At 47.7% G+C, this 71128-nt stretch overlaps 1 protein-coding gene and 1 pseudogene across 3 annotated transcripts; both read left to right on the forward strand.

Annotated features, from left to right (window-relative positions):
- The first annotated feature begins 9301 nt into the window (after positions 1-9301).
- On the forward strand, positions 9302-55293 carry ZNF362 (zinc finger protein 362). 3 transcript variants are annotated; one of them, XM_064281668.1, is made up of 9 exons: positions 9302-9404; positions 24467-24592; positions 30028-30091; positions 30252-30498; positions 34579-34900; positions 35855-36079; positions 49887-49965; positions 50096-50254; positions 54557-55293. In XM_064281668.1, the coding sequence occupies exons 2-9, from the start codon at positions 24555-24557 to the stop codon at positions 54671-54673; spliced, it is 1251 nt and encodes a 416-aa protein (XP_064137738.1). In that variant the 5' UTR covers positions 9302-9404; positions 24467-24554; the 3' UTR covers positions 54674-55293. The 3 variants fall into 3 exon arrangements, with proteins under 3 accessions (XP_064137738.1, XP_003415525.1, XP_023410266.1); XM_003415477.4 differs by lacking the exon at positions 9302-9404 and having other exon boundaries at positions 10463-24592; XM_023554498.2 differs by lacking the exons at positions 9302-9404; positions 24467-24592; positions 30028-30091; positions 30252-30498 and adding an exon at positions 32043-33032.
- Positions 55281-56376, forward strand: LOC111752029 (uncharacterized; annotated as a pseudogene).
- Positions 56377-71128: the final 14752 nt, after the last annotated feature.

The raw sequence follows: 71128 nt of genomic DNA on the forward strand, positions 1-71128 counted from the left end.
TAATTAAATTGAGTAATTACTTACTAAAGTCTGTCTCGTAGAACAGACTGTAGGAGAGCTCACCAAGGTCCAGTTTTCTCCTCCTTCTAGAGGAACACTGTACTTCCCAGCCTCCCTTCCAGTCGAGCAGGGCCATGTGACTGATTCTGGTCAAGGAATGATGAGGAGAAGTGGTGTGTGTCATTTCCAGGCTGAAGCAGTGAAAAACCCAGGCACGGTTCTCTAGTCTCTCTTGCCCTGCTACATTAACTGAGAAGGCCATGTGTTCTATTGGGTGAGGCTTCAAGATCATAGGACTCCTCACTTTAGGTCTCTCAGTGTCTAGAGCAGAGGACTCGTGATAGGTATGTGTTATGCATTAGATTGTGTCCTCCCAAATTATGTGTCGAAATCCTAACTCCTATACCTGTGGAGGAGCCCTGGTGGTGCAGCGGTTAAGAGCTCGGCTACTAACCAAAGGCCAGTGGTTCGAATCCAACAGCTGCTCCTTGGAAACCCTATGGAACAGTTCTAACCTGTCCTATAGGGTTGCTATGAGTTGGAATCCACTCGAAGGCAATGAGTTTTTTTTTTTTTTTAATACCTGTGGAGCCCTGGTGGTACAGTGGTTAAGAGCTCAGTTGCTAACCAAAAGGTTGGCAGTTCAAATTCACCAGCTGCTCCTTGAAAACCCTATGGGGCAGTTCTATTCTGTCCTATAGGGTTGGTATGAGTCAGAATTAACTCAATGGCAACAGGTTTGGTATACCTGTTCGTGTAATTCCTTTTGGGAATAGGGTTTTCCATGTTATGTTAGTGAGGCCATATCAGTGTAGGTTTTGCCTTAAACCTACTCACTTTGGAGATATAAAAAGAGCAGACTAGGCACAGAGAAGCAAGCACAAATGGAGGGGAAGATAGATGCCATGTGGAGATCTCCAAGGAATATTAAGAACACTATAGAAGCTGAGATGAAGATTTTCCCCCAAAGTGAACAGAAGGAGACTTCCCCTAGAATGAGCACTCTGAATTCAAACTTCTAGCCTCCTAAATTGTGAGAAAATATATTTCTGATTGTTAAAGCCCCTCACTTGTGGTATTTCTGCTACAGCAGCACTAAGAAACTAAGACAGCACATGGCACAAGTAAGCAACAAACTACGGTTGTGTTATACCCCTGAGATTTTGAAGTTCTTTCTTACTGCAGCATGGCCTAGCCTATTCTAACTAATACAGTGCCTCTTAGGAGCAGGGCCTCGGTCTTGTTCACTACTCTATCTCCAGTGCCTGGAATCCTGAGAAATAGAAAGTGCTCTGTGAATACTTGTTGAACTAGTAGAAAAACAGAAAATACATGACATGGTTTCTTCCTCAATGGAAACCCTTGTGGCGTAGTGGTTAAGAGCTATGGCAACTAACCAAAATGTTGGCAGTTCGAATCCACCAGGCGCTTCTTGGAAACTCTATGGGTTCTACTCTGACCTATAGGGTCACAAGGAGTCAGAATCCACTTGACAGAGATTGGTTTGTTTGTTTGTTTTTTCTTCCTCAAAGAACTGACTCTAATCCAAGGGGCAGATACGTATACACACAACAGTTAGAATACATGTAGGAGCTAAACTGTAAAAGTTAGAGAAGAGGGAGGGAGATCAGTGGGTTGGGCTTCTTCGAGGATGATGAAGAGGATGTGAAGAAGTAGAGAACATGAGAGAAGGCTTGCTGTCCATCCCATCATTTGTCCATGCATTCAGCAAACACTTATTCTAGTGCATTATGATAAATGCTTTGCCGGCAGTGTGACCAGGGGATTACAGTACTCTTGGGAACCAAAACGAGAACACCTCTTTCCATACAGAGAATTTAGAATGGCTTTTCCCAGAGGAGGTGATGTTTGAACTGAGCCTTGATAAGTCAGTGTTCACCAGAGAGATGAAAGATGGGGACAGCAAAAGCAAAGGGAACAGCGCAGGAAGACACTTGGAGGCACAAAGGTGCCTGGTGTGTTCAGGGAAGACAGCATCTAGCGCAGCTGGTATGGGGGGAAGAGAAGGGCGTGGCACGGAGAAGAGGTCGGTCTCCCCATCTCTGACTTTCTGTACCTCACTCACCCCACACTGACTCCATTCAGACCATATTAACACTACCTTGGAATGTCCTGAAAGACTTCTTACAAAATGTCTGAACTAAGACCTGAAGGATGAGTTGAAGGCAGCCAAGAAAGGTAGGGTGAAAGGGCAAGGGAGGAGGGTGTTCCAGGCAGAGGGAACAGTATGTGCAAAAGACTAAAAGGGAGATGGCAAGGCCTGGGGTGGCAACTCATTTTGTCTGTCTGGCATAGCTTTCCACGGGAGGAATTGTCAAAAAGGAGGCTGGTGAGGCAGACATTGGCCAGGTCATACTACACATTTCTTTCCCTATAAATCACTTTCAAAGGCCCCAGCCCTGCAGCCAAGCCCTTCAGGACCTGCCTCCCACCCTCTCTCCACCCTTCCATGTGCTATTCTAAAAGCCTAAAATGATTACGATGATAACATAATAACGCTGCTTGGGTCCTTAAAATACACTAAGTGCTGTATCAAGCATGATCTTATTGAACCTCTCAATGATGCCATGGGTTGGCATTTTTTAGTAAGGTTTTTTTCTTTTTAATACACTTTACTTGTAAAAATGGCACAAAGGTGGAGTCTGGCCTCCTCTAACTTCACAAGTGGAAAGGAGAATCAAGATAAACAGCCCAAGGCTGACTCCCATGAGGTGGAGGTCAGACATGCCTCCTCTCCCCGCCATCTTTACCAATTCTGACACCAACCGTCCCTCCCACAGCACTCTCTACTCCTCTGCTGGGTTTGATAATTCGTTGCAATGGCCTCACAGAACTCAGAGACAATACCCACGATTATGAGGTTTATTAGGGAAGTAACAAGTTACAGTTCAGGCTCAGAAACACTCAAGGATACAGTTCTTCCATCAGCACAGCCTGTTCCCAGCGGTGCACGCCTCTCCCTGGCCCTTTCCTCTGCCTAAAGGCCGTCAGCTTTCTTGCCCCACCTGCCAGGAAGCTCACTGTGCTGTCTCCTGTTACCGGGTCTCTGCTGCTGGGTCTCTGCTGCCGCTTCTCGCTGCTTTTAGTGTTATAGTTCTTTGTCTGTCTCCTGGTTCCAGGAGCTTCTCAGTGCAGGGATCCCAAGTCCAAAAGATGCGCTGGCCCTCCTTCCTTGGTAGTGGTGGTATCTTCTCTCTTCTGCTTCTGGGGTGGCTCATTTCAAGCCTAGCCAGATGGCAAAACTGACCACTAATCCCTTTGGTGGGCTACAATTACCCAATCACACAGTCCTACCCAATCACACAGTCCTGCCCAATCACTTGGGTGGCAGTTACAAGACCATGGCTAGAAAGGCCACACAAAATTGAACTATGGCACTGCATTATTTTTAGAACAGTTTTGGCACAGTGGTTAAGTGCTGGGCTGCTAACCAAATGGTTGGCAGTTTGAACCCACCAGGTGCTTCGCAAGAGGAAGATGTGGCAGTCTGCTTCTGTAAAGATTACAGCCTAGGAAACCCTATGGGGCAGTTCTACTCTGTCCTATAGCGTCGCTATGAGTTGGAATCAACTTGACGTAGTGGAGTTTTGTTTTTTTTTTTTTCAGATTTACAAAAAAGTTGAGAAGATATTAGATATTACGGGGAATTCCCATATGCCTCACACTCAGTTTTCCGTCATAAACATTTTATACTAGTATGTTACATCCGTTGTGATTATTGGCTAATACTTTTATTGCTACATTATTATTAACTAAAGACCGTCATTTATTTAGATATCCTTAGTTTTTACCTAATATCTTTTTTCTGTTCCAGGATCCATCCAGGATATCACATTACATTTAGTTGTCATATCTCTTTAGGCTTCTCTTGGCTGTGGCAGTGTCTCAGACGTTCCTTAATTTTGAAGTGTACTGGTCAGGTATTTTTTGTTGTTGTTGAGAATATACACAGTGGAACATACACTAATTAACTATTTCTACTTGTACAATTCTTGTACTGTATGCTGAGCAAATAATCCAAGAAGCTGGACTATATGAAGGAGAATGGGGCATCAGGACAGGAGGAGGACTCATTAACAACCCATGTTATGCAGATGACACAACCTTGCTTTCTGAAAGTGAAGAGGACTTGAAGCACTTGCTGATGGAGATCAAAGACCACAGTCTTCAGTATGGATTACACCTCAACATAAAGAAAATAAAAATCCTCACAACTGGACCAATAAGCAACATCCCGATAAATAGAGAAAAGATTGATGTTAAGGATTTCATTTTACTTGGATCCACAATCAACACCCGTGGAAGCAGCAGTCAAGAAATCGAAGAAGAATTGGTAGTTGGAATATATGGCTTTGGTGATAGAAACGATGCTGGAGATCTCGTGATTGAATTTTGCAAGACCAATGACTTCTTCATTGCAAACACCTTTTTACACCAACATAAATGGCGACTATGCAATACACATGGACCTCGCTAGATGGAACACACAGAAATCAAACCAACTACATCTGTGAAAAGACATGATGGAAAAGCTCAATATCATCAGTCAGAACAAGGCTAAGGGCCAACTGTGGATCAGACCATCAATTACTCATATGAAATATGTGATATTAATGATATTGTTTGATAATTTCTGCATTTGGTTGGATCACCTTTCTTGGAATAGGCATAAATATGGATCTCTTCCAGTCAGTTGGCCAGGAAGCTGTCTTCCAAATTTCTTCGCATAGATGAATGAGCATGTCTAGCGCTGCATCTGTTTGTTGAAACATCTCAATTGTATTCCATCAATTCCTGGAGCCTTGTTTTTCGCCAATGCCTTCAGTGCAGCTTGGACTTCTTCTTTTAGAACCATCGGTTCCTGATCATATGCTACCTCTTGAAATGGTTGAACGTCAACCAATTCTTTTTGGTATAATGACTCTGTGTATTCCTTCCATCTTCTTTTGATGCTTCCTGAGAATCCTTCACTATTGCAACACAAGGCTTGAATTCTTTCCGCCTGGGAAATGCTGAGCATTTTCTTCCCTTTTGGTTTTCTATCTCCAGCTCTTTGCACATGTCATTGTAATACTTTGTTGTTCTCGAGTCGCCCTTTGAAACCTTGTTTAGCTCTTTTACTTCATCATTTCTTCCTTTTGCTTTAGCGGCTCGACATTCAAGAGCAAGTTTCAGAGGCTCTTCTGACATCCATTTTGTTTTTTCTTCCTTTCCTGTCTTTCTAAATGATCTCTTGCTTTCTTCATGTATGATGTCCTTGATGTCATTCCACAACTCATCTGGTCTTTGGTCATTAGTGTTCAAAGCATCATATCTATTCTTGAGGTGGTCTCTGAATTCAGGTGGGATATACTCAAGTCCATACTTTGGCTCTCATGGACTTGTTCTAATTTTCCTCAGTTTCAACCTGAACTTACATATGAGCTTACATGCAAGTTCAAGTTGCAGCAGTATATCGACAGGCAACGGCCAGAAATTCAAGTTGGATTTAGAAGAGGGTGTGGAACTAGGGATGTCATTGCTGATGTCAGATGGATCCTAGCTGAAAGCAGAGAATACCAGAAAGATGTTTACCTGTGTTTTATTGACTATACTAAGGCATTCGACTGTGTGGATCATAACAAATTATGGATAACACTGTGAAGAATGGGAATCCCAGAACACTTAATTGTGCTCACGAGGAATCTGTACAAGGATCAAGAGGCAGTCATTCGAACAGAACAAGGGGATACTGCATGGTTTAAAATCAGGAAAGGTGTGTGTCAGGGTTGTATCTTTTCACCATACCTATTCAATCTGTACACTGAGCAAATAATCCGAGAAGCTGGACTATATGAAGAAGAATGGGGCATCAGGACTGGAGGAAGACCCACTAACAACCTGTGTTATGCAGATAACACAACCTTGCTTGCTGAAAGTGAAGAGGACTTGAAGCACTTACTGATGAAGATCAAAGACCACAGCCTTCAGAATGGATTGCACCTCAACATAAAGAAAACAAAAATCCTCACAACTGTACCAATAAGTAACATCATGATAAACGGAGAAAAGATTGAGGTTGTCAAGGATTTCATTTTACTTGGATGTGCAATTAACATCCATTAAAACAGCAGTCGAAAGACGCATTGCATTGGGCAGATTGGCTGCAAAAGACCTCTTCAAAATGTTGAAAAGCAAGAATGTCACCTTGAGGACTAAGGTGTGCCTGACCCAAGCCTTGGTGTTTTCAATCGCCTCATATGCATGTGAAAGCTGGACAACGAATAAGGAAGACCTAAGAAGAATTGACGCCTTTGGAATTGTGGTGTTGGCGAAGAATATTAAATACACCATGGACTGCCAAAAGAAGGAACATATCTGTCTCGGAGAAAATATAACCAGAATGCTCCTTAGAAGCAAGGATGGCGAGACTATGTCTCACATACTTTGGACATGTTATCAGGAGGGATCAGTCCCTACAGAAGGACATCATGCTTGGTAAAGTGGAGGGTCAGCGAAAAAGAGAAAGACCCTCAAGGAGATGAATTGACACAGTGGCTGCAACAATGGTGTCAAGCATAGCCACAATTATGAGGCTAGTGCAGGACTGGGCAATGTTTTGTTCTGTTGTGCATAGGGTCACTATGAGTAGGTACTGACTCAATGGCACCTAACAACAAAGTTCCTGACTGGTCAGGTATTTTGTAGGATATGCCACTATTGGAGTTTGTCTGATGTTTTCCTCATGATAAACTGGGGTTACAGGTTATTGGGAGGAAGTCCACAGAGTTAAAGTATGCTGTTTTCATTACATTACATCATACTACATATCTGCATGATTTATGACTGTTGATATTGGCCTTGATCATCTGGCTGAGGCAGTGTTTGTCAGATTCCTCCATTGAATAGTTACTCTCTTTTCCCCCCTTTCCACTGGAAGGAAGTCAGTACGCACAGCCCATACCTAGGGAGTGGGAAGTGATGTTCGTCCTCCTCTGTGAGGGTAGAATATCTACGACAGGTAGTCCCCAATTTACAACATACTCGAGTTACGATGAACTGCACTTACGACTGTCATTTTTTTTGCAAATCTTTTCATTAGTAATATGTACTACATACAATGCTACAACATGCAATTTGCTGTTCATTCTCATGCCAACCCTCAAAGACAAATAAAGACTGAATTTATAAAGATACTGATAATAAAAGGCAATAATGAAAAAGAAATGAGGTATTCCACCTATGTCAGAAACTACTCACCATGGAGTCATCAGAACAGAACCCCATCGTAAGTCAGAGACTATCTGTATGTTATTTGGAATTCTACTTGAGAAATTTATCTCTTCTCTTCCATTGATTAATTTATGATCTCACTGAACCTGTCAACAATGCCATCGATTGGTATTTCTTTCACTCTCGTTTTTCTGGAAACTGGAAGGCCCTCCATTCTTCCCTGTCTGGGTCACCCCAGAGTCACTTTCCCCACCTGGCTGGGAAAGAGTGGCCTCCTCTGTGCTTTCCCACCCTGCCTTGTAATTCCAGTCATATCAGATCACACATGCTTATTGTGCCCTTGTCGGTGTCAGGCACTGGGCTTGGGGCTTGAAAGCAAACAGCCTACACATGGGCCCTCCCCTCAAGTTGCTCATGGCATTTACCATCCTGGAGTTGATTCCCAGCCAAGGTGCCTTTACCATCATGCGTAGCCAGTCCCCAACTATAAGTGGAGGCTTGCATGTCACTGTGATACTGAGTATGTTTCAATGGAGCTTCCAGATGGACTAGGAAGAAAGGTCTGGAAATCTACTTCCAAAAAGCAGTCAATGAAAATCCTATGGATTACAAGTCTGATCTGCAACTGATCGTGGGGATGATGCAGGACCAGGCAGTGTTTCCTTCATTGTGCATGGGGTCACCACGAGTTGGGAGTCTCCTGGAAGGTATCTAACAACAACGGTACCGAGCTAGACTGGACGCTCCATGAGGGCAGGAATTTTGCAGATCTTGTTCACAGCTCTGTCCCCAGGCAACCAGCACAGTGCCTGATATGTAGAGGTAATAAGTTATCAACTAAACCGGGAAATGCTTCCTGGAGGGCAACAAGCACTGGCAGGCGACTGTGCGTGTGTTCTTCCCTGGCGAATGGGTGCTCCTTGAGGGCAGGGCCAGCCCTGATTCATCCTGGCCCAGAGGCTGGGTGGCCACGAGTGCCGCGGAAGTCTGAGCTAGTGAGAGGATCCAGGGACTGGCCGCCTCCTCAGGTAGAAGTGAAGTTTGGAAGCTGACATAGCCCGGGAGGCCGAATCAGGAGGACTTAGTGACTGATTGGCTGGGGAGGTGAGGCGGGAGGAGGAGTCATACACAGGATGGCTCTGAGGTCTGGAGCTGGGGGACAACCGATGCCACCTCTGATAGACTCTGCGAGAAAAGCCGCTGACAGCCTCAGGCGGCCCCACCCGTTGGGACTCGGGCCGGGGTCTACAGAAGGAGGGGTGTCCTGGGCTGTGCAAACTTCTGCCCCCCACTCCCAAGCCCTAATCTTAAAAAAAAAAAAAAAAAAATTAAAACTAAAAACATCTTGGCCTGGATTTGGGGAATGATTGTTGGCTATCAAGTGTGGGGGTCGATTCTGCGAAGGAGACCCCCAGAGGCAGCCTGGCACCGCCTGGACTCCGCCTGGCCAGGGCCGTGGCCCGCCAGGCCCAGGTCCCCAGCCAGCCATCACCGGGGAGGCGGATGGCGAGGCGGCGGCCGGGCCTGGGCGGGACAATGGCCGCAGCCGCCGGGGCCCCGGGAGCCCCCGCGCTGGGGAAGGGGCTGTCCTAGGGCCGGGCGCCGGTGCCCTCCCCGCGCGGCACGGGCGGGCGGAGGGGGGCGAGGAGTTCCTTTGTGGTTCTGCCTCCGGCGCGGCGCGGGCGGGGGGCGCAGCGCAACTTTGCTAGGCTGCAACGGCGAGCGCGAGACGAGGCCCCGGGGCCCGAGGTGGGCCCCCAGCGCGCGGCCCGCCCCCCGCCCGGCCCCCTCCCCTCGCGCGCCGTAGCCAGCGCCCGGCGCTGCCCACTCGCGGGAACCCCCGGGGCTGGACCGGTTGCGCAGCCGGAGAGGCGGGGGCCCGACGCGGCCCCCCCCGGAGCCGGGCGCCTGGCGCGGGGGCTCGCCGAGCGCACCGGGGGCCGAGCGGCGTTGCAGACCCAGCCTCCCGCCGCCGCCGCCGCCGCCGCCGCTGCCTTGGCGCTTGCAGAACCCAGAAGTGAACAGCAGGCGACCCGGAAGGTTTGCGCGCGGCTCCGCACCGAGCCGGAGCCGGAGCCCGGAGCCCGGAGCCGGAGCCCCAGCCCGGCCCTCTTCGGGCCGCCGGGCGTGGGGCTGCGGCCGCGTCCCGGAGCCGCCGCCAGCACAGCCAGGTCCGTGCGGGCCCGGGGCGCGCGGGGAGCGGGCCCGGCGGCGGCAGGCGCCCTCCCGAGCGCCCGCCCGCGGGAAAGTTGCGGCGAGTTGCGGGCCGGGGCGCGGGCGCTGTCAGCGCGGGCGGGCCGCTCCGAGGGCCCGGGGCCGGCTGCGACTCGGGCCCGGCCCGAAGCGGCGACGGTGCGCGGGTAGGAAGTGTCCCCGGCGGCGTGTCTGGGTCTGGTCTCCGAGTGTGTGTGTGTGTGTGTGTGTGTGTTTTCTTAAGCCGGGCTATTCAAACCTGCTGCAGCTCTCCGGTAAACAATGATTCATGGGGCTTAATGCAAATAAACGGATTGCAAACGGCGCGGTTCGCGCACTTTGCAGCCGGGCCGGTGGGGCGGCCAGCGCCGGATTTCTCCCTTTTTTTGCAGATCTGCAGAATATGGCGTCCCTGTCCTGTTTTAAAAATAAGCCAGGCTGCCATTTTTGTTTTTCTTTTGTCTGAAAATTTTAATAAAACTGTCTGAGAATGTGGGAGAGGCGGCTGGAAGCAGAGGGGGCACCCAAAGGGTTGGCTTTTTTCCTTTTCTTTGGCGAGAGCCGCGAGCCTTTCGGGGAGGTGAGACACAATGCAATTGCACTTTAAAGAAAAAAAAAAAAAAAAGGAAGCCGCTGGGCGATTTGGGGGGGAGGATTGGGAATTTAAAGTTAACTCCGAAAGTTTTCTTCTTTTTTTTTTTTAAAGCTTTTTTTTTTTTTTTTGGAAGGCGGTGAAATGCCGCGAAAGGATCTCGGGGCCCATTCCCACCCCCTAACCAGCCGCCTTTGCAGGATTTTTGGGAAAAGTTAACTGACGGTTTTCTCATTGCTGCGCCGGGGAATGCGGAGGGTTGGAAATGGGGGGCTTGGGGGTGGCCGGGAAACGTCTCTTGGAAGGGCCTCTATAAAACTGGCATTGTAAGGAATTACATCCCCAGATTTGGAGGAGAAGACTGGCAATAAGGCTTGGAGTGGGCCCGGGGTTTCCAGCTAAGACCCCCGGCTTTAGGAAGTAAAACGACTTCCCCCACCCCCCCACCCTATCCCCCGGCAGTGTGGACCTCACCGAGCTGTGTGTTTGGGGTGGGCCTGTGCCCTTCATGGGTGGCCTGGCCCCACTGTAGGCAAGAATTTTGCACTTGGCGCTGGGGTGACCGACCCTAAGACCCTTGGGGCAAGTGTGCTTGGCGGTTTGCAGTTGGAAAACCCCTTCCCAGGCCTGGTGGGCCTCCTGACCCCCGACGGTGGCGTGTGGTGGTGAATGCCTGGTGGTGGGCTCTGGGCTGGGTGCAGGCCTGCAGCCCCTGTGGGTCCTGTTTGAGAGGAGGGGCCAGTCTGGGAATGAGGGGTTACAGTCCCAGAATTCTGAGTCTCTCCCCTTTGTGTGCTCCTTCCCCTTTCTGTCACTCCTGCCCAGGACCCTGGAGGCTCTTCTGTTGGAGGCAGTTTGGACTTCGGTTAAGTTCCTGAGGTATCTTGCTGGACAGGTCAGGGCCTGCTAGCTCTTTGGGCTGCAGAGAGGGTCTGAAGGCCAGGCTCGAAAAGTCTAGGATGGCTGGCAATACCCGAGGTACCAAGGCAGGGTTAGGCCTGGCTGAGACCTTTCCCTGTTGGGAAAATTTGTCTGTCCTGGGAGGACCCTATACTCTGCTAATGAGCCTGCCTAGTCCCTACCTCAGCACCTCCAGGAGGTGAGACCCCTCAAGTCTCACTCCTGGCCTATATCCTGGCTCTGCTGGGCAGTGTGAGCTCTCTGAGGACAGAGTCAGGGACGGAGCGCTGGGTTTCAGGGCTGCAGAATTTGACATGCCTCGGCCAGAGGGGACCAAGCCAGGCATTTTTCAGGTGGAGAAACTGAGGTCCAGAGAGGGGAAGTGACTTGCCCAAAGTCATACTGCCAGTTAGAAGGAGAGCTGAGACAGGGACCCAGGTGTTCAGGCTCCCACTTCTGAACACTCTCCACTGCTCTCCATGAGGTGTCCTGGCCACTGGAAGATTCATTTTGAACAGAACTGGACTGGAATGTGACAGCACACCCCCGACCCTGCCCTCTTACTGTAATCCCTTCAGAGTGAATCGCACTTTACAGTTTGTATAGTGTGGCGCATGGTTGCTATCACATCAGTTTCTCCCAGAAACCCTGTGGAGGTGAAATTATCAAGGTGAGATCATTATCCCCTTTTTAAAATTTAGGCAGCTGAGGCTTGGAGAGGTTGAGCAGTAGCAGGGTCCCATCTAGGACCAGATTCCTGGTCTCCTGTCTCCTTTCCTCCTGAGTGCTTCAGGCTCTGGAACACTCAGCGGGATGTGAACCGTTCTACCCACCACTAGGTTCCATTGAGCCCAGGAGAGCCTTGATTGCTGCTGCTGCTGCTGCTGCTGCTGGTGATGGGCCATAGGCACTATAATGGCCAGTGCTTGGCAGAGACCTGAGTTTGTCCTAAGGGCTGAGGATTGGGCTATCCTGGGGTCTTGAGGAATGAAGACAAAATGGCCCTAGGTGGAAAAGAGGAAGCTAGAGTGTGGGTGAGGCATGGACTGAGTATGAAGCTAGCATGGCCCCAGCCCTTCCCTGGGCAGACATTTTATGGCTCTGCTTCTCAGTAAAGTAAGGAGTCATTTATTCCTTCATTTGTTTACTAACCTGCCATTGGCTAGTTTATTCATTAATTTATTTGCTAGATCACCCCTCTATTCCTTCATTGCGCATTCATTAGTTTATCAGTTATTTCAGTAGTCTGTCCATCCATCCATCCATCCATCCATCCGTTCGTTCATCCATCCATCTGTCTGTCCATCCAATCCCTGACTCATCCAGCCTAGATTAGACACTGACATGTAAGATACAAGCCCAGGCCTTTGGGCTTTAAAGCCAACAGGGAAGATGAAGACTGCAGATGCAGAAAACACTAGCCAGGGCAGTATTCACTGGGTGCTACCTGGGCCCCCAGGGAAGGTCTCTTGGTGAAGAAGAGGAGGCTTGAAAACATCAGAGAAGTTACACAGACCATCCTGATGATAGATTTGGGTCCTGGGATCAAGTCCCATTTGTGCCACATTTGTGTGACCTTGGGCACATTCTTCCCCTCTCTGAGCCTTGGTTTCCTTTTCTCTAAAATGGGGTACTCTCTGTGAATCTCTTACGGGTTTTGAGAGTAACAATGAGACAGTGTCTGGAATGTCTCCCAGCCCTGGCCAGGAATGTGGTAGGAGTTCAGTATATACCAACTGAATTTTAAGTTCTAGATCCTACCTTGATTTTGAAAACCATCATGGTGTTTACAGAATGAGCCAAGTGATCTGGGGACCCTGAAAGCCCTGCTCTGCCTTGTTGTTCCCCTTGAAACTCTTCCGATGTTTCTCTAGGCATTTAGAAGGAAAAAAAAAAAATATCCGAAGTCCCGTCTGAGCCAGGTCTGCAAGGCCCTACGTGGTCTGGCCCCTGCCCACCTCTCACCCTCAACTCTCCCCCTACCCATCTCGCTGTCCCCAGCTGTCCATGTCACCATCCCCAGCCCCAGCGGCTTCTTTCTGCTCCTTGAGTTTACAAAGCTTGTTGGCCGGGCTTTGCATGTTCTGCTCCTCTGCCTGGAACGCTTTTCCCTAAATCTTTGTGTGGCTGGCACCTTCTTATCTCACAAGTCTCAACTCAGACGTCACCTCCTCAAAGGGGCTTCCCTGACCACATGCTTTAAAGCAGCTTCTTGCTGTCACTCTCTGTCACATCAGCCTCTTATTTTCTTTTGTGAGTCTTATCAGTATCGGAAATTATCTCATTTATTTGTTTGTTTGTACTTCTTGCCTGTCTACTGCAACATGCTTAAGCCCCATGCAGACAAGTGAGCAGGTGGTTCCAGCATGGTGGGGCTGGGACTTCTGTAGAGGTGAGGAAATGCATGAGGCCCAGGTGTGGCGGCAGCCTGGCAGCCAAGCAGGGCCTAGGAGATGAAGTTACACCAAGATCTGTCCTCCCCTTCCCCTGGGAGGCTCAGGGCTGTTGTTAGGAAATAACGAGATGATTCAATCACAGAACCTAAGACTCCCAGACTCTTCCAATCTCAGAGCCTTAACATCTTGCGAAGCTCTCCACCTTAGAACATTTGACACTCAGGGTCTTAGCGTGGTCCAGTCTTGGATTTAGAATCTAACAAAATGGACTCTCACTGCCTTATTTATTTAAGTGCCCACTTTCTGCCAGGTCATGTTCTAAAAGGCTTTATAAATATTAAGGCATTTAATCCTCATTGTTAAAAACAAAAACAACAAACCCATTGCCACTGAATCGATTCTGACATATGGCGACCCCATGTGTTACAGAGAAGAATTGTTCCGTTGGGTTTTCTTGGCTGTAATCTTTATGGAAGCAGATCACCAGGCCTTTATCCTGAGGCACTACTGGGTGGGCTCGCACTGCCAACATCTAGCTTAGCAGTCAAGTGCAAACCGTTTGTGCCACTCGGAGACTTTCTTTATTGTTACCACTCCCATTTTACAGATGAGGGAACTGAGGCACTGAGGGGTTAGGTAACTTGACTGAGTTTGTGGAGTTCCCAACGTGATGTTGTTGGGATGTGAGCCCAGAACTTGGCTTAACAGCTCCTACCAACTCCTGCTTAGAATTCCTCAGCTGTTGAGGGGAAGCCCAACCTCACCCAACCCCTGTGCAGAGCAGGCATCCACTTCCCACGTCCTTGACAAAATGGTCCCTAATCTCTGGTAGAAATCCCCCTCCAGTGATGGGGAGCCCTTTCCTCACTAAGGCCCCATCCTCCCATTGCCAGACTGTTCTCATTGCTGGAAAGATTTTCCTCTTTTCAAAGCATGCAGTGCTGCACCTCTCCTGTGAATAATGCCTGTGCAGCGATGGTAGTGTTATGATTTCCCAGCCTTTGACCTTGTAGCTTCACAGCTTCAGCTGCCTCGTTCTCCCTTTCCCCCCACCCCTGACTCATGGGCTCCTGAGGGCAGGCAGCCTCAGTGCTCAGTGTTGCATGTGTGAATGAATGAATGAGCACGTGCACAAAGAATGTGTGACTTCTCAGTATTTCCTGAGTTCCTCCTATCTCTGTAACACCGTACTGGGCCCTTGTCCAGGGTATTGGACAGGCTTAGTGTACTTGGGAAAAGAAGACATAGTTACTTCTCCGCGTAGCCCCAATGAAGTCTGTGCATGAGGAGCTTTATATACACAATTCCTGGAGAAGTATCGGAGATCTAAAGTCACGCGCTGTTAGGAGAGAGGTAGATGTCACAGGTCATGTAGTCACACCCTGTTTTACTGACTGGGGGAACTAAATCAGGAAAGGAGAGAGGCGGGCCTTGTCCAAGGCCACACGCATCTTCTGATGCTTTCCCTGGTGGGCTTTCTGCTCCCCAGGTGCTTACAGGTCGCCGCAGTATCAGTTCTAGGGTTCGAGGGCAGGAAAAAGCCCTTGTTGAGGAAGCTAGTCCCCTCTATAGCCTCATCTGTAAAATTTTCTCATCTCTACAATGGGGGTAACATTCCTGGGCACATGGGCTGCTATGAGGAGAGATGAGGGCCCAGCATTGTGCTGGCCCTTGGATGGGATTGGGGAAGTGGGCTGTGATCGAAGTAGGCTGGGGGCTATCGTAGTAAGACAGCTCCTGGGAACCTGGGGCTGGAACTGGGTTTTGGAGGCTGGGTAGGATTTAGGGAGGTAGCTGCCAGAGTAGTGTCTTTGGTAGGTAAGGTGTGTATGTGGGAAGGTCTGAGGGATTTGGTTCTGGGGCCCAACGGGTCCTGTGTAGTCTCCGTCTTTACCATGTGGCCATAAGGATGTCCTTGGGGTAGGGTCCTCACCATCTGGGTCCTTTTCTGGGCTTTGGGCAAAGGCTTCAGGCTCCTTGCTCTGGGTTCAATGGGGGTCACCCCCAGACACACATGCTCACACATATCCACACTATCATTTATTCTATGGCTACCCCTGATGCTACCCCACTACCCCATCTTGGCCAATTTGGGGTGCCCCCCTGCTATTTCAGAAAACACCACAGATGCCCTGAATCAGGTCCTCTGGGCCAGAAGTTCAGGAGACACATTGGCCAGTGTGTGTATCCCACACACAATACATGCACATCACACAGGAACCCACACATACATTCATGACACCCACAGGTTTACAGGTGCATATATTCCTGTACACCCTCCCAGGAAACTACACAAACAGCATGGACCTGCTCATCCTCGTGTGCTCGCACACGTGTGTACACATCTGTGCACACACTCCTGTTCATCATTTGCACACGACTGTGCTCACCCAGTGCACTCGTGCTCACATGTATTTTTACACCAAGCTGCATCCTGCCTGCACACATTCATTGACACCCAGGAGACTGCAGCCTCACATTCTGGGCTTTGTACATGGGCCCTCATGCACACCCTTGCGTGCACGCACACGTGTACCTGCACCCTGCCTGGATCTGCTTGGCGCAATGGAGCAGGTAGCTCATTTTCGTCTCCCACCTTCACTCGGCAATATTTCTTTAGCATTTGCTATATGCCGGAACCTGTGCTAATTGCGGAGGAGCCCTGGTGGCGCAGTGGTTAAGAGCTTAGCTGCTAACCAAAAGGTTGGCCGTTCGAATCCAGGAGCCACTCCTTGGGAACGTTATGGGGCAGTTCTACTCTGCCCTATAGGGTTGCTATGAGTTGGAATCAACTTGACAGCAACGGAGTTTTTTTGGTGCTAGTTGCTGGGGATGGGAGTGAGGAAAACTGACATGGTCCCTTCCCTGGTCGGAGACAGACATCATACAAAAGATCACACCAATGAGTATATGATGATGGATTTTGGTAAATGATAGGAAGGAATTTTTTTCTATGATGGAAGCTTCCCTGTTGCTACATACTTTTAGGTTTACTATGTGAGCAATGATAATGGTGTGTGTAGGGGGGAGTGCTTATGGGAGGACGTGATACCTGAACAGTGACCTGAAGCTAGCCAGGGGAAGGGCATTCCAGGCAGAGGGAACAGCCTAGGCAAAGGCCCTGAGGTGGGAAAGCACTTGGCATAATCAAGGAACATGGAGGAAGGGGCAGCAGTGAAACCAAGGTGAGGGAGGATAGACTGGGTGGGGGTGTAAGAGATGAGGAGGTAGGTGGGGCCTAGTCTGGCGAGGGGCGGGGGGCCTTTGGTAGGTCTTCCTTAACCTGTTTGCTCCCACCCACACCTCCACCCCAAGCCCTCCTCACCACTCCCTCTGACCAGTCCAACCCTCCACTGGCTGCAGTGGCTTGCTCAGGGCCCATTCTGTCCCTGGCCTCCACCCTAAGCCTGAGACCTGTCTGACCTGCCCCACAGGCAACCTTTCCCAGGGGTCCTCAGGATACAGCATGGGAGTGGCTTTATGACCACCCACCAGGGACTCCAAGCACAGGACCCCTGGGACCAGGCTAGGAAGGCTCTGGTGGCCAGGCCAGAAGCCGGGGTTCAGAAGTCTGCTTCCCTGTTTTGACTTAATCCCAGACCTAGGTCTCTGTCAATCAGCAGGGCAGTCCCTGTGAGTCCTGCAAGCTGCTCAGAGCTGCTGCACCCCCGCCACGTGGTTAGCATACTGGTTGCGGGTCTTTGGAATATTGGGAAGGGAGCCCTGGTGGCCCAGTGGTTAAGGGCTCCGTGGCTAACCGAAAGTCAGCAGTTTGAACCCACCAGCTGCTGTGCGGGAGAAAGATGTGGCAGTCTGCCTCCTTAAAGATCACAGCCTTGGAAACCGTATGGGGCAGTTCTACTCTGTCCTATAGGGTCTCTATGAGTTAGAATGGACTCGATGGCAATGGATTTGGTTTTTTTGGTTTCCCTTATGCCTTAGAGAAACCCTGGTGGTGTGGTGGTTAAGAGATACATCTGCTAACCATAAAGGTCAGCAGTTCGAATCCACCAGGTGCTCCTTGGAAACCCTATGGGGCAGTTCTACTCTGCCCTTTAGGGTCGCGATTTTTTTTTTTTTTTTTATGAGTCAGAATTGACTTGACGGCAACAGGTTTGGTTTTAGTTTTATGCCTTAGAGAACCTAACAACAACAGACGTAGAGTCCTTATTGTGTGCCAGCCACTATTCTAAAAGCTTTATATATATTAACTCATTTAATTTTTTTAACAACCCTGTGGAGATACCATTATCACTTCCAGTTTACAGATTAAAAAAACCAAGCCTCAGGAATTTAGGTAACAATCCCAAGGGCACAACTGAGCTTCAAACTTGGGCTAGTTGAATCTGTGCTCTTAACCTCTGAGTTGCCACATTGCCCCTTTGAGGGTCTGGGAACCACAGGTCATGATTTAGTCAAAGCCCTACCTTTTGTAGAGGAAGAAGTGGAGGTCCAGAGAGGGGGTAGCCTTACCAAGGCCATACAGCAAGCCTATGGCAGAGGGTCCTAGCCTCCTCTGCCCCTTGCCAGCTGCATGACTTTGGGCAGATTATGTACCTCTCCGAACCTCATTTCTGACTCCAAAAAGGAAGAAGTTACTGTAGATGCCAGAGGATGGGGACCTTTGCAGGACAGGGAGGGCTGTAACTGAGAAAAAAACAAAGGGTTGGGGTTTCTGAGGTACCCTGGGTATTGGCTTTATAATGTCATTAGTTGTATAAGTTTTAAGCATCTCTTTGAATGCATATTAAATTTTGAAATGTTCGCAGCATCTACATCACTGGGTCATTAAGTGGTAGGATGAGAAATGCTTAGGAAGCATCCAACAGTGCCTGGCACGGAGGAAGTGCTCAGCTGCTATCACCATCATCATCATTTCATGCTGGCAGAAGGAGCTCCCTGTGGAGATGAGAGCTGGGGGCTGGCTCCCTGGGTAAAAGAAGGTGGAGAGGGGCATGTGTTCAGAATATGCAGAACATTCTCTCAGCCCTGAGAAGGGTGTCCTGGTCCATTCCCCAGATGAGGGCACTGAGGCTTCAGAGAGGGTCACTACCCTGGGTGTCTCTGGGCGACTGAGGAGGGGCAGCTTCCCAGCTCCCGTTGACCAGGGAGGGCCAGGCAGTGGCCCCCTCCAGTTTGATGAGCTCTGCCATCACAGTGAAAACAGGCCTTCCCAGCCCCACAGGGCACCGGAAACCCAGCCTAATTGGATCCAGGACCCTCGGGAGCCTAGCTCCTCACAGGAAGTTCCCAGGAGCGAGTTTCCAAGGCTGGCCTGGCCTGGCTGGGGTCTTGGGGGTGAGGTAGGGGGCAGCAGCTGGGGTGCACGGATCTGGGCTTCGCGGAGTTGGGCCACATGGAAGGCAGAGGGGTCATGGGAGGTACACTTTGAGCATGGGAGCCTAGAGGATCCTGGAAGATGAGAAACCTCAGCTTCTCTCTTGGGCCATCTCCTGCTTGTCCTCCCACAGGCCATGCTTCTGTCCCCACAACAGCCTGCCCAACTAAAACCTTGACCACGGCCCTCCCCTGCTTACAGACCCCCCACAGCTGCCTACCGCCTTCTTCTGCCAGCGCCTCAGCCTGGAGCTCTGGCCCTTTATAAACTGCCCCCTGCTACTGCTACCTTTCTTCCCCTGCAAGCTCCTGCCCTCTGCCCACACCAGACGAGCATGCTTTCCTGCCTCTGGGTTTTGCAGGTGCAGCCCTCTTACCTGGTGAACCCTTACCTGGAGTCTTTCTCTTGAAATCTCCCCTTCCCCCCATCTGCAAGTCCCACCTTCTAGAAGTCTTTGTTTATCTTTCAGTGAGTTGAGCTCACCACTCATTGTCCCCATCTCCTCCCGCAGGAGCTTGTTGCCTCTCCCTGGGCCGGGAGCCATGTTTGAGAACCCTTTGCCACCCCAGGAAGCCTGGCAGTTTTCCATGCCTTTGCACACGCCACCCCTCTGCTCGGAAAGCACTCCTGGCCAACTTCTCAGTCTCCAGGGCCCCCTGGGAAGTCCCTTCCTCTCAGTGATGCGCTCTGTGAACATTTATTGAGTACCTAGTGTGGACTGGGGAAACCCTGGTTGCATAGTGGTTAAGGGCTGCGGCTGCTAACCAAAAGGTCAGCAGTTTGAATCCACCAGGCGCTCCTTGGAAACCCTATGGGGCAGTTCTACTCTGCCCTTTAGGGTCGCTATGAGTTGGAATTGATGCAACAGGTTTGGTTTTATTTTGGTTTTTAGTGTGGAGTGGAGGGAGCCTTGGTGGCGCCGTGGTTAAGAGCTACAGCTGCTAACCAAAAGGGTGGCAGTTCAAATCCACCAGGCACTCCGTGGAAACCCTATGGGGCAGTTATGAGTTGGAATCAACTCGAAGGCAGTGGGTCAGTAGTATGGATTAAGCACTTGAGTAACCACTCTGTGGCAGGCACTTGACTCTGAGCTGCAGCGTGACCCTGTCCTCATGGGTCACGACTCCCTGGGAGATGGACCTGGAGGGAGTATTTGGAGGCTCAGTGCAAAGGTGGGGTGGGGAGAATGCAGGGGGCTGTGGGAGCAGGTAACAGGGAGGCCTCATTCCTACTGGAAACTGAAAGTGACCTTTAAGCTGAGACCTGGTGGAAGAGCCGGGTGAGCTGTGGGGCCAGGTCAGGGTGAGGAGGTGTACCCAAGAACCAGAGCCAGGCCTTGCTCTCGGGGAGCTCACAGTTTTCTTGGAAGACTGGACTGACAAGTAGCGGCCAATGCTAGGACAGTGGGATCCGAGGGAGCTCCATAGCCTTGGAGGGGGTGGTGATGCGCGAGCTTAGTTGTGCTGATTGATGGGAACCCGGCAGCGGTCCAGCTGGGCCATGTGGCCCGGGTGGTGGGCACAGCCTGTGCAAGGCGTGGTGGCATGAGAGAGCAACCCACTTTGATGGAGCTGCAGGTGCCATAGTGGGGCTGGATTGAGGGGTGCTGTGGAGACACAGGTGCTGGGATGAATGTGGCCGGCGGGGCACCCACCCTTAGCAAAGTTCCCTGGGTACCTTTGCTTGGGAGTTTTAACTGTATCCCCAAAGTGAAGGGAACTCAAGTTGGATTTTAAGTGGGGGAGTAAGTGACTGGGTCAGGCTTTCCCCTGGCCTGGTTTCCTCCTGTGATACCAGCTAGCTGAACCCCCTAGATGGAGTCCTTTCCTGACTCCACTCTTGGGTTGGACCTGGGATGAGACTAGAGGCTTGCTGTGGGCCTTTGAGCAAGCCTCTGCCCTTCCCTGAGCCCCTCTGTCCTGGGTGAACCACTGGGGCCTGAGGCAGAAATCCATGTGGGCTGCTAGGGGTGGAGTGGGAAGGTGGGGAGCTTGGGGTCAGTGACTTACTAGGCCAAAGTTTGCTGAACCTTTAACTTTATCAAAAACATTCCTTAAGAAAGTCACCTAATCACCCTGCAGAAAAATCAGAGAATAGGGAAATGAAACACACAAGACCCCCAAGCCTGAAGCACCAACAGCTGTTAGCATTTTGGTATTTCCTTCCACTGTCCTCTCAGCACCCAGTTCTTATGTAAATATCATAGCTCAAAGGTCCCTAGGTGGCGCGAACGGTTTGTGCTCAACTGCTAACCTAAGGTTGGCAGTTTGAACCTAAGCAGCGGTACTGTGGAGGAAAAAACTGGCAATCTGCTTTCGTTAAGATTATAGCCAAGAATACCCTATGGACCAGTTCTGCTCGGTAACACATGGGGTTGCCATGAGTCAGAATCGACTCGACGACAGCTAACAACAACATCGCTGCTCTATCTATACGTATAGTTTTTATCTTGCCTTTTCCTCCTGCTGCTGTATCAGAGGTGTTTTCTAAATGACTACAGGCTGGTTTTTAATCCTTTTTAGTCCATCTAGTGGGTGAGGGGCATGGGTTCCGGAGCCTGACTGGGTTCAAATCCCACACTTACTGCTTGACTCTGGGCAAGTTACCTAATCTGTCTGTGCCTCAGTTCCTTCTAGGGTTGATACCAAAAAAAAACATAAAAGAAAATAAAAACCATTACTGTTGAGTCAATTCCGATTCGTAATGACCCTATAGGACAGAGTAGGACTGCCCCACGGGGTTTCCAAGGAGCAGCTGGTGGATTCAAACTGCCAGCCTTTTGGTTAGCAGCCAAACTTTTAACCACTGAGCACCAGGGTTTCCTGTAGGGTTGATAAGAGTATTTAATGAGTCATTACCATGTCAACATTGGGCACCACTAACCATTTGATACTATGTCACTGTGTAGGATGATCTACAGAGCCATCTTCCCCATTGTTTAAAATTTTGGCCGTTCCAGGTTTTTGCTCTCGTAAAAAACTGCTGAAACAAAGCACATAAAGCTTTGTGTGTAAAGCTTTTTCTACATTTGGGTTATTTCCAAGAATGGGATCCCTAGGCCAGAAGGTCTGAAAATTTTTAGAGCTCTTCACACATATCGCTAGATTGCTTTTAGAAATGATCGTTCCAGTTGACGTTCCCACCAGTAGTGCATGAGAGTGCCCATTTCACCATAGCCTCACCAACACTGGGAATTATCATTTTCTTTTTGCTGTTTTAACAGGTGAAGCTCATTTAGTTTTCACTGCTAGGGAAGCTGAACCATTTTCTGTTTATTAACCGTTAACATACTTTTTGGGTTTGCTAGTCTTTACCATCACACACAGTTCTTGCTCAGATCAATTAGGAAGACAAAACTTAGATACAGGAAATGGGGAACAGGGTGACACAGGGGACAACATGGTACAAGGGTGAGTGGAGTTGACTCAGAGGAGAGGGAGGGGGCTTTCCTCTATCCATACTATGACATTTTCAATTCCTAGTATTCATTCATTCATTCAAACATTTATCAGGCACTGTGCAGGGCATGGGCCCCTGGTGGCACTGTTGGTTAAGTGCTTGGCTGCTAAAGGAAATGCTATTCAAGTCCACCCAGAGGCACCTTGGAAGAAATGCGTGGTGATCTACTTCGTAAAAATCAGGCATTGGAAACCCTATGGAGCGCAGTTGTACTCTTACACAGGTGGGGTTACCATGCGTTGGGATTGACTTGACAGTAACTGGTGGTGGTGGTGTGAGGCAGAAACAGCGAATGACTCAGTCGTGACACCACCCTGACAGAACTCATGTTAAGCATAGAGACGGCTGAGAAAACAGACAGAAAGTGGAGTGATGAATGCTCTGATGGTGGAAATCAGGGTACAAAGGGAGCAGAGGAGAGAGGCACCCAGCACAGCCCAGGAGGTAGAGGTGGAGCAGTCCCAGAAGGCTCTCAGGAGAAAGTGGCCTGTAAGCTGGGGCCAGAGGGATAAGAAGGAGTTAATGAGGCAAATGGGGGGGGGACAGAAGGCTCCTCCAGGAGAAGAGGAGAAGGCAGTATGACAGAAGGTGAGGAAGTGAGAAGGGAAGTAGAGCATTTGGGGAACTGGGAGACTCTTGGTTTGGCCAGGCACAATGTGAGGCCAAAGAGGTCAGCAGGGACCAGACATGCAAGTTCAGAGGAATCCAGACCTTTTTCGTAGCGAAGTAGGGAGCTGTGGAAGAGTCTAAGCAGGGGAGGCTTGTGATCTGATTCACATTTTACAGAGAGCACAGCGACTGCAGTAAGGGAGTGGAGTGGGTGCTGACAGAGGGAGTGGGGAAACCTGGGAGGAGGCTCTTGCAGTAGCTGAGGCCAAAGATGAAGGGGACCTGGACTGAGTACCCTGTGGAATCCTACCACCTTCAAAGTAGAGACTGAATGTCACCTCCAGGCAGCCCTTCTTGATACCCCCCAACCTCAGGTCACAGGTGCCTTGAGTGGGAGTGGGGGAGGGACTGTGCAGGGCCATGGAATCCTACCACCTTCAAAGTAGAGACTGAATGTCACCTCCAGGCAGCCCTTCTTGACACCCCCAACCTCAGGTCATAGGTGCCTTGAGTGGGAGTGGGGGAGGGACTGTGCAGGGCCTGGCATTCTGCAGTCAATTGAGTGCCTGCCATCAGCTGACCCTGACCTGCTCCTCTGTGCCTCCCTGGACCCCTCCTGGGCTACTGATCACTCTTTCTTTTTTAAGAATAAATTTATTGTTTTCATTACAAAAGCAACTGAAGGGCATTACAGAGAATTTGGAAATCAGAGAAACAAAAGACAAAAAGCAGATCAACCCCAGCCGCCTCCCCCAGCACTCCCAGCCTCCCTCCGGGCGTGGCTTCCTGCAGCTTTCTTTTTCTGACGCAGGTTTTTATTTTTGCCTCCTTGTAATCACAGTGTCTGGGCAGTTTTGGGTCCTGCTGTCTCCTGTCCGCTTTGTTGGGAGCTAGTTCCCATGTGGCCGTGGGGTCTGGACAGATCTCATATTTAGTATCTGTGGGATAGTCCAGGGTGTAAGTTGCTTGATGGCACCCCTCTGCCTTGCAGTGGGCAAGCCTAGTCCCATCCCATCCTGGGCTGCGTGTCCTCTTTGTGTCCACTTGTCCAGGTCGAAACCTCCCCAGGCCACAGGACCTGGCACCTGTTGTCCCCCACCCCCATCCCAGTGGAGCTTGCTGGGCTGGCCTTGGAGGCTACCCCTCCTGGGAGACAGACTTCGTTTCAAATCCCGACTTGGCTCTTTGACCTCAGACAAGTTACTTAAATTCTCTGGACCTCAGTTTCCTCATCTGTACAATGGGTCTATTGTAACACTAAAATTATGGATGTAATTCTGTAATTATGTCCTCGTTCATTATAAGTGCTCAAGAAGAGGTAGTTGATATTATTATACTTTTTCATTCTGCAAAGAGTTTCTGGGACCATCTTGGGCTAGCTGCTGGAAATCACAGGTGAGTGAGCACTAACCCCACCTGTGATGAGCACAAAATGTGGTGGAGAAGACACCCAGGAAAATAGATACTCTCACCAGAGTATGACTGGCCCTGTAGTGCTCTATCAGACATGGGTGGTGTCCTGACTCCACCACTTGTTAGCTGTGTGACTTTGGGCAAGTTGGTCAACCTCTATGAGCTGCAGTTTTCTCTTTTGTTAAATGCATATCTCCCTGAGTCATTGAAAAGATTCACTGACATGATACATATGACATACCTCAGTACAGTGCCTGGCACATGGTAAATGTTGAAATCAATGGTAGCTGCCATTTTATTATTATTATTGTTATTATTATTCCCATATACAAGGTGCTGTTGGGAACACAGAGGAAGTGACTGACTGGGGGTTCAGGGAAAGCTCCGTAGAAGAGGGAACACTTGAGCTGGGTCTTGAAGGATGAGTAGAAGTTCACCAAGTGGGAAAGGACACTCTAGGTAAGGAGCCTGTGATTCCAGGTTAAAATTTGTCAATGAGGGGTTTGTTCTTTGGGGGATCAAGGCATTGTGTTCATCAGCTTCCCTGAGTGCCCCCTCACTGCCTGCAGCAGAAGCCAGCAGGCTTGGCTGGGGGCAGTGAAGGGTCTCTGGGACCACCCTGGCATCCATCTGTGTCTCCTGTGTCCTGGTGGCTGCGGGTTCCTGCTCGTGGGGGTTGCTGTGTCCCCTTCTGTCCGTGTTTGAGCCCCAGGTCTGTGTCTGTCATGTGCTGTCTGTCTGCATGTTTCTGTGGCTGTGTTTGTCCACGTGGGTATCCAGGGGACTTCCCAGGCCACACCGTGGGGGGCAACCTGCACACGCTTCCTTGGCCTCCAGCTCTGACCAGGCCTTGCACCCCTGCATCCTTGGTCTCTCCCCCTGGCCCGGGTGACGCCCCTGCCTCTCCCCTCCATCCAACGGGGCCTCCTAATGGTATCTTCCTGCTGCGTCCTCTCCTGATCTCTCCAGCCCGTTCTACACCCGGCAGTCAGAAGGGTCTTTCTAAACCACAGATTCCATCTCATCACCTCCCGCTTCAAGACCAAACTGCAGACTTAGGATTCAAGGACCCACCTTCTAGGACTGCCCTGGCTGATAGCTCCAGGCTCGTCTCCCATTTCCTGGTCAACACTGGAGTGCCTGTAGCTCCCCTGATATACTGTGTTGCTTTTCTCCTCTGGGCCTTTGCTCAAGCTGTTGCTTCTGCAGGAATGCTCCCCACTCCGTCTTTGCCTGGCTAACTCCCACTCATCCTTTAAGACCCAAGGCAGGAATCACCTCCCCTGGGAAGTCCTCCCCGGTCCACTCTTTCCAGGCTGAGTTAGGTCCCTGGCTCTGGGCTGCTTGTTCCTTACTTGGGGGGCAGGAACAAGTGTCTTGCCCAAGATCACACAGTTGTTGAGCTGGAGCCAAGATCTGAACACAGTGTGTTGGGCTCCAAATAAAGCAGGCTATTCCATAGTCCAGGTGACTGTGGAGAGGAGAGGAGTGGGTAGGTTTGAGAGAGGTTTTGGAAATGGGATCCTGAGGACGTAGGTAATGATGGATCTGAGGTGGGAGGGGAGGGCCAACAGATGTTGTGGTCACTCGTGTGTCTGGTGAGAGCATCTGGCAGATGGAGACGTCCCTGCTTAGAGTTGGGGATGACTAGAGGAAGTGCACGGCTTAGGGAAGGACTCAGCCCAGCTAGGGCTGCTGAGTCCGAGCAGCCTGTGCAACAGCCCAGCGGAGGGGACAGGGAGGTAGTTGGGAGAGCTGCACAGCGGAGGGGACAGGGAGGTAGTTGGGAGAGCTGGGCCTGGAGCTCCAGGGAGAGGCCTGGGCTGGAGGTGGAGATAAGGGAGTTGGCTGGCATTTAAAGTCCTAGGGTGAATGGGCCACCCGGGGACCGAGGCCAGCCTGGAGAGAAGAGGCTCCTGCCCCACCCTGGGGTGTCCAAACCATGGAGGGTAGAGGGAAGATGAGGCCGGGGAGGAGGAGCAACCCAGGGGCTGTGGCACACAGAGCTGCTCAAAGGGTCCCGGTGGCAGGTGGTCCATCCGACTTTGACCACATGGAGGTCATTAGTGGCTTGTGGCAGCAGGTCTCACTGGTAGGTATTCTTTCTTGTAGAAGCTTGTGGGTTAGTGTCTGCTTCTTCTGCTTAGCTTGGTGCTCCCAGAGGACAGGGCTTGTCCCGTTTGCCTCGGGTTCCCTAGCACTGGCCCCAATTTGGCCCAGAGGACATGTCCAGATGAATGGATGGACAGATGGATGGGTGGGTGGGTGGGCCGGCTGCCAGCATGACTCTATTTTCAGAGCCAGTTCTAGGAGGTGTTTGATTTGTTCACCCACCCATCCAACTTTTCCCACATTTTAGAGCCAGAAAAACAAAATGACAACTTGTTTGCCTCACGGTAAGGGTCAGGGCTGTCATCCTGGGGTTTACAGCAGAATCCCTTGGCTTTTGCCTGGTGCCTGAGGCCTGCCCAGCCTGCCTCATTGCCTCCCAGCCGGCATTCCCCCTGAGGCTTGCCTCTCCAACATTCCATCCCAACACTTTAGCACGACATTCGAGGCCGGGCCGGCTAGCCTCTGTCTCACCACCTCACCTCTCTGGTTCTCCCCTGGGTTCCTGTGGGTGGCTGCTCACTGTCCCAAACCCGCCTGGTACTTTCACACCCCCATGGCTTGGCTCATGTGGTTGCCTCTGCCTGGACTGCCCTTTGGCCTTGACCACCTTTCCTGAACACGTATCTGACCATGTCTTTCTCCTGCCTCAAACCCCTCCCTCAAGACAAAGTCTGAGCGCCTTGCCTGGCCCTAGCCACCTTCCCACCTCGCCCCTTGCCACAGCCCACTCAGTGCAGGGCCCACCCTGACTGGCTTAGCACAGGGCCCACCCTGTCTTGTGCAGGTTGCACAGGTGGGTACTTACCTTACAGGCTTGTTGGGGGGCTCTAATTAAATACTATTATGGGCACCTAGCAAGGGGTCTGACAGTAAGAGCTCAGTTAATGTTTACCCTCTGCCATGCTACCCCCACAACTGGCACACAGGAGGTATACACCAGGGGCTTGGTACTGGCTGGATCACTAAATTACTGAAGACCACCCAGGGGAGGATACAGAGAAATCAGGCAGAGGCTGTGTGGAGCAGATGAAGTTACCCTGAACAGACCCCTTCCCCTCTGTGGTGAGGGGTGGTCCCTGCTGTCTGACCAGGGGGCCTGATAGGGACAGAGAAGATGCTGTATCCCAGCTGTGGGGCCATGGGCAAGCCTCCCTCTTCCCCACAGCTCCCTGACCAGGGTTGGTGCTCTGGGAAGCCTGAACTTGGCATTGAACTCTAGAAGAGGAGGAGAGGATGGCTCTCCCAGAACGGAGGAGCAGCCATGTGCAGTGAGCAGAGTACTGGGCCAGGGCAGCCTGCCTTGCCCCCATTCTACAGATGAGGAAAACTGAGGCTGATAGCCAGTGCCCAGCATTGTGCTTCCCCATCTGTGTGGTGTGGAGCAAGGTTCCCCTGTCTTGGTGCCCTATTTCTTGCTCTGTGAAATGGGGGTGTACATTCTTCCCTGCTTCCCATCATCCTGGGGTTCTGATGAGAATGACAGTGGGCAGGGAAGAGCTTTGTAAACTGGCAGCAGTGCTAGGTGATTGTGCAGGATTGTGTTTAAAATGATTAGGAGTATTACTCCTTCATTTACATACTCATTTCATCATGCAGCTGATGTTACTGATAACGTCTGGACCTGGGTTCTGAGGACACCAAGATAAATTAGACAGGCATCTAATTCTCAGGCGCTTCTGGGGCTGTTCCCCAGCTCCCTTTGCTCCCACTCTGGAGCCTCCTCCCCTGCCCCCACAGCCCCCACCCTCTGGCTTTATAGCCCAGTCCAAGAGCAGAGTTGGGACAAGTCCTGAGGCTGCTGGGTGAGAGGTGCCCATCAGAGGGGTGGCACCATGCCATCCTAAGGCAGGACATATTCACAAGCCTGCAGTCAGGAGGCTGTCTCCTTCCCCTGGACAGCTAAGGGACTGATGAGCCAGACTTCAAGAGTCAGGGGGATTAGAGTGGGAATCTCTGCCCTCTGCTTACTTGCTGTGTGACCCTGAGCAAGTCACCCCATCTCTCTGAACTTTCCCCATGGTAAAATGGGGATGATGAGAGTACCTGTCTCCCAGTGTCAGAGTGCCTGGCACAAGGATAGACACTCAGAAAATCTCTGTCCCATCGTTGTTATTACTGTTTTGAGGCTTTTCTGAGAAAGAAGTCCCAGGGGTCTGGGGCAGTCAGGGAGAGCTCCAGGCAGGAGGTGCTGCCTGTGTTGGACAGTAAGGGATGGGCAGGGCGAAGGGCATCCCTGATGCCTGTGTGTGGTGGGACTGGGAGGCCTGAGAGCAGGGGCTGCACAGCTGCTCCAGAGGAGGATATGCTGACCCCTAGCCTGGCCAGCGCAGACCTCAGTCAGCCCCCAGGCCGGGAGTGAGGGACAAGGTCTTTTGGATACAGGCATTGATCGATTTGCATATGAGTATTTGCACAATCCAGGATGGGGGTTAGGGTTTGCAAAGCAAATTCCCCAGAGGAACCAGCTTGAGCAAATCTGAATTCTAGCCTTGACTCTGTGGCACCTAACCCTGTGGTTTTGGTCAAATCTTTTTTTCTTCCTCCAGGGCTCAGTTTCTTCACCTATAAAATGAGATAATAATAATTTCCCCTGTGCCTACTTTTCAAATAAAGATCACAGGAGATAATTTGTACAAAGGTTCTTTCTTAAAGCATTGAGATTACATAGCTTGTGTCCTTATGGAGTGTTTTCTCAAGAAACTCTCTGCCTGGAATTCGAGTAGGGACCAGGAAAAGAGGTGGAAGGCACTTATTTGGCCTTTCCTGTCAAAATAAATGATTTCATATAAGCAACAATACCAGTTAGGTGAGCAGTTTCTGTAAGAGGGATAAATAAGAGAAATTTTCTAGGGAGCAAGATTTAATGTCATGATCCCTGTAAGTCACATCTTGACTTACTCTAGGGTCACAGGCAGACTTGAACCCTCAGGAAGACTGAGGTAGCTCTGAAGGCCCATCCTTGATACTGCCCTGGTTGAAGAGGCGTTCTGACTGCACAGGTCTGCCACTGAACTTGCCAGAAATGAAGGCCAGATTGCCACAGGCTTTGTCACACACCTTCACTGAGGGGCCCCATGCCCTTGCTTCAGGCCTCCTCCCCCTCCTTGGGCACACTGTCCCAGTGTGCATCCTTGCGGGTAGAATGTTGCACATGTCTGTGCTTATTTCTTGAGTATAACTTTTCTGAGGTACAATCTCTTGAGTCAAAGGGCAGTGATCATTTAGGGCTCTGTAAATCATCCTGTCCAGTTGCCCTTCAGAAAGGTGGTATCTGGTGACCCAGAGTTGCCCGCTGTGTTGTGATGAGGATGTCTGTACTAGAGGTGCAGCAGTCAGGAGCAGAGGGACCATGGATGGGCCGTTGCCTTTGCTCTGTGACCACTTACAAAGTCGCCTCCAGGACTCCCCCGTTTGTGTCTGGGTGGGAGGCTTTTGTGTGGAATCCATGGGTCCATGGGGTTGGCTCTGCGGTTTAGGGTCGCCCTGGGGGATGGGAATTGGTCAGCCAGCGTCAGGGTGATGGGGGCTGGGAGCACTCTGGCCTGGAGGTGATCTTTGCCCTCTGGCACCCACTGAGGGAGACAGTGAATTCCAGACTTTTCAGCCTGGAAATGTGGTTCCCTGGACCTGGTGGGAGGTCTGCTCTGCTGCGGGGCTGAGGGTCCCACGGGGGCAGGGATCCCGGACACTGGCCCCGACTTGAGTGGGCGTAGCTGACAGGAGCTCGCCCCAGGCCGGTGGGGAGGGCTCTCTTCCCTGTGACAGTCGCTCTCTCCCCGCAGGATGGCCGAGCCTCGATTTAACAACCCGTACTTCTGGCCCCCTCCTCCCACCATGCCCAGCCAGGTAAGACCGACGAGCATTGCCCCTTCGCCTGCCCAGTCCCCACTGGAGCTGCTTCCCTTTGCCCCTGGCTTTGGCTGCCCCCTGAGGGTGGATCGGCGGGCCCGGGGAAGGACCAGGCGCTGCTCAAGCCCCCTCAGTCCCTCTCGTCTCCTACCCGCAGCTGGACAACCTGGTCCTGATTAACAAGATCAAGGAGCAGCTGATGGCGGAGAAGATCCGGCCACCGCACCTGCCGCCCACGTCGGCGTCGTCGCAGCAACCGCTGCTGGTGCCGCCGGCGCCCGCCGAGAGCAGCCAGGCCGTCATGTCGCTGCCCAAGCTGCAGCAGGTGCCCGGGCTGCACCCGCAGGCTGTGCCGCAGCCCGACGTGGCGCTGCACGCGCGGCCAGCCACCAGCACCGTCACAGGTACGGCGGCCAGGGCGGGGCCGGGAGAACGGGAGGGGCTGGGGCACTGGGCAGAGACGGGGCGGGGCCGGGAGGATGGGCGGGGCGGGGCACCGGGCAGAGGCGGGGCGGGGCCGGGAGGATAGGTGGGGCGGGGGCACCGGGCAGAGACGGGGCGGGGCCGGGAGAATGGGCGGGGCGGGGCACCGGGCAGAGGCGGGGCGGGGCCGGGAGGATAGGCGGGGCGGGGGCACCGGGCAGAGACGGGGCGGGGCCGGGAGGATGGGCGGGGCGGGGCTGGGGCACTGGGCATAGGCGGGGCGGGGCACTGGGCAGAGGCGGGGCGGGGCCGGGAGAATGGGCGGAAATCTGGCGGTGCTGCGGGAGGACGTGGGGAACCGCCTTGGTAGCGGGACTGGATGAAGACTGGGTGGTGGCTGGGCGGAGATGGGGGCGCAGTGGTCGGGGGCTCTGGGCGGAGGCCGAGTGTGGTGGGCCTGGGTGGGAGGTCTTAGGGCGGGTAGGATTGGGCTAGGTCTTTACCGGATGGGCGGAGGAGGAGGGGCGGGACGGGCAAACACTAGGGGTAGCTCGGGGTGGCCACAGCCACCAGACTTCCTCCGAGTCTGAACTGGGAGACTCCACGCAATGGACTAGCTGGGGACCAGACACTGCCTGCTGAGAGCTCCCGTGCGTCAGGAAAGCCAAGTCAACTTAGAGAACTTTGGGAATCCAGAGAAGAACCCTGACCAGACTGGGGGTGAAGGGAAGACTTCCTTGGAGGAGCCTATATGCAGAAAGGGTCAGAGTGAAACCAGGGAAACGAGCAGGAAGAGGAGGCAGCGTATGCAAAGGGAGTATGTGTGGAAAGCAAATGTAGGACGGCCTCTTTGGCTGGGGGGACCAAAAGATAGTAACAACAGCTAACTCCAGGTGTGCACCTGTGTGTGTTTACCAATATTCCTTTATTACTCCTGGCAGCCCTGTTAGATAAGGTTAAACCCTGTTCAGTTTTTGACTTACAAAAGCGGCAGTTTCATTCAGTTCAACCTAATGTCCCCATTTAGCAGATGAAGAATAGAGGCAGAGAAAGGTAAGGTCAGGTGAAACCACGGCTTCACAGCTAGTGAGAGGCAGGCAGGCAGTGGAGTCCCAGAGTCCATGCATTAATAACCTTGCCGTACATGGTTCTGCTGAGGCTAGAGAGGAAGCAGGCACCAGATTATGAGGGGCCTTGTGGGGCACACTTAGGAGCCCTAGTGACACAATGGTTAAGTGCTCAGCTGCTAACCAAAAGGTGAGTGGTTCTAACCTGCCAACCACTCCATGGGAGAAAGATGTGGCAGTCTGCTCCTGTAAACATGACAGCCTTGGAAACCCCATGGGGCAGTTCAGTTCTGTCTTATAGGGTTGCTATGAGTTGAAATCAACTCGACCGCAATGGGTTTGTTTTTTTGGTGGGACACACCAAACAGTTTAGACTTTGCCCCCTGGTAGAGGTGAGCCGTTGAAGTTTTTTGTTTTTTTTTTTTTTTTTAGTAGGGGAGGGAACTGATAGGATTGGGGTTTAAAAATCTGAGTCTGGCTGCAAGATGGAGACTGGGTTGGCAGGGAACAAGCATGGAGGCAGGGAGACGTGCAGGAGATGATGGTGGCCTAGGTGAGGCAGTGGCAATGAGGACAGCAGTGGGGAAGGAGTGAAGTGGACAGATACGAGGGACGTTGAGGAAAAAGAGTAGAGAGGGCTTGGTGCTGGACTGGATGCAGGGGCTCGAGGAGTGAAATGAGGTGAGGGAGACAACCAGGTTTCTGGCCTGGGCAGTGGACAGGGCTACTGAGTTGGGGTCACTGCAGGAGGAATGGGGTGGGGGAAGACGACAGCTCAGTTTTGGACAGCTTGAGGCTGGGGTGCCAGGGGGACATCCTGGGGCAGTGTCCAGGGACTGGAGCGCTCTGATACCCATCTCAGAGCCTGGTGGAGAGGCCTTCTTCAGAGGCCACTGCAGCTGGGCCTTTGTTCCTCCCCTGGCTCACCCTCTCCTGCCAGCCTCCCATCTGCCTGCCTTCTCACTGAGACGCCTGAGAATTATGAGGCCTGGTGAGCCTCCCTCAGGCCCCAGCCGCGCTCTGCACATTCCTGTTATGACTTTATTAAATTTATTTTTTTCATTATAAAAGTGATATTAAAAAAGTAATATAAGCATATTAAAGGAAATGTTGAAAAAAGAGAAAGCGAGAGGGCGGAAGGGGGAAGCCAGTCATAATCCTCAGCTCCTAACCCAGTAGCTTAGAGAACCTTTTGGTCTGTTTTCTTCCTTTTCCCTCTTTTTTTTTTTTAAAATACGACTCAATGGCACTGGGTTTTTTTTGGGTTAATATTTTTTATATAAAGGTAATACATAGTCATTACCAAAAATTTAGAAACTGTAGACAAGCCGAACGGAGAAAAAAATTAGCCCTAGTCCTGCTATTGTTAGCGTGTTCATATGTTTTCTCCATAATTCATTTTATTTTATCCTTTAATCACAGATATAAAAAATGGATGAATTCATCAGGTAAAAAATCCAAATAATATAGTGACATATAAATAAAAATTTGAAAATCCTCCTTTACCAACAAATTCTTCTCCCTCCTCAGAGAGAACCACAATTAGCAGTTTGGTGTGTCTGTTCTCAGATCTGTTCTTGTATATTCACACACACCTGTCTTGTCCATATATACATGTGCAGTTTGTGTGTGTGTTTGAATAAATGGGTTCATACTGTCTTTGATTTCCTTTTCTTTCTTGACAGCACATTTTGGGATTCTTTCTCTGTCACTTCACTGTGTCTGTCTTATTTTCGTGGCTGCACAGCCCTCTATAGTGAGGATGGGCCACATCTGTTTACACACCCCGTATAGAGGAAAAGTCCTTGGGTGGCACAAATGCTTAAGTGCTCAACTGCTAACCAGAAGGCTGGTAGTTGGAACCCACACAGAGGCACTTTGGAAGAAATGCCTGGCAATATGCTTCCAAAAGGTCACAACCCTGAAAACCCTGTGGAATGTGGTTCTACTCTGCAACACATGTGGTTGCCGTGATTCAGAATTGACTTGATGGCAACTGGGTTTTTATTTTACTGAGGAAAAATGGGTTGTGTTCAATATTGTCTGATCACAGATTTGTCTGTGAGATTGGCGTGGGCAGATCTTTGTACCCATAGGTGAATATTTCCTTATAGTAGATTTCTAGAAGTAGAATTCCTCGGTCAAAAGTTACATACGCTTTAAAATTTGATGGCTATTGCCGGATCGGCTATGAGTCAGAATCGACTCGACAGCAATGTTTTTTTTTTCAAAGGTTGCACAAATGTGCGCTTCCGCCAGCAGTGTGGGATGGTGGTTGTTTCTTCAGAACATCTTCCTGCAAACTCTGGGTATTATCGTCTTTGGCGCACAGATTTTTGGTTTCTTGTTTAAAAAAACACAGTTTAACCACATGCTAGATACTATTTTCACTTTCCATCTCCTTTTTTTCCTACTTAACTTGGTATTATAAATATGCCTCTATGAAAAACACAACAACAACAACAACAACAAAGTTCCTAAAACCTAAAACAGAAGTAAAAAAAAAAAGAAGTTAATTGTCAAAAGGATCAGAATTTTTTTTTTTTTTTTTTTTAATTCTAATTCCACCACCCACATCACATTTTGGTTCAGATCCTCCTTTTTTTTTTTTGTGATAGACATGCGACTTTTCGAAACATAACCTTTTTAATGGGCAGTGCAGTAGAGGAGATTGATAACTATCAAAGCCTTACCTAATGTACATTTCAGTTGCCTGTTTTTTTTTTTTTTTCTATTATAAATAAGAGTGGTGACCATCTTTGTGCCTCAGTCTTTTTCTGTGGTTTGATTATTTCCAAAGTGCCCTTGTTGTCTAATTCACTGCAGTTCTAAGGTATCTAAGGCACCTTGCACATACACAGCTCTCTCATTTAGTTTTCCCTGGGTAGTAACTTATGAATAGTGCCAGGGTCACACAGCTGGGGGTGGGGGGCAGGGCCGAGCTGGCCTCTCCAGCTGTCCCTCAGCCCTGTCTTCTCCCCTCTGTCTTAACAGGTCTGGGGCTCTCCTCCAGGACCCCGGCCGTGAGCACGTCTGAGTCAAGCGCAGGCACGGGTACCAGCACCCCGTCCACACCCACCACCACCAGCCAGAGCCGCCTCATCGCCTCGTCCCCCACCCTCATCTCAGGGATCACCAGCCCCCCCCTCCTGGACTCCATCAAGACAATCCAGGGCCACGGCCTGCTTGGCCCCCCCAAGTCCGAGCGCGGCCGCAAAAAGATCAAGGCGGAGAACCCAGGGGGGCCTCCTGTCCTCGTCGTCCCCTATCCCATCCTGGCCTCGGGCGAGACTGCCAAGGAGGGCAAGACATACAGGTGGGATCCTGGGTAGAAGGGGTGGCTTTGGGCCAGGAGAGCGAGCAGGGAGCCGATGGCTGTCCCAGCCTAGCAGATGGGCCTGGAAGAGGGGCCCAGGGGACTGAGATGGCTAAAGTCCAGACGGGCAGGGTCTCCCGGCAAACTCCGCCCACAATTCAGGCCCTGGAGAGGTGGGGAATAGAGCTGGACTCTTAAGAGGTGCCCTGGGGCTGCGAGGACTCGCAGGGTTGTTGCTGGGGGGAGTCCCCCACCATGTCTGGTGTTGTGTGAGGCCTTTTCCTCCTCCCTTCAAGCAGTGTTCTCAGCCCTGGCTACAACCGAGGAGCCTTTTTAAGAAATGCCAATGCCAGGTCCCTGCCTCCAGAGATTCTGATTTAATTTGTCTGGAGGCTCCCAAGCGTCTGTAGCATTTTAAAGCTCCCCAAAGCAAAACACCTGTTGCTGTGAAGTCGCTTTCCACTCATGATGACCTCCTGTGTTACAGAGTAGAACTACTCCCTAGGGTTTTCTTGGCTGTAACCTGTACAGAAGCAGCTTGCCAGGCCTTTCTTCTGCTAAAGCTCCCCAGATGATTCTAATGAGCTCCCAGAGTTGAGAACCACTTCCTAAGGTGTTAGAGCTCCTCACTTCTCCAGAACCTGGCGTTTCACTCTGGGCAAACCCTCACCGGCATCCTGAGGCCTTCCCTTGTGAGGTATAAACCTGCCCCCCAGGTGGCCATAGTCTGCCCCAGGGGTAAGAGCTCTCTCCTACAGATTGGAGGGTGCCCAGACTGGGAGCCCATCTCCTATCTTTCCCAGGCGGGCCTGTGTCCCCTTGGACATCGTTCAAGAAAGATCTGTCCCAGGTGCAAGGTGTCTGTGATGTGAGCAGGTAGAAGGTCTCCCCTGAGGTGTGCAGGCAGGAGGTGGGGGGATCCTCCCAGATGTGAACCTGCCTCTCGCCCCACAGGTGTAAGGTATGCCCGCTGACCTTCTTCACCAAGTCCGAGATGCAGATTCACTCCAAGTCGCACACAGAGGCCAAGCCCCACAAGTGCCCGCACTGCTCCAAGTCCTTTGCCAATGCCTCCTACCTGGCCCAGCACCTGCGAATCCACCTGGGTGTCAAGCCCTATCACTGCTCCTACTGTGATAAGTCCTTCCGACAGCTCTCCCACCTCCAGCAGCACACCAGGTGAGTGGCCTGCCTGGTGCTGCCTGCCAGCAGCCTGTTTCAGCTTAGCTCCTGTGGCCTGGATCATTATGAGAGGGGCAAGGACTTTCTCTAGGTGTCCATTACCTTCAGGGTCAAGACAAACTTCTTTGCTTGGCATTTGAGGCCTTTCACTGGGCTCAGCTCTTGCTACTGCACCACCCTTCCCACTACACCCCAGCCACACTGCGTCTCCTTTCTAGGTCTTTGCACAATGCTGTGTTCTTTACCTGAAACACCATCTGCCTCCATTCCCCCATTTCTCTGGCCACCTTCTGCTCATCTTTCAGCCCAGCTTCCTCCAGAAAGCCCTGCCTCGCCCCCCAGCTGTTTCCACAGGCCTTGTGCATCCCTGTAACAGCAGTGGCGGGCTGCCAGGTACTTACCTGATTATTTGTTCACCTCCGCCATCACACTGGGAGCTTTTGAGGGCGAGGGCTTGGTTTTTTCCACTTCCGCATCCCCGGTATATGACACATAATAGATATCTAGGCATTCGTTAGACCTTTGTGGAACAAACAGAACTAAATTTTATAAAGCATATAACTAACGGATATTTACAGAGCCTGTCAGGGCCCTGGGAAACCCTGGTGGCATAGTGGTTAAGTGCTACAGTTGCTAACCAAATGGTCAGCAGTTCACATCCACCAGGCACTTCTTGGAAACTCTGTGGGGCAGTTCTACTCTGTCCTGTAGGGTTGCTGTGAGTCGGAATCAACTTGACAGCAATGGGTTTGGTTTTTGGTTTCGTCAGAGCCCTGGTGGTACAGTGGTTAAGAACTATAGCGAGCTCCAGCTGTTAACCAAAAGGTTGGCAGTTCGAATCTACCAGCCACTCCTCGGAAATTCTATAGGGCAGTTCTACTCTTCCCTGTAGAGTCACTAGGAGTTGGAATTGACACGATGGCAATAGGTTTGGTTTTTGGTTTTTTATGCTATATGTCACAGCCATGGTGGCTCAGTGGTTTAGAGCTCAGCTGCTAACCAAAAGGTCGATAGTTCCAATCTGCCAGCTGTTCCTTGGAAACCCTATGGGGCAGTTCTACTCTGTCCTATAGGGTCACTATGAGTTGAAATCGACTCAAAGGCAATTGGTTGTTTTTTTTTTTTTTTTTGTATACTATATGTTAGGAAGTCCCTTGGTGGTGCAAACAGATAATGTGCTCGGCCACTAACCCAAAGGTTGGTGGTTGGAGTCTACCCAGAGGCACCTCAGAAGAAGGTCCTGGTGATCTGCTTCCGTAAGGTCACAGCCACTGGAAACAGCTCTTCTCTGCAACACATGGGGTTGCCATGAGTCAGGACTGACTTTATGGCAACTGTTGTTTACCGGTTTTTTATACTATATGCTGGACACAGTTCTTGATGCTGGGGATATAGCAGTGAACAGAACAGACAGAAATCCTGCCCTCATGCAGTTTACAGTTGAGTGTGTGAGTGGCGGGTGCAGAGATAAAAATGCTTTAAGGAAACAAAAGTAACCTACTTGCCAAGTTTTGCAGGGGAGTGCAGACTTCAGAAAGACTGGTTTACCAATTAAACACAGATACTTAAAGAAACAAATCGAAGGTTACCAGAATTATAGTTCCTCTGTCGAGTGGGGAAAAAAGTAGCAGTTTTCTTACTTAGTTATCATATCTGTAAGCATTCACACGTGTTTCTGGATATCAGCAGTATAAAAATCAGGGATAAAGTTGTTTTTATTTTTTTGCTGTGTAGGTTTATAACGTAAGGAAGGGGCTCTAGGTTTTCTTTATTTTGGGGCCCATGCAGGAGACCCGGGTTCGATTTCTGGCCAACACATCTCATGCACAGCCACCATCTGTCTATCACTGGGGAATTGCATGTCACTTTGATGCTGAACAGGTCTCAGCAGAGCTTCCAGACTAAGACAGACTAGGAAGAAAGGTCTAGTGATGCACTTCTGAACATCATCCAGTGAAAACCCTGTGGCTCACAACAGTCTAATCGGTAGCTGATCATGGAGATGGTCCAGGACAGGGCACCATTTCACTCCTTTGTGTATGGGTTCGCCATGAGGCGGGGACTGACTCGACAGCAGCTAACTACAATGCTAGGCAGAGTGACCCTATTTTTCATTTGTTTGGGGTTTTTGTAGTTGTTTATTTGTTTATCCCATTGCGTTTGTTCGCTTTATCCCAGGGTGCAGAATGTTTGGTTTTGTTTATTTCTCTGACTACAGGTATGCTGTATAGGTTTGATAGTGTCTTAGTCATCTAGTGCTGCTATAACAGAAATACCACAAGTGGATGGCTTTAATGAAGAGAAGTTTATTTCCTCACAGTAAAGCAGGCTAAAAGTCCAAATTCAGGGTGTCAGCTCCAGGGGAAGGCTTTCTCTGTCGGCTCTGGAGGAAGGTCCTGGTCCTCAGTCTTCTCCTGTTCGAGGAGCTTCTCAGGGGCAGGGACCCCAGGGTCCAAAGGATGCGCTTTGCTCCTGGTGCAACTTTCTTGGTGGTATGAGGTCCCCAAGTCTCTGCTTGCTTCCCTTTCCTTTTTATCTCTTGAGATAAAAGGTGGTGCAGGGAAGTGACCTAAGTAAGGGTGGTGTTACGATCCCACCCTCATCCTCTTTAACGTAAAATTACAATCACAAAATGGAGGACAACCACAGAATACTGGGAATCATGGCCTAACCAGGTTGACATATTTTTGGGGGGACACAATTCAGTCCATGACAGATAGAAACTAATGGCAACAGGACAAGATAGCAGCCTATTTCCTTATCCCCATGCCTCCTACGGCACCGGTTTGTTTCAGCAATTTTCTGATTTTGCCGTTTATTTCACTTTTTTTTTTTTAATTTGGCCAATTTTAAGTGCATAAGTATGTCGATTAATAAATTAATAAAGAAAATCCTCTATGGTGAGTGGTTATCTAAACTAGAGCACACAGTACAAAAGCTGGAGGGTTAACTTCTTTCAGTAGGGTTTGGAAAGCACCTGGGTCATAATTTTAACTTGTTGTTTTAGAAGTATTTTTATTTTCTTATATTTCTGAGATCAGGAACATAGAACCATCCAATTCACCTCTGCCAGGTTGTGCTCATGCAGCCTGTAATGGGACGGGTATCTTCTTTTGAGGGGTTCCCAAGCTTGTCAGTGTTCCTGGACTAGCAGGACTTGGCTTTTGTTTTTTAAATAACCTGAAAGGCTGGGGTTCCACCAGCCATTGAGGAGATCCAGTCCAGTTTCTGGAGGGGAGGCCTCATTTCCATATACAAAGTACGGTCCTTGTTTCTCACGCTCAAGCTTGTCTTGCCTCATTAAGTGAGAGTTGTCTTTAAATGTGACATTTGTGGCATGGTCATGGTTACAAATTTGATTTGCCCAATTATATCCTGTTAGGAAGGGGGACAGATTCGTATTGAACCTACTTACGTAACTAACAGTCATAAAAAGAGAAGTGGCTCAGGAAAGGCACTGGAAATAATTTTTAGCAATTGTTCTGAGTAGCTTTGTAGATCAGGCCAATTATATGTTATTTTCAATAGAATTATTATTTTAAAGTCTCTTTGATGATTTACTGTTTTTTTTTTTTTTTTATCTATATTAAATGTTCGTGGGTTTTTTTTTTTTTTTTGCCCCAGAATTCTGAAGGAATAGTTGGAACAAGGCACCATGTAAGGAATATTTTATTCCAATTTGTATAAATACAGCCTCCTAAGTTGAGGATTAAGGAGGCCCTGGGGGTGCAACAGTAAGTGCTTGGCTGCTAACAGAAAGGTTGGCCCTTTGAACCCACCCAGAGCCTCTGCAGAAGAAAGACCTGGCAATCTGCTCCTTGTAAAGATTATAGCCCAGAAAAGCCAACGGGACAGTTCTGCTGTGTCATGTGGGGTTGCTGTGAGTCAGCAGCACCTACCAACAATAGACAACAAATTGAGGACTAGAGATAGATTGGGGGGAAAAAGAGTTTCCTCATCTGCCCTTTAGAGAATAGGACATTGATCACAAATCCGTTTCACCCAGTCATGGGTAATAATTCCCCCTCTGCTGACTTTGGGGTAGTTAGTCCACTTTACAAAGTTGTCTGCCTCTGCACTAAAGACGATTGGATCCTGCCTAGCCTAGGGCGGTGTTTGGTCGTGGTGATGATGTCAGCGGGAAGCCTGTCCCCACTAGTCTAGTCCCTGAAGTATGAAGAGCCAAGCAGATCTGCAACAGTCCTTTACTGAGGCCATCATTCTTTTGATGTTTCTTTCAGAAGATTCAGTTTCTGACCTGCAGCTTGAAGCAGAGGCCTTTAGGCAAGTGTGAGGGGCAAAGCAGACCTGTTGATAAGACTAACGGTCCGAGGTCCGTTATAATAATCAGCACTACCAGAATGGAGGGGAACGGAGTCCTCTGTTAAGGTATAATGTGTGGTCAGTTTTTCAGAACAAGAGCATATTTAGGCAGCAAGGGCATTGACCCACCTTCAGAGTCTTCATTTATCCCATAAAGTGTGGGTTATAATTGTCACCAATTGATAAAGAAAAAAAAAAAGGGTATTATAAATCTAGAAATGAAATCTTTTTAAAGAAATGTCTTTGTTGATACTTATTATACCAGTCTGTACATGGAAAGAATGTTGCTTTTGTCTGTTTAAAAAGTACATACGTAGATGTTTATATATACGTACACATAAGTGTGTGTATATATATAAATATACACATACATATGTTGCTGTTGTGTGCCCTTGAGTCAATTCCAACTCATAACAACCCCATGTGACGGAGTAGAACTGCTGCATGGGGTTTCCCAGGCTGCAATCTTTACGGGAGCAGATCTCCAGGTCTGTTCTCCCTCGGAGCTGCTGGTGGGTTCAAACCACCGATCTTTTGGTTAGCAGCCGAGCGCTTAACCACTGCGCCACCAGGGATCCTTATTAGTCATTAGGCAGTGGTGTATGTAATTAAACTGATATGTTTTGACTCAGTGGCAAAAAGGTGGGTATCCCAAATGCCTGAAAGTACCAGAATCCTTTTTCTCTTTTTAATTTCATAAGGATTTATTTAAAATGCTTTGTGGAAGTGAGTGGGATGGCTATAGCGGATTCACAAAGAATAATACAGTCTATCCCTTTTTTCCTCAACATCCATCCTCATGACCAGTTACAGAGTCAGGAACTAGCAGCTGTTTTATGTTACTTATTCCTTCCCCTCTTTTAACTCCATCATCTTTTTTTCTTCTCTTTTTAATGTGCTTTAGGTGAAAGTTTACAGCTCAAGTTAATTTCTCATTCAAAAATTTATACGCATATTGTTTTGTGACATTGGTTGCAATCCCCACAATGTGACAACATGCCCTCCTATTCCACCCTGGGCTCCCTGTGTCCATTCATCCAGTTATTGTCCCTCTCTGCCTTCTTGTTCTGCCTTTTGGACAGGAGCTGCCCATTTGGTCTCGTATATTCGATTGAACTAAGAAGCACATTCCTCACATGTATTATCTTTTGTTTCATAGGCCTGTCTAATCTTTGTCCAAAAAGTGGGCTTCGGGAATGGTTTCAGTTCTGGGTTTGCAGTGTCTGGGGGCCATAGTTTCAGGGGTTCCTTCAGTCTCTGTCAGACCAGTGTGTCTGGTCTTTTCATGTGAATTTGAATTCTGTTCTACATTTCTCTCCTCCTCTGTCCAGGACTCTCTGTTGTGATCCCTGTCAGGGTGGTCATTGGTGGTAGCCAGGCACCATCTAGTTCTTCTGGTCTCAGGCTGGTGATGCCTGTGATTCATGTGGTCCTTTAGTCCTCTGGGCTAGTATTTTCCTTGTGTCTTTGGGTTGCTTCATTCTGCTTTGCTCCAAATGGGATGGGACCAATAGATGTATCTTAGATGGCTGCTTGTAGGCTTTTAAGACCCCAGATACTACTCACCAAAGTGGAATTAGAACATTTTCTTTATAAACTGTGTTATGCCAGTTGACTTAGATATCCCCCGAGACTATGGTCTCCAGACCACAGCCCCAGCCCCAGCCACTCAGTCCCTCAAAGTGTTTGGATGACCCTAGGAAAGTTCTGTACTTTTGCTTTGGTCCAGTTGTGCTGGTTTCCCCTATATTGTCTACTATCAAGTTACTGATTTCCCCTTCCGCCCTCCCCGTATAACCATCAAAGAATGCTTTTTTCTGTGTGTAAACATTTTCTTGAGTTCTTACAATAGTGGTCTCATGCTGTATTTGTCCTTTTGTGACTGACTGACTTCACTCAGCATACGTCCTCCAGATTCATCCATGTTGTGAGGTGATTCACAGATTCATCATTGTTCTTTGTCACTGCATAGTATTCCATTGTGTGTATGTACCACAGTTTGTTTATCCATTCATCTGTTGGTGGGCATCTAGGTTATTTCTATCTTTTTGCTATTGTGAATAGTGCTGCAGTGAACATGGGTGTGCATATATGTCCATTCATGTGACAGCTCTTCTCTCTCTAGGGTGTATTCCTAGGACTGGTATTGCTGGATTGTATAATATTTCTCTATTTCTAGCTTTTTAAAGACGTGCCATATTGTTTTCAAAGGTGGTTGTACCATTTTACATTTCCACCAGCAGTGCGTAAGAGTTCCAGTCTCCCCACAACCTCTACAACATTTGTAATTTTTTTTTTTGGATTAGTGCCAGTTTTGTTGGGATGAGATGGTATCTCAATGTAGTTTTGATTTGCATTTCTGTAATGGCTAATGATTGTAAGCGTTTCTTCCTGTGTCTGTTAAAAAAAAAAAAAATGTCTTCTTTGGTGAAGTGTCTGTTCATATCCTTTGCCCATTTTTTTAACTGAATTATTTGTCTTCTCCTTGTTTGAGGTGTTTCAATATCTTCCAGATTTTAGAGATTAGACCCTTACCGGATATGTTGTGACCAAAAAGTTTTTCCCAGACTGTAGGTTCTTTTTACTCTTTTGTTGAATTCTTCTGATGAGCATAAGTGATTTTTTAGAGCTCCCAGTTATCTAGTTTCTCTTCTGGTGTTTGTACATTGTTAGTTATGGTGTGTATACTATTTATGCCAGGTATTAGGGCCCCTAGTGTTGTCCCTGTTTTTTCTTCCAAGATCTTTATTGTTTTAGATTTTATATTTAGGTCTTTGATCCATTTTGAGTTAGTTTTTGTGTATGGTGTGAGTTATGGATCCTGTTTCGTTTTTTTATAGATGTATATCCATTTATACCAGTACCATTTGTTAAAGAGACTGTCTTTTCCCCATTTAACTGACTTTGGCCCTTTGTCAAATATCAGCTGCTCATAGATGGATAAATTTACACCTGATTTCTCAGTTCTGTTCCATTGGTCTATGTATCTGTTCTTGTACCAGTACCAGGCTGTTTTGATTACTGTTAATGTATAATAGGTTCTAAAATCAGGTAGCGTGAGGTCTCCCACTTTGTTCTTCCAGTACCAGTCTTTAGACAAACAAACAGAAAAAGCCAAACACAAAGAAACAAGCAGATTCTAGATTTCTTGTCTCCTGACATTTGACAGAGACCCTTTTCTGTTGTTTGCCCCTTGACAGAGAACCAGACAGTCAGATCATATAATCTAATCCATCTTCCCAAGGCTACTGTCACTAACTAATAAAGAGAATAAAATTAGGTTATGTCCAAAATAGAACTAGCCTTGGTCAAGTAATAGAAAATAGAGTTTGAATCAGGGTGGGCAAGATTCACCCTGGGAGCCTAGAAAGATGTGCATGGGTGCACTTTTTGGGTGATGCCCGTTAGTGGGTCTGGTGAATCTGGAGCATCTCGATAGGACCCCCTCTGTGAAAGGAAGACTCAACAAGTAAAGAAACATAGGTAACTTGCAAAATGATGCAGAAGTCCAGACTTCAGAAGGATCAGCACACTAAAGAACAAATACCACAGGCACATTTAAAGAGAAAAGAAACAGAAGTTTGTAGTTGTTCTGTTCATGGTGGAAAAACAGCAGTCATGTCATCCAACTAGTTTATGTACAAAAGTTATCACATATCTGCAGATGTCATATTGCCAAAGTCGAGGATAACATTGTTTTGTGAGGGAGTTAGTAACTTATGGGAAAGTCCTCAAGGTTTTATTTATTTGGGGAACTAGTGCTAGATAGAGTGACTCTGGATTGGTTTGCTTGTTTATTCAGGATGCAAATGTTTTTTGTTTCTGTTTTTCTTTTCCTTACTGTGTGGTGTTACGTACATGAGTGATGATAATTGTGGCAGAGGAAGGTGTCATTTTGTTTTCTCAAGACTGATGATGATAATGGTAATAATACCAACAACAGTAACACTATTCCTTCTCAAAAATCTACTTTGTGCCTGGCCCTGCATAAGGTGCTTTCATATAGAAGGTGTCCATAAAATCCTTGTACAGTGTGAATTTTGATTTCTACATAAGAGATAAAGAATCTGAAAAAATGCCACAGAGAGGCAATCGTCTCCAGGAATGTTAACTTACAGTATCTCTACCATTGTTTTTGTTACAAAGCACAGCATGACTGAAGACATTGAACATAATGTGTGGTTTATTACTTGGGAAATAAAAGAAAAATGATGACTAATGAATCCTTAATAAGTTTATTTACACATTGAAAAAAATTCCGTCTTTGTTGTTTTTCATAAATGATTTATCTTAAAAAGAAATTAATGTATTAAGAACAAACACTGCAAAAATATTTTATGAACATCAAGTATTGCAAAGATAGATTGGATTATATCATCTGACTGGTTCTCTGTTGGGGCAAACAACAGGAAAGGGTCTCTGTTGAATGGCAGTAGATAGAGTCTGGTTGTTTCTGTGTTTTCGATGATTAACATGAAGTCATTTAATACTTACCATCCTTATTATGATTTGTATTTTAGAGGTGAGGAAAGTGAGACTCTGGGAGGAAAGTCATTTGCCCAAGGTCACACAGTTAAGAGGTGGCAGGAGTGGGATTCAAGCCTAGTGCACCAAAGAGCAGCCCATGCCTCAGGAAGAAGAAAGGGGCCGGGGTGTTAAGCTGCAGAAGAAGAGGTCACATAGGGGTGGAGGTGCCAGGCAAGAGACCAGAGTGAATCTTTGGGACCTCCAGGGTGAGCCTGGGGCAATGGGGTGGAGGCAGTCCAGGGACACAAATTTCAACTCAAAGAGGGAGGAGGGCATCCTTGGCAGAGGGAATGGCATGCCTGAAGGCTCGAGCCTTGCCAGGGAAATGTCTGTATGTGTTGAGGGGATGTTGGTATGATGCTGAGCTGGGGGGAGCAGTGGCAGAGGAGGAAGCTAAAGGGCTTGAATACTGGGCAGGGGTCTGTACTCTGTCCTGGAAATGGAGGGAGGCAGTGGAGGTTGCAAAGCAGGACTGTGACAAGGTCAGATCCCTGCAGCTGCTGCTGTGGCTGAGATCAGGAGAGGAGAGGCTGAGGCTGGGAGGCCAGGGAGGGGAGGCCAGGCAGTTATGCTTGGACAGGAGGAGGCTAGAGGGATAGTTTCCTGGTCAGGAGGCCTTGGCTGGTCCCTGGAGGACAGTCAGTCATTCATTCAACAAACACTCATGAAATATATCTGAGGGATGGAAGTTATTGATGATGCAGAGCACATGACTGTTGTCAAGGACTGACTTCAGAGAGAAAGTGCTCGGTTGCCTTCATTCATTCAACAACTAGGTATGGAGTTTTCTTGGTGCTGAGCCTGTGCCAGGCACTGGATGATGATGAACGAGACCAAAGGAGTCCTTGCCCTCAAGGAGGCAGCAAAAAAAAAAAAAAAAAAAGCGATCAGATATTGAGGAAATAACTACCGGTGCACAGATTTCCAGGAAAGGGATGTCTGTGGTGCTTGGGAGTGGTAGCAGAGGCCTGACCTAGTCTGGAGGGCCAGGGAAGGCTGCCCTGATGAAGGGGCTTTTATACTGGGAAGGGAAGGTTGGCGGCTTGAGCCCTGCTGTCAGAGGGGGTTTGAAAGGATGGGATGACATTCAGCAGGCAGAAAAGCAGGCAGCCTTGAGTCTGAGGACACAGCCCAGCATGGGTGTGCTGGTGAGAGATCGGCAGACTTGGTTGGCAGATCGGAAATCATTTCTTGATACTCTTTAAACCTTTAACCAAAACTATCCCCTGAAGTCATCTTTAAACAACAGTTTAGCCCAGTTAGTAAAGAACATATGCCTTGAGTATTGTACTCTTTTAAAAGGTGATATATATGAGACCAAATTGACACTGGTAACTCTAAAGCCCAGATGAGAAGACTGGGGGGGAAGTGAGTCTAAGTCAATGGGGCTGAAACAATTTGAGTCGAAATAGCGAGATTGTTGAGAGAAAGTGAAGAATGTAGCCAATGTCACTGAAATTGTCGAGTGGGTGCATGTTTTGCTCTGTATATTTTCACCAAAAATAAATATTTTTTTAAAATAAAAAGAAACAGTTCTCGAGGACCATGTAGAGCACATAAGAGAAGGTAGGTGAGGCTGGACCACATGTTGAGGGGCCTGGAATGACACGCTAATGAATTTTTTTTTTTTATTATACTTTAGATGAAGGTTGACAGAGCAAATTAGTTTCTCATTAAACAACTAATACACATTGTTCTGTGACATCGGTTGCCACCCCCATGACATGTGAACACCCTCCCTTCCTGACCTTGGGTTCCCCATTGCCAGCTTCCCTGTCCCCTCCTGCCTTCTTGCCCTTGCCCCTGGACTGGTGTGCCTATTTAGTCTTGTTTTGTTTAATGGGCCTGTCTAATCTTTGGCTGAAGGATGAACCTCAGGAGGGACTTCAGTACTGAGTTACAAGGGTGTCCGGGGGCCATACTCTCAGTTTCCTCCAGTCTCTGTCAGACCAGTAATCTGGTGGGTTTTTTTTTGTGTGTGTGTGAGTTAGAATTTCATTCTACATTTTTCTCCAGCTCTGTCCGGGACCCTCTGTTGTGTTCCCTGTCAGAGCACTAGGTGGTGGTGGTAGCTGGGCACCATCTAGTTGTGGACTCAGTCTGGTGGAGGCTGTGATAGTTGTGGTCCATTAGTCCTTTTGGAGTAATCTTTCCCTTGTATCTTTGGTTTTCTTCATCCTCCCTTGCTCCAGATGGGGCGAGACCCGTGGAGTATCTTAGATGGCCACTCACAAGCTTTTAAAGACCCCAGACACTACTCACCAAAGTAGGAGGTAGAACATTTGCTTTATAAACTATGTTATACCAGTTGAGCTAGATGTTCCCCAAGACCATGGTCCCTAGCCCTCAGCCCAGTAATTTGGTCCCTCAGGGAATATGGAAGTGTCTGTGGAGCTTCCATGACCTTACCGTGGTCAAGGTATGCTGACTTCCCCAGTATTGTGTACTGTCTTACTCTTCACCCAGGTTACCACTTATCTATCATCTAACCCATTACTGTCGAGTCAATTCCGACTCATAGCGACTCTATGGGACAGAGTAGAACTGCCTCTTAGGGTTTCCAGGGAGCACCTGGTGGATTCGAACTGCTGACCTTTTGGTTAGCAGCTGAACTCTTAACTACTGCGCCACCAGGGTTTCTGATCTATTGTCTAGTTAGTGTTACTCCTTCCCCACCTCTCCCCTCCCTTGTAACCATCAAAGATTGTTTCTTTTTGGGTGTAAACCTTTTCATGAGTTTTTATAATTGTGGTCTCATATAGTATTTGTCCTTTGGTTGTGGACTTATTTCACTCAGCATAATGCCCTCCAGATTCATCCATGTCGTGAGATGTTTTGCAGATTCATCATTGTTCTTTGTCATTGCATGGTATTCCATTGTGTGTGTGTACCATAGTTTATGCATTCATCTGTTGATGGGCACTTGGGTTGTTTCCATCTTTTTGCTATTGAGAATAATGCTGCAATGAACATGGATGTACATATGTCTATTCGTGTGATGGCTCTTATTTCTCTAGGATATATTCCTAGGAATGGATTGCTGGATCTAGCATTTCTATTTCTAGCTTTTTAAGGAGGTGCCATATTGTTTTCCAAAATGGTTGCACCATTTTGCATTCCCATCAGCAGTGCATAAGAGTTCTGATCTCCCCGCAGCCTCTTCGACCTTTGTTATTTTCTGTTTTTTTGATTCATGCCAGTGATGTCGGGAACATGCTAAGGAATTTGACTTTATCAGTGTTTATAGTGAGCAGCCAACATTTGTGGCTTATTTGAAGTAGGGAATGTTTTTTACTCAACATCATGGCCCTGAATCTAGCACCAGGCCTGCCCAAGAGCCCTCAAGATGCACTTGTTGATGAGTAAAGCAAACGAGTCAGCTAGATGGACTGGGGCACTGGAGGAAGGAGAGGGCATAGGTTGGCAGATCTGGATCCTCCCCCCACTTAATGCTCATTGGCAAATTAGGCAACAAGGTTCAGGCCCAGTTGGTGTTCGTTGCCCAGCTGTTTGGCGCAGAGAATTTGCCAGAACAGATGATTAAAGACAAGCCCAGAGTGTTAGTAAAAAGGCTTAAGTGTGGAAAGGAGAGAAGGACTGTCATTGGTGCATGCCAGGCTCTTGAGCTCCACCACCTGGTCAGTCCTCCCCTGGGCACAGGTGACAAGCCTGAGCTGTAACACAAAACAGAAAAGACTACCGTCAGCCTTCAAGTCCTTGCTCCAGATCACCTCAACAATGCTCACCCTAATTACCCTATTTAAAATGGCACCCTTCTTTCTCTGGCATTCACAATTCCCCTCACCTTGTTCTGTTGTTTTCTCACAGCACTTTTTGCCTTCCGCGTGTGATTTACTTATTTTGTTTCGTACTTCATGCTTGCTTTTACAAGGCAGTGGTTTTGTTTTGTTCACTGATCTATTCCTGGGCTAGCATGGTCCTGGCACAAGGGACATGATGGAGTAAATGTTGAATGAATGAGTAATAATAATACTGGTGAATGGTTATTAAGTGCTGGCTTTGTGCCAATACTAGGCTAAGCCTCTTCCTTGCATGTATTATCTAATAGAATTGTCACAAAGCCCTGTGAGGTAGGCCTGTGTTTTTATCCCCAATTTGCACATGAAGAAACTAAGGCCCAAGGTCACACAACTAGTCAGGAGCCCTGGTGGCACAGTGGTTAAGAGCTCGGCTGCTAACCAAAAGGTCGATAGCTTGGATCCACCAGTCACTTCTTGGAAATTCACCAGTTCTACTCTGTCCTATGGGGTCACCGTGAGTCGGCATTTACTTGATGGCAGTGGGTATACACAGCTAGTTAGAAGGTTTGAGGAGACTCCAGGTTTGAGGAGCTCCAAAGTGCCCCACTTTCCACTCCCTTGCCAGCTCCAGAGTGTCCAGATGGGGGGACAGGAGGGACTCAGAGGGGCTGAGCTCCAGTGCCATGGTGACCACATAGCCATCATGACGTGGGGAGGGGCAGGGACAAGAAGTCGAGGGCCATTGCAGCCAAAGGGAAACGTCTCCTAAGAGAAGAGGCAGGGTGGGCAGGGACGGTCGTGACAAAGCTGCGGGTCTGTGCTCTTTTCAGTGGATGATGTGCAGGGTGGGTTTTTCAGAAGAGGGGGCAGAGCGCAGTTGAAGCAAGTTCCTCAGGATTAACTGGAGGCCTTCACTGAGTCCCTGAGTGGGTGCTGGTGAGGGGTGGGCTCAGCCGGGTCTATGAGGAAGGTCCTGGTCACAGACAGGCGTCAGGAAGCAAGAGAAGGGGGCGCCTTTGAAGTCCCCAGCTCTTGCCTGGTGCTCACTCTTGGTCCCTGGGGAGAGTGTGTGGGGTGGAGACTGGGAGGCTTGGGGGCCAGCGGGGTAGCCCAGGCCAGCCACGGGCTTAGGGGCTAGAGCTGGCACAGGGGGTCTTTCAAGGCCCTCCACCTCACTGAGCTGCCCATTGCAGAATCCACACAGGCGACAGACCCTACAAGTGCCCACATCCTGGCTGTGAAAAGGCTTTCACTCAGCTCTCCAACCTCCAGGTGAGTAGTGCCTGCCTGCCTCCTACCCACCAGGTGCACAGCTTGCCTGCCCCCACACAAGGGAGCATAAGAAGGGGGTGGGGCTTGGGGTTCCTGCCTGTCTCATGACCCCGTGCCATGCTCCCCACAGTCTCACCAGCGCCAGCACAACAAGGACAAGCCCTACAAGTGTCCCAACTGCTACCGGGCCTACTCGGACTCCGCCTCCCTGCAGATCCACCTGTCGGCCCATGCCATCAAGCACGCCAAGGCCTACTGCTGCAGCATGTGTGGGCGGGCCTACACCTCGGTGAGTGCTGGCCCTGCCAGGGCGCCCCCTCCTTTCCCTGGGCCTCCGCTTCCTCCTCCTTCTCAGACCTATGCTGACTCTTCCCATTTCCAGACAAGGAAACTGAGGCCCAGAGAGGGGAAGTGGCTCCTAAGATCACAGTGAGTGGCAAAGCCAGGGCTTGAACCCAGGACTTCTGCTTCCTAGTTCTGGCTGAGCCCCCCACCCCTTGCCTCCCTTAGCCTGGGTTCCTGAGGTGTAGTTCAGTCCAAGCCCTGGATACCCAAGGAGGGAGTGGGGAGTCTGGGAGGGAGAAGGGCCTTCCTGCTGCTGGTGAAACTGCAACTCCTGTCATGGCCACAAGGTGGCACAGTGACTTGGTCCAGAGCCACCCCTCAATTCTCAGGAAAGGCCTGAAGAGCACCAGAAAGTTCATTACATTCAGCCCCCTGTCCCTGGGTAGGAATTTCCCCAAAAGAGGGCCAGCCTAATGACACCCAGAAGAGGGTGTGTCCTTTTGGTTAATTAAATGTTCTGGTTAACAGATCACCTTGTATGCCCAGCATAGAGGTCTCTGCGCCTCAGTTTCTTCATCTGTAAAATGGAGGAGGTAATAATTCTTAACTCATAGAGCTGCTGGATGGTAAAGTCAGTGGCTAATAAACCTAGCCGTTACAATTATCTCTTCACTCAGTGTTTACTGAACACTTGTGCCAGCTACTTCAGAATCAGGAGGAACGAAACAGATACGTTCTTTATGGGAGGTTAGAGTCTACTGGAGGAGACCGATATTAAACAAGTAACCACATGAATAAATTTGTCATGAAAAACTGTGGTAATTGCTACAAAGCAGGGTTTCTTAACCCTGACGCTATTGACAATTTGGGATGGCTAATTCTCTGTTGTGGGGTCATCCTGTGCCTTTTAGGATATTTAGCAGCATCCTTGACCTCTACCCACTAGATGCCAGTAGTACCCTCACCCCAGTTATACCAACCAAAAATGTCTCCTGGCATCACCAAATGTTCCCTGGAAGGCAAAGTCACCACCATTTGAGAATCACTGTGATAAAGGAAGGAGCCCCAGTGGCACAGTGGTTAAGAGCTTAGCTGCTAACTGAAAGGTCGGCAGCTCGAAGCCACCAGCCGCTCCTTGGAAACCCTATGAGGCCATTCTACTCTGTCCTATAGGGTCGCTATGAGGCGGAATGGACGCAGCAGGTTTGGTTTTTTTTGGTTGGTAAAGGAAAGGTATGTTTTGAAAGACAGTAGGGAGGACAAAATGTAGAGAAGGGGGTGGGTCCAGGTGGGTCATCTAGGAAGTGACATTTAGATGAAGCCTTGAAGGATAATTTGTGAGGTGAAGAGGAGAAAGAGGGGAAGGGACCTCTGTGCAAGGGAACAATGGTGCAGACACCCTGAGGAGGAACAAACTTAGTGTGTTTAAGGAACTAAAACTAGGTCACGGAGGGCCTTGGGGCCCTGATAGGGAGTTGGAGTACTTTTTCAGATATAATGGGAAACCCCTGGGAAGGGGCTGTCAGAGTATATTTTTGAAAGGCCACTCAGGCTGGCAAGGACACATGAATTGCAGGTTTGTGGTTGGTGTATTTGTCAGGTGCCAGCCAAGGCTACTGCTTGCTAAGTGCTGAGTACGCGTCATTCGTCCCTCCCTGGAGTTAAAGGGGCGGAGGGGAATTGAGAGACTGAGAGGCCAGAACCTGCAGGGATGTGAGCCCAAAGGGGTGTGGGGGAGCCCCAGAGACTTGGGAGCCCCGACTTACTGGCTGAGCTTGAGCCAGTTCCTGCCTCGTGCCAAGTCTCATGGCTGCGAGCATCTGTCTGAACTCAGGGGATGGGGCTTAGATCTCACCTGGCCTGAGGTCCCATGCTGAACTGGGCTTGGCTGGACTCTCTACACAGAACAAGAATAATTACTACTATTTTTTTGTTTACATTTTAATGGAGCAGTTGTTAAAACTACTTTAGTAAATAAAAGAGAGCAGAATAGTGAACCTTCATGTCCCCGTCAGCTCCCAAACCCATCAACCAATCTAACCCCATACATGCCCTTATTTTTTGAAGTAAAACCCAGATATCATATGATTTCATTTGTAAAAATTTCTCAATGTTTGGTTTGTCTCTAACGGTAAGAACTTCTTTTTTTGTATATATCCACAATACCTGCATATTACTTAAAGATAATTCATCATAACTCCTTAGTAACATCAAATAACCAATGGTCGCGTTTCCATTTGTCTCGTGAATGCCGTAATTTTTTTTATTTACAACTTTATTCTTTAATCAAGATCCAAATATGGTTCCTACATTGCAACTGGTTGGTAATATCTCTTAAGTCTCTTTTTTGAAAATTTTGGTGTTGGCCTTGAGAATATACACAGCAAAACATAACACCAATTCAACCATTTCTACATGTACAATTCAGGTGACATTGATTGTATTCGAGTTGTGTAACAATTCTTACCCTCCTTTTCTTAGTTGCTCCTCTGTCATTGACATCAACTCACTGTCCCCTAAAGTTCCTATCTAATCTCTCAAGTTGCTTTTGTCACTTTGATCTCATATCGTTTTTAAAAAAGCCTAATGCTCAGTGTAGACATTTTTTACTAGTTAAGCTACACCATTGCTTGGTTTTAAGGAGACTTCAGGGTATATTTTTGGTTCAAGTTTTAAAGATGATCTCAGGGCAGTAGTTTCAGGGGTTCATCCAGCCTCTCAGATCTCTTAATATGTTCTGTCCCCCCTTTTTTTCTTTGCAATTTATTTGTTGAAGAAATTGGGTTGTTTGTCCTGTAGTCTCCTGGTTTGGATTTTGTTGATTATGTCCCTCTGGTGTCATTTAATAGCGTGTTGCCACCACATTTGAGGGTTTCCTTTGCTGGATCCTGAGCAAATTGAGGTATGAGGCCAAGGAGTGGCAAGTGGAGAACCAGAGTACCAGCTCTGTTACTGATAAAGGCCAAGTGGGAGGACGTAGCTTAGTGTGAGGGGTTTGGGGCCTGCAGGTGAGGCCCTGGGTGGCCTTGCCCATCATCACGGGCATCTCAGGTCAGGCGTAGCAGAGCCTGTGCTGGCTGGAGGGATGAGCTGAGCATGCCCAGTTTATGTTCCCCAAGCTCACCAAGCAGATTAGGCTACCTTCTCCCCAAGATGGGGTCGAGTGAGGGTGGAGAGGCCAGAGGACCCACTGACACCTGGAATGAAATGTAAGGAACGGGGACAGAGTGGTCCCCTCAACCCTTGTTCTTGGTGGATGCTGTTGAGTCGATTCTGACTCACAGAGACCCCATATGACAGAGTAGAACTGCCCCATAGGGTTTTCTAGGCTTTATTTTTTATGGAAGCAGATTGCCAGGCCTTTCTTCTGCAGAACTGCTTGGTGGGTTCAAACAGCCAACCTCTTGGTTAGCAGCCAAATACTTAATTGTAGTGCCACCAAGGCTCCTTACTAGATGCCAAGGGCTTTATCCTCATCACCATCACAACCCTTTGAGGTTGTTCCTTCAGTATCCCCACTTACAGAGAAGGAAACTGAGGCTCGGAGGGGTATAATGACTTGTTCAAGATCCCATCACTAAGAAATGGCAGACCTAGGTTCAAACCTAGGCTTACTGCCTTGCCACAAACGGGAAAATCATCCAGATGGGGGGAACTGTGCTCAGCCTGGCAAGACTGCAGTTCAGCCGGCACACCCCAGTACAGTAAGTTGGTAAATGGCTGCTGGCCCAGCCCAGGGGAGCCCCCGGTGGGCACCACTGAAGGGCCAGCATGCTATGGGCTCAGACTCCAGAAAGTAAGCCCGCATCCCTGGAGCGGTATCTACACTCCGCTGGCTGGCCCTCCTACCAAGGATCCCTCTAGTGGCCACTTGTGGAACTGCATCCTTTAGTGCCTTCCCTAAAAAAAAAAAAACCATTGCGGCCCTGTAGATTCCGACTCCTGGCGACACCATGTATGTCACAGTAGAACTGTGTTCCATAGGGTTTTCAGTGGCTGTAATCTTACGGAAGTAGATCACCAGGCCTTTCTCCCCAGGCACCCCTGGGTGAGTTTGAACCAACAACGTTGCAGATAGTTAGTTGTCATCGAGTCAGTTCTGACTCACAGCTACCCCATGTGCATGTGTGCAGAGTAAAACTGCTCCATAGGGCTTTCAAGGCTGTGACCTTTAGGAGACTGACATACCTGTCTTCCGAGGTGCTCCTATGTGGGTATGAACCACCAACCTTCCAGCTAGTAGCTGAGTGCAAACCGTTTGTACCACCCAGGGACCACATGGTCTAAATTTCTCCTTTGCCCACAGGAGACCTACCTGATGAAGCACATGTCCAAACACACGGTGGTGGAGCACCTGGTGAGTCATCACTCACCCCAGAGGACGGAGTCCCCCGGCATCCCAGTGCGGATCTCTCTCATCTGAGCCGACCGAGGCGCTGCCCCACCTGGTCCGGCCCGCTGGAAGACACAGACCCGGCAGCACCAGGCCCCAGCTCCCTCCAGGGGCCTCCAGGAACAGCCGACAGCCGAGAGCTCTCACAACCTTCCCGACCTTTCAGGCAGCCTGGGTGGTAGAAGCCCTACCCGGTCCGGCTCCGGGGCGGTCAGGCCAACCTCAAGATTCTGGACTGTTTTGGTGGCATCCAAAGACGATCTCAGAGCACTTTGAATCTCTCTGTTGAGTTTTCTTTTTTGTTCCCCACCCTTCACTTTCTTCACGGCCTTTTTTTTTTTTTAAGTTTTGGAAATAACAAAAAAAAAGATATTTATTGGCCAAGACGTTGGTGCTGCTAAGACCGAGAAATTAAAAGAATCGGACAGATGGACACAGAGAACCAGAGGGCAGCGTGGGACCTTCTCCTGCCACATGGCCTCAAGTCTTGAGGGAAGGCTCAGGCCTATGTTTCTGGACTGCATAGGGGATCCCCAGGTGGGAGGGGGCAGGAAGAAGCTGGAGTGAGCTCCTCACCCCAGGTGCCCAGCTAGCACCTCTCCAGTTGTGCCCTGGGCATTGCTGAGCAGAGGGATGAAGCAACTACCAGAGCCCAGGCTCCAAGAGGAGGAAACCAGAGAGGGGCCAGGAGATCTGCAGGACCAAAGGGTGCAGTGATGGGCTGGGCTGGGCAGCAGGCCCAGGGAAGTGGGGTGGGAGTGGGCTGGGTGAGACCTGGCCCCTCGCTGCCCTGAAGACCACCCCAGTCTACCTCGGTGCTGGCCAGGAAACCTATCGGCTACCTCTCCCGCCATCCCAGATTGTGCAGGGGGACAAGGAGGGAGTGGGCCTAGGGCTAGAACCCCGCCTCCAGAATTTCCTCCAGTTGGGGGCAGTGCCCAGGGCGGGGTTATTAGTCTTCCCTGCTATGGAGGAGGAGATCCCCAGCCCAGGCCCTAGACCCCTCGGCAGGGAAGGGATCCTCGGGAAGGAGGGTCCCAGGAGCAGACCCTACCCCCAGCCCCCACAGACACACCCCAATCTGAAAGCCATGCGTGTCCATGTATATAGGAACCATGTACAGAGCCCGGAGAAGCTCCCCCACATCGCCCCAGGAAAAAAAAAAAAAAAAAAAGGAAGCTAGACAGAAACTCATCTATATATTCTGTATCTGGAGTTCCGTTTTGAATATTAACTGTGTTATTTTTATACACTTTTAAGCCTTAACTCGCCATTGATTTACCAGTTTAACGTTTCCTGGGGTTTCTTTTCCCATGGGGTTCTCTGCCCCCACCCCACCCCCTTTGTTTGACTTGCGTTGTCTGATACTCAGTATTGTAGCTTTTCGTCCGCATGTTACTACCCTGTAAATATGCTGTTATACATACTGTTAACACCTCTTTGCTTTTTTCTATGGGACCTCCAGGCCACCATGTTTAGAACTAGTTACCTTATTAAAAAAGAGAAAACAGTCTGTTGGCTTCTCAGTCTGCATATTGGTGGCAGGGAGGTGAGGGCAGGTGCCCCTGAGACACGTCAGGAAAGAAGTTTGCATTATATTTTAAGAAGGGGGTAGGGAGCAAAATAAAAATCAAATGTAGGGGGAAAACACTAAAGGGGGCAAGAAACAAAGGAATTACAAACCCTCTGCTCTTTGTATTTCTCTGTTGTGAATAAACTGTACCTGCACCCGGGTGGCGGTAGTGTGTGGTGTGCTCTGTGCGAGGGCGGGGCTGGGGGGCACCTTTCCACTGCTCCTCTCCCCTCCCCCGCCCCCCCAGGCTTGGGGAAGGAAGGGGATGATCCCTTATTGTAGGCCTGTGGCTGAGTTGAGTGCTTTATGCTCATTGAACAACTTTCCTGTGAAGTGGGCAGCAAACCAAGGAGGGGGTTTATTGTCAGGGATCATGCTGCAATTAAGTGATAGAAACATACATCTAACCCTGATCTGTCTGGTTCTGAAACCTTTTCAGATGTGCTGGGCCCTCCAATGAGGTTTGCTTCCCCTGTTCCCAGGGGCAGCTACGTCCAGTTACCCCCAGCCCCCTTGGGGATCCATAATGAGTACCCTGAATTGTGAAAGTTATTCCAGTGATTGGGGGCCCTCAAGAAGCCCCATAGTTTCCCCATACAGGTCAGTGTTTTATTGCTTGAGAGGGAAATGCAGGAATGAATTTGACAGTCTATCAGGGCTGGCCCTGTGCTAGGTGTGAGGGAGGGAGACAGCATAACTCAGGATGAATTTTCAAGGAGCTCACCGTCAGGGAGTTCACTTCCTTCTCTGACCCTCACAGTCCTTGTTTGTCCAGACCTGGTTGCAAGTGATGGAAAGCCCAATCCAAATGGGGATTTATGGGCTCATGAACAGGATAGTGCAGGGGTCAGGCCAGGACTCAAATAATGTCTCTCCAGCTCTCCACCTGGTTCTGTACTTGGAGTCAGAGTCATCCTTGCACGTCTGTGGAGCTCCAGCCTCATAGGTCCAGCAGCAGGGAAGCCTCTGCCTCGAAGAAGCCCCAGCAAAAGTCAAGTTGGGTCTTGTTGGTTCTGTTTGGATCAGATACCATCATTGAACCAATTACTGTAGGCAGGAAAAGGTGATTGGCTTAGGTCTAGGGCCCATGCTCTAAGCCTGGAGCAGATGGTGAAGCCCTCATCTTAAGTATATCTCCAAGAGAAAACCAAGGTGTGTTACCATCAGAAGGGGGAATGGATATCAGGTACCCAAGAATCAGCATGTTTTGAGTAATCTCACCGGCCTTTATATCTGGCTTTGAAATTGGCCTCCCGTAATCCCTTGTGCCATAAAGGGATGGGTTCTAGCAGCCATATTTGTGTCCAGCCACAGCTGACTGGCCACGGCAGGACACCTGACCCAGAGGGACTCAATCTGCGGACAGCCAGTGGTGTGCCGTAGCTGGCTGCAGCTCCTGATAGCAGATCCTACACATCTCTTCACAGCTCCACATTCAGTGGCTAAATCATCCATGGTGGGACTACACCACTGAAATTGGCAAACACTACAAATCAGGATTTTCTTTTTCCTCAAATAGCCAGTTAGCTAGTTGCTTGATTTACCACACAAATGGTTAAACGCTCAATTACTAACAGTAGCAGTTTGAACCCACCCAGAGGCACCTTGAAAGAAAGGCCTGGCGATCTTCCAGAAGATCACAGCCTTGAAAACCCTGTGGAGCTGCAGTTCTCCTCCAACACATTTGGAGTCACCAGGAGTTGGACTTGACTCAATGGCAACTGGTTCAACATTTACCAGTACACCACTGAAAGGAACTGACTCTCCCTTTCCACAAATTAGGAACCAGTCAGTCCTAAGCATTAGATTTGTATGATTCATTTAACCCTCACATCAACTGTTAAGGAATTGTGTCCCCCAAAAAGATGTGTTGAAGTCCTAATCCCTGTACTTGTGAATGTGACTGTTATCCAGTGCTGCTATAACAGAAATACCACAAGTGGATGGTTTCAACAAACAGAAGTTTATTCTCTCAGTCTGGTAGGCTAGAAGTCCAAATTCAGGGCATTAGCTCCAGGCGAAGGCCTTCTCTGTCGGCTCTGGAGGAAGGTCCTTGTCATCATCTTCCCCTGGACTAGGAGCTTCTCAGAGCAGGAACCTCGGGTCCAAAGGACACACTCTGCTCCCAGTGCTGCTTTCTTGGTGGTATGAGGTCCCCGTGTCTTTCTGCTTGCTTCTCTCTTTTATGTCTCAAAAAAGATTGGTTTAAGATACAATCTAATCTTGTAGATTGAGTCCTGCCTCGTTAACATAACTGCCACTAACCCCATCTCATTTAACAACATAGAGATAGGATTTATCACACATAGGAAAATCTCATCAGATGACAAAATGGTAGACAATCACACAATACTGGGAATCATGGCCTAGCCAAGTTGACAGATATTTTGGGGGGGACACAATTCAATCCATGACAGTGACCTAGTTTGGAAATAGGGTATTTGAAGATATTATTAGTTAGGTTAACATGAGGTCATTTCACAGATTAGGAACGAATCAGTTAGGAGATGGGAAACCCTGGAGGCTGGAGGCTGGAGTGGCTGTGTTGGGCCAGACATAAACAGAATGATATAGGAGGCGGAGAGAAGCAGAGATGGACAGCTGGCGGAAACTTCAGTTCCTGACTTTCAGTCTCCATCCTCTGGCCAGGTTAAACTTGCTGTTTTATTCTGACATCCAGGAATTTAAGTTGCTAGTGGTGCAACTTAACCTTTCTGTGCCTGATTTCCTTATCCATAAGATGGGGGAAATAATGAATTTACAAGGTGGATGCATTAGTTTCCTAGGGCTTCCATAACAAAGTACTATTCTCACAATGACCCCATAGGACATAGTAGAACCCTAGGGTTTGCAAGGAGCTGCTGGTGGATTCCAACTGCTGACCTTTCGATTAGCAGCCATATCTCTTAACCACTATGCCACCAGGGCTCAGTTTCATACTTAAGCATAGAGATTTAACACAATTAATAGTTTTTTATTATTTCATCAATACATATTTAAGTGCAACTGGCATGTTTGTTTATTTTTTTATATATTTACTGTTTGTGCCTGGCAGTGAAGAATACAATGACTACTAGTATAGTTTGGAGTCACTGCCTTGATTCCTGCTAAGAGTTCAGCTGTTTTACCTGCTATTGCTTTTGCACCATCAGTGCAAATGGCAACAGTGAAAAAGGCAGATAGCATCTTAGTGTTGTTATAAAAATAGTTTTAACTTCACAGATCACCTGGAAAAGTCTTGAGGACCCTCAGGAGTCCGCAGACCACACTTTGAGAGCTGCCGATCTAATGCTTTATTCATCAGTCAACAAATACTTATTTATCAAGTGCCTACCATGTCCCAGGCCTGTTTCAGGTATTCAGTATACTAGATACCCAAGGCCTCTGCTCTCATAGAGCCAAAAATTCTTGTAGAGAGAAGCAGAAAATTAACAGATAAATGAACAAGATAATTTCAGCTACAGAAAAGTGCCATGAAGAAAATAAAACAGAGTAATTTAATGGAGAGTGGCTTAGAGTAACTAACTTACCCTCACCATTCACTAGTATCCACTAGTCTCTAGTGGCTATTTAAATTTTAATCAATTAAGTAAAATAATTCAGTTTCTTAGTCACACTAGCCACATTTTTCAAGTGCTCAGTAACCACATGAAGTTAGTGACTACTGTATTGGACAGTTGAGCCTGGGTGGCCCAGTGTTTTAGACCTTGACTATTAACCAAAAGGCAGGCAGTTCGAATCCACCAGTTGCTCCTTCGAAACCCTATGAGGTCGTTCTACTCTGTCCTGTAGGATCACTATGTGTTGGAATCGACTCAACGGTAATGGGTTTCGTTTTTTTGTATTGAATAGTGCAGATATAGAACCTCTCCATCATTACAGAAAGTTTTATTGGACAGTGCTGATTTAGACCACGTGATGAAGAAAACCTCACTGAAGATTTGGGAACTGAGAATTGAAGGTGGAGGAAACAGTAAGAAGGACAAGGAAGGATACTGGAGTGTCGTTCACATGGATGAGCAGGACTTTAGGATAGACTGCTGGACGGAGAACCAGAAACCCAAATCCTGGATAGATGGAGGAGAGTGGCAGGGAGGGGGTTCAATGAAGGTGATGAGGAGGGTGGAGGAGTAGAGCTGGGAGGCAGAAAACTCAGAGGAGGAGTTCATTTGGCAAAGAAAATCCTACATGCACATAGAACGTGAACGGTGGTTATCTGCGGGGTTAGAAAGGACTATAGGTGATTCTAATTTCCTTTTTTTTTTTAATTTTTATTGTGCTTTAAGTGAAAGTTTACAAATGAAGTTAGTATCTCACACAAAAACTTATATACATCTTGCTACATACTCCCAATTGCTCCCCCCTAATGAGACAACCCTCTCCCTGCTTCCACTCTCTCTTTTCGTGTCCATTTTGTCAGCTTCTAACCCCTTCTACCCTCTCATATCGCTTCCAGGGAGGAGGTGCCAACATAGTCTCAAGTGTCCACCTGATCCAAGAAGCTCAGTCCTCATCAGCATCCCTCTCCAACCATTGTCCAGTCCAATCCCTGTTTGAGGAGTTGGCTTTGGGGATGGTTCCTGTCCTGGGCCACCAGAAGGTCTGGAGGCCGTGACCACTGGGGTCCTTCTAGTCTCAGTCAGACCATTACGTCTGGTCTTTTTATGAGAATTTGGGGTCTGCATCCCACTGCTCTCCTGCTCCCTCAGGGGTTCTCTGTTGTGTTCCCTGTCAGGGCAGTCATTGGTTGTAGCTGGGCACCATCTAGTTCTTCTGGTCTCAGGATGATGTAGTCGCTGGTTCATGTGGCCCTTTCTGTCTCTTGGGCATGTAATTACCTTGTGTCCTTGGTGTTCTTCATTTTCCTTTGATCCAGGTGGGTTGAGACCAACTGATGCATCTTAGATGGCCGCTTGCTAGCGTTTAAGATCCCAGACGCCTCTCTCCAAGGTGGGATGTAGAATGTTTTAATAGATTTTATTATGCCAATTGACTTAGATGTCCCCTGAAACCACGGTCCCCAAACCCCCACTCCTGGTACGCTGGCCTAGGAAGCATTCAGTTTATTCCGGAAACTGCTTTTCATTTAGTCCAGTTGTGCTGACCTCACCTGTATTGTGTGTTGTCTTTCTCCTCACCTAAAGTAGTTCTAAAAAAAAAAAAAAAAAGTAGTTCTTATCTACTATCTAATTAGTCAATACCCCTTTCCCCCTCCCTCCCCCCTCTTGTTCTAATTTCCTTTTTATACTTTTTCTGTTTTTTGCCTGAAGTTTTCTACTGTGAACTTATTTTTTTCAGGGTTTTTTAAAAATAAATGTAAAAGATAGACAAGGCAGGGCCAAGGCAGTGGAGTAGCCAGACGCTTCCGGTGGTCCCTCTTACAATAAAGACCCGAAAAAACAAGTGAATCGATTATATATGACAATCTAGTAGCCCTGAATGTCAAAGGCAAAGCTGAGGAATTAGACTGAGTGGCAGGGGAAGGAAGAGATGGTTCAGAAGTAGTGAGGAGTTACCAGACCTGACCCGGCAGGAATTTGCACACGGCAGGTCAGATCAACTAATAAGTGCAGTGAGGCGAGCAGTGGCGTTTGGGATTGTTTTCCACATCGGGAGAGACTGAGCGGCGGAGAGTCTGCTCAACACTCCAGAACCAGTGAGAAGCGGCCTTTCAAGCAGGATAAGTACCTGAGTCTAACCTACTGAGCTGATCAAAAAACACCCTGTTTGGAGGCAGAGCCAAGATGGCGGAATGGACAGATGCTTCTGGTGAGCCCTCTTTACAACAAAGACCCAAAAAAACAAGTGAAACGAGTATATTTGTGACAAGCTGGGAGGCCTGAGCTTCAAAGGCAAGCTTGGAAAATGAACTGAGGGGAAGGGGGAGGAAGAGACCCTTCAGAAGTGGAGAGAAATTACCTGACCTGAATCTCAGGGAGCTCTCAGGCACCATTCTCGGAGCGGCGGTGGCGGTGGTGGTGGTGGCAGTGGCAGCAGCAGCGTTGGGCTGGTACAAGCATTTGGCCACAGTTTCCTCGGGGAGAAGCAGCCAGCCACACAGCCTACTCACACCTCTGGAACCTGAGGAGAATGGCTCTGTCTACAAAAGCTAAGTACTTGCGTATATTTTACCACACCCCCCCCAACCCCCAAGCTGGCTTTAGCGGCTGAATCCCTGGGCCTGAGATAGACCCTGGTGAGCACCTAGAGCCATCCTCTCGGCCTTGGGGAAGGGAAAAAAATTTGCAGTTGGGGGGAAAAGATAATTTGCTAGCTCCATTAACTGGGGAAGCTCAGGAGAGACGAGGCTCCTGTCCAGGCATAAACCATCGTGGACCTTGAGCACCTTTCCCTTCTGCATGGACCTGTGTGGGCCTATGTCGGGAGAATAGGCCCTTGTTGGCAAACTCCGAGCATTTCAGCTGTGCGGTGGAGAGGTGAGTGTTTGATGTTTGACATTGCTTTGCCTATTAAACAAGGTCCTCACCTACCCACATCAGGGACCTAAGGACTGGTAGCTCCACTCAGATCACCCAGCCACCCACGACAGGGGTGCATAGATAACTGGTACCTCCCAGTCCTTACAACCAAAAACTTTGGGTTCCCATGGTCCCTCTGCAGAACCCACCCACCAGCACGCTGTAGGGAACAGAGATGCATTTTCCTCAGAGACACTTGGGGGTCAATTCTCAGCCCCCTGCCTTGTTCAGAGCATGACCCCCTGCTGCAATCAGATACTGGTATATACGCCATTCACCCCTGCCCCTCTAAGACTGTAGGACAGACACTGTACCACACACTTGATGATCAGCTACCTGGGAACCTAAGCTGAATTCATACAAGAAAACTGAATGGACTCCTAGACTGATATACCTGATAACAACTCTAGCCAGCTGGGGACAGGACACCAGAGCTCCAAAGGTGAAAATAATCAAGCTAGCTCACTCAAGCAACCCATAGGGGTATACCAAAACAAAACAAAGCAAGCAGCTACGACAGGTAAGCAAGCATAAACTAATAAAATAACTTACAGATGGCTCGGAGACAACAGTCAGTATCAAGTCACATAAAGAAACAGGCCATGATCACTTCAACAGGCTCTCAAAACAAAGAATCCAGGGATCTTCTAGATGAAAGTGCATTCCTGGAATTACCAGATGCAGAATACAAAAGTTTAATATACAGAACCCTTCAAGGCATCAGGAAGGAAATAAGGCAATATGCAGAACGAGCAAAGGAACACACAGATAAAGCAACTGAAGAAATTAGAAAGATTATTCAGGAACATAATGAAAAGTTTAATAAGCTGGAAAAATCCACAGACAGACAGCAATCAGAAATTCAGAAGATTAACAATAAAATTACAGAATTAGACAACTCAATAGAAAGTCAGAGGAGCAGAGATGAGCAAGTAGGAGCTAGAATTTCTGAACTCAAAGATAAATCACTTGGTACTAATATATTTGAAGAAAAACCAGATAAAAAAATTAAAAAAAAATGAAGAAACCTTAAGAATCATGTGGGACTCTATCAAGAGAAGTAACCTACGAGTGATTGGAGTACCAGAACAGGGAGGGATAACAGAAAATACAGAGAAAATTGTTGAGGGTTTCTTGGCAGAAAACTTCCCTGATATTGTGAAAGATGAAAAGATATCTATACAAGATGCTCATCGAACTCCACATAAGGTAGATGTTAAAAGAAAGTCACCAGGACATATTATAATACAAACTTGCCAAGACCAAAGATAAAGAGAGAATTACAAGAGCAGCGAGGGATAAACGAAAAGTCACCTATAAAGGACAGCCAATAAGAATAACCTCGGACTACTCCGCAGAAACCATGCAGGCAAGAAGGCAATGGGATGACATATTTAAAAAACTGAAGGAAAAAGATTGCCATCCAAGAATCATATATCCAGCAAAACTGTCTCTTAAATATGAAGGTGAAATTAAGGCATTTCCAGATAAACACAAGTTGAGGGAATTTGTAAAAACCAAACCAAAACTACAAGAAATACTAAAGGGGGTTCTTTGGTTAGAAAATCAATAATATCAGGTATCAACCCAAGACTAGAACACTGGGCAGAGCAACCAGAAGTCAACCCAGACAGGGAAATAAAAAAAAAAAAAAAAGCAAGATTAAAAAAAAAAAAAAAAACCCAACACAGGGTAACAGCAATGTTATTATATAAAAGAAGACAACATTAAAATAATAAAGAGGGACTAAAAAATGTAATCATACACCTTCCATATGGAGAGGATGATACGGCAATACAAAGAAATAAAAGTTAGTTTTAAATTTAGAAAAATAGGGGTAAATAATAAGGAGAGAAACTATCCTACTCATCAAAATAAAATACAAGGGAAAAATACAGACTCAGCAGAAACAAAATCAACAACAACAAATATGAGGAAAGGGGATGATATATAAAGAAAATCTTCTCAGCACATAAAATCAAGTGGGAAAAAGAAACTGTCAACACACACAAAAAAAGACATCAAAATGATAGCACTAAATTCATACCTATCCATAATTACCCTGAAGGTAAATGGACTAAATGCACCAATAAAGAGACAGAGAGTGGCAGAATGGATTAAAAAACAAGATCCATCTATATGCTGCCTACAAGAGACACACCTTAGAGACACAAATAAACTAAAACTCAAAGGATGGAAAAAAATGTATCAAGCAAAAAGCAATAAAAAAAGAGTAGGAGTGGCGATATTAATTTCTGACAAAATAGACTTTAAAGTTAAATCCATCAGAAAGGATAAGGAAGGACACTATATACTGATTAAAGAGACAATACACCAAGAAGATATAACCATATTAAATATTTATGCACCCAATGACAGGGCTGCAAGATACATAAAACAAACTCTATTAGCATTGAAAAGTGAGATAGACAGCTCCACAATAATAGTAGGAGACTTCAACACACCACTCTCGGTGAAGGACAGGACATCCAGAAAGAAGCTCGGTAAAGACATGTAAGATCTAAATGCCACAATCAACCAACTTGACCTCGTAGACATATACAGAACACTGCACCCAGCAGCAACCAACTATACTTTCTTTTCTAGTGCACATGGAACATTCTCTAGAATAGACCACATATTAGGTCATAAAGCAAGCCTTAGCAGAATCCAAAACATTGAAATATTACAAAGCATCTTCTCTGACCATAAGACCATAAAAGTGGAAATCAATAACAGGAAAAGTAGGGAAAAGAAATCAAACACTTGGGAACTGAACAATAGCCTGCTCAAAAAAGACTGGATTATAGAAGAGATTAAGGATGGGATAAAGAAATTCAGAGAATCCAATGAGAATGAAAACACTTCCTATCAGAACCTTTGGGACACAGCAAAAGCGGTGCTCAGAGGCCAATTTATATCAATAAATGCACACATCCAAAAAGAAGAAAGGGCCAAAATCAAAGAATTATCCCTACAACTTGAACAAATAGCAACAAAGAAATCCACAGGCACCAGAAGAAAACAAATAATAAAAATTAGAGCTGAACTAAATGAAATAGAAAACAGAAAAACAATTGAAAGAATTAACAAGATCAAAAGCTGTTTTTTTAAAAAAATCAACAAAATTGATAAATCACTGGCCAAACTGATGAAAGACAGGAGAGGAAGCAAATAACCTGAAAAAGAAATGAGATGGGCGATATTACAACAGACCCAACTGAAGTTAAAAAAGAATCATATCAGATTACGATGAAAAACTATACTCAAACAAATTTGAAAACCTAGAAGAAATAGATGAATTCCTAGAAACACACTACCTACCTCAACTCACATAAACAGAGGTAGAACAACCTTATAGACCCATAACAAAAGAAGAGATTGAAAAGGTAATCAAAAAACTTCTAACAAAAAAAAGCCCTGGTCCAGACAGCTTCACTGCAGAGTTCTACCAAACTTTCAGAGAAGAGTTAACACCACTACTACTAAAGGTATTTCAGAGCACAGAAAAGGATGGAATACTACCAAACTCATTCTATGAAGCCACCATATCCCTGATACCAAAACCAGGTAAAGACACCACAAGAAAAGAAAATTATAGACCTATATCCCTCATGAATGTAGATTCAAAAATCCTCAACAAAATTCTAGCCAATAGAATTCAACAACATATCAAAAAAATAATTCACCATGACCAAGTGGGATTCATACCAGGTATGCAGGGATGGTTCAACATTAGAAAAACAATTAACGTAATCCACCACATAAATAAAACAAAAGACAAGAATCACATGATTTTATCAATTGATGCAGAAAAGGCAATTGATAAAGTTCAGCACTCATACATGATGAAAACTCTCAGCAAAACAGGAATAGAAGGAAAATTTCTGAACATAATAAAGGGCATTTATACAAAGCCAACAGCCAACATCACCCTAAACGGAGAGAGCCCGAAAACATTCCCATGGAGATCGGGAGCCAGACAAGGATGCCCTTTATAGGCTAGATAAAGAAATAAAGGGCATCCAGATTGCCAAGGAAGAAGTAAAAGTATCTCTTTTTGCAGATGACATGATCTTATACACAGAAAACCTTAAGGAATCCTCCAGAAAACTACTGAAACTAATAGAAGAGTTCAGCAGAGGATCTGGATACAAGATAAACATACAAAAATCAGTTGGATTCCTCTACACCAACAAAAAGAACATCGAAGAGGAAATCACCAAATCAATGCCATTTACAGTAGCCCCCAAGAAGATAAAATACTTAGGAATAAATCTTACCAGAGATGTCAAAGACTTATACAAAGAAAACTACAGTACACTTCTGCAAGAAACCAAAAGAGACTTATGTAAGTGGAAGAACATACCTTGCTCATGGATAGGAAGACTTAACATGATAAAAATGTCTATTCTACCAAAAGTGATCTATACATTTAATGCAATTCCGATCCAAATCCCAAGGACATTCTTTAATGAGATGGAGAAACAAATCACCAATTTCATATGGAAGGGAAAGAGGCCCCGGATAAATAAGGCATTACCGAAAAAGAACAAAGAGGGAGGCCTTACTTTACCTGATTTTAGAACCTTTATACCACCACAGTAGTCAAAACAGCCTGGTACTGGGACAACAACAGATACATGGACCAATGGAACAGAATTGAGGTTCCAGACATAAATCCACCCACATATGAGCAGTTGATATTTGACAACGGCCCCAAAACAGTTAAATGGGGAAAAGACAGTCTTTTTAACAAATGGTGCTGGCATAGCTGGATATCCATCTGCAAAAAAATGAAACAAGACCCACACCTCACTCCATGCACAAAAACTAACTCAAAATGGATCAAAGACCTAAATATAAAATCTAAAACGATAAAGATCATGGGAGAAAAAATAGGGACAACGTTAGGAGCCCTAATACATGGCATAAACAGTACACAAAACATTATAAAGAACGTAGAAGAAAAACTAGATAACTGGGAGCTCCTATAAATCAAACACCTATGCTCATCCAAAGACTTCACCAAAAGAGTAAAAAGACTACCTACAGACTGGGAAAAAGTTTTTAGCTATGACATTTCTGATCAGCGCCTGATCTCTAAAATCTACATGATACTGCAAAAAGACAAATAACCCAATTAAAAAATGGGCAAAAGATATGAATAGACACTTCAGTAAAGAAGATATTCAGGTAGCTAACAGATATATGAGGAAATGTTCACGATCATTAGCCATTAGAGAAATGCAGATCAGAACTACAATGAGATTTCATCTCACTCCAACAAAGCTGGCATTAATCCAAAAAGCACAAAATTATAAATGTTGGAGAGGCTGTGGAGAGATTGGAACACTTCTACACTGCTGGTAGGAATGTCAAATTGTACAACCACTTTGGAAATCAATTTGGTGCTTCCTTAAAAAGCTAGAAATAGAACTACCATACTATCCAGCAATCCCACTCCTTGGAATATATCCTAGAGAAATAAGAGCCTTTACACGAACAGATATATGCACACCCATGGTTATTGCAGCACTGTTTACAATAACAAAAAGATGGAAACAACCGAGGTGCCCATCAATAGATGAATGGATAAATTATGGTATACTCACAGAATGGAATACTACGCATCGAAAAAGAACAGTGAGGAATCTGTGAAACATTTCATAACATGGAGGAACCTGGAAGGCATTATGCTGAGTGAAATTAGTTGCAAAAGGACAAATATTGTATAAGACCATTATTATAAGAACTTGAGAAATAGTTTAAACTGAGAAGAGAACATTCTTTTGTGGTTACGCAAGGCGGGGAGGGAGGGAGGGTGGGAGAGGGGCATTCACTAATTAGATAGTAGATAAGAACTACTTTAGGTGAAGGGAAAGACAGCACACAATACAGGGGAGGTCAGCGCAATTGGACTAAACCAAAAGCAAAGAAGTTTCCTGAATAAACTGAATGCTTTGAAGGCCAGTGTAGCAGGGACAGGGGTCTGGGGACCATGGTTTCAGGGGACATCTCAGTCAATTGGCATAATAAAATCTATTAAGAAAACATCCTGCATCCCACTCTGAAGAGTGATGTCTGGGGTCTTAAATGCTAACACACAGCCATCTAAGATGCATCAATTGGTCTCAGCCCACCTGGAGCAAAGGAAAATGAAGAATACCAAGGACACAAGGTGATTACAAGCCCAAGAGACAGAAAGGGCCACATGAACCAGAGACTATATCATCCTGAGACCAGAAGAACTAGATGGTGCCCGGCTACAACTGATGACTGCCCTGACAGGAAACACAGCAGAGAACCCCTTAGGGAGCAGGAGAGCAGTGGGATGCAGACCCCAAATTCTCATAAAAAGACCAGACTTAATGGTCTGAGACTGGAGGGACCCCAGTGGTCATGGCCCCCAGACCTTCTGTTGGCCCAGGACAGGAACCATTCCCAAAGCCAACTCTTCAGACATGGATTGGACTGGACAATGGGTTAGAGAAGGATTCTGGTGAGGACTGAGCTTCTTGGATCAGGTGGACACTTGAGACTATGCTGCCTGGAGGGGAGATGAGAGGGTGGAGGGGGTTAGAAACTGGCGAAATGGACATGAAAAGAGAGAGTGGAGGGAGAGAGCGGGCTGTCTCATTAGGGGGGGAGAGTAATTGGGAGTGTGTAGCAAGGTGTGTATGGCTTTTTGTGTGAGAGACTGACTTGATTTGTAAACTTTCACTTAAAGCACAATAAAAATTATCAAAAAAAAAAAAAAAACACCCTGTTCGGGAAGAAACTTTCTCCCTGCTGCCTCCGCACTCTCACTGGGTCTGGGCCAGCTTCAGAGACTGCGGCTTCCCCTGGGCTGGAGGTAGGGCCTGTCACTCATCCTGAGCCATTCTCCCAGCCTGGAGGAGGGAACAAGTTAACAAATAGAAAAAATAGCCTGCCAGCTCCCCTAAACCAGGAACTCACGGCAGGTACAGCTCCTTTCCCTAGACACAGGCATAAAAGGTCCCTGGACTTTGTGTTAACTTAGGTAGGTAGTGTTTCTAGAAATTTGTCTGTTTCCTCTAGGTTTTCAAATTTGTTAAGAGTACAAATTTTCATAGTGTGCTGTTATGGTTCTTTTATTTTCAGTTGGGGCTGTTGTGATATCGGCCATCTCACTTCTTATTTGGGTTATTTTTTTCCTTTCCTGTTTGCTTTCTTTCCTGTTTTTCTTTTTTCAGTTTGGCCAGTGGTTTACGGATTTTGTTGATCTTTTCAAAGAACCAGCTTTTGGTCTTGTTAACTCCTTCAAATGTTTTTCTATTTCATTTAATTCTGCTCTAATTTTTATTACTTCCTCTCTTCTGGTGCCCAAGGGCTCCTTTTGCAGCTCTCTATTTGTTCGAGTTGTAGGGTTAATGTGTTGATTTTGACCCTTTCTTCTTTTTGGATGTGTGTATTTATTGGTCTAAATTGACCTCTGAGCACTGCTTTTGCTGTGTCCCAAAGGTTCTGGTAGGTGTGTTTTCGTTCTCATTTGATTCTGTGAATTTCTTTATTCTGTTCTTAATTTCTTCTATAGCTCAGTAGTTTTTGAGCAAGGTGTTGTTCAGTTTCCATGTGTTTGATTTTTTTTTTTTCCCTTGCTTTTTCTGTTATTGATTTCTACTTTTATGGCTTTATTGTCATCGATGCTTTGGATTCTGTTAAGGTTTGCTTTATGGCCTAATATGTGGTCTATTCCAGAGAATGTTCCACGTGCATTAGAAAGGAAAGGATACTTGGCTGCTCTTGGGTGGAGTGTTCTGTGTATATGTATGAGGTCAAGTTGGTTGATTGTAGCATTTAGATCTTCCATGTCTTTATTGAGCTTCTTTCTGGATATTCTGTGTTCACCAAAAGTAGTGTTTTGAAGTCTCCTGCTATTATTGTGGAGCTGTCTATTTCTCTTTTCAATGCAGTTAGAGTTTGTTTTATGTACTTTGGAGCCCTGTCATTGGGTGTGTAAATATTTATTATGGTCATGTCCTCCCAGTTTATCATTATATAGTTTTTTCATTTAATCGTAATATAGGAAGGAATACTCCCGAACTCATTCTATGAAGCCAGCATAACCCTGATACCAAAGCCAGGCAAAGACACTGCAGAAAAATAACTTTACAGACCAATATCTCTCATGAACATAGATGCAAAAATCCTCAACAAAATTTTAGCCAGTAGAATTCAACAACATATCAAAAAAAAAAAAAAATTCACCATGACCAAGTGGGATTGATGCCAGGTATGCAGGGATGGTTCAACATTGGAAAAACAATCAATGTAATCTATCACATAAAGAAAACAAAAGACAAGAACCACATGATCTCACCAATTGACGCAGAAAAGGCATTTGACAAAGTTCAACGTGCATTCATGATAAAAACTCTCAGCAAAATAGGAATAGAAGAAAAATTCCTC

The sequence above is a fragment of the Loxodonta africana genome, chromosome 3 (genome assembly GCF_030014295.1).
Source record: "Loxodonta africana isolate mLoxAfr1 chromosome 3, mLoxAfr1.hap2, whole genome shotgun sequence".
Taxonomy (NCBI): domain Eukaryota; kingdom Metazoa; phylum Chordata; class Mammalia; order Proboscidea; family Elephantidae; genus Loxodonta; species Loxodonta africana.

What these genes read in the sequence shown, in the direction of transcription:
- ZNF362 (XM_064281668.1), top strand. Translation starts at nt 24,555, where the DNA reads ATGAGTAGAAGTTCACCAAGTGGGAAAGGACACTCTAG. An exon ending in AGTGGGAAAGGACACTCTAG is followed by an intron (nt 24,593 to 30,027) that starts GTAAGGAGCCTG and finishes CTCTCCCCGCAG; the next exon opens with GATGGCCGAGCCTCGATTTA. An exon ending in CTCCCACCATGCCCAGCCAG is followed by an intron (nt 30,092 to 30,251) that starts GTAAGACCGACG and finishes TCCTACCCGCAG; the next exon opens with CTGGACAACCTGGTCCTGAT.